The 59,197-nt window shown below is 44.0% G+C and overlaps 2 protein-coding genes and 1 pseudogene across 3 annotated transcripts; 2 read left to right on the top strand and 1 right to left on the bottom strand.

The window, feature by feature from the left end:
* Positions 1 to 5,654: 5,654 nt before the first annotated feature.
* On the bottom strand, positions 5,655 to 22,801 carry LOC311120009 (cilia- and flagella-associated protein 70-like; the record flags this gene model as incomplete). The annotated part of the gene is made up of 26 exons (XM_084194643.1): positions 5,655 to 5,735; positions 5,818 to 5,865; positions 6,269 to 6,370; positions 6,563 to 6,652; positions 6,978 to 7,139; positions 7,820 to 7,972; positions 8,429 to 8,622; positions 8,814 to 8,999; positions 9,414 to 9,529; positions 9,820 to 9,953; positions 10,192 to 10,317; positions 12,489 to 12,620; positions 14,193 to 14,387; positions 14,743 to 14,803; positions 15,030 to 15,121; positions 15,429 to 15,521; positions 16,626 to 16,787; positions 17,986 to 18,120; positions 18,258 to 18,360; positions 20,142 to 20,236; positions 20,459 to 20,641; positions 21,179 to 21,364; positions 21,711 to 21,796; positions 21,924 to 22,022; positions 22,196 to 22,379; positions 22,730 to 22,801. The coding sequence occupies 26 exons, from the start codon at positions 22,799 to 22,801 to the stop codon at positions 5,655 to 5,657; spliced, it is 3,270 nt and encodes a 1,089-aa protein (XP_084050769.1).
* A 175-nt stretch (positions 22,802 to 22,976) lies between these two features.
* On the top strand, positions 22,977 to 37,203 carry LOC311120010 (annotated as a pseudogene). Its single transcript has 9 exons — positions 22,977 to 23,651; positions 23,777 to 23,832; positions 23,963 to 24,581; positions 24,782 to 24,835; positions 25,391 to 25,469; positions 25,858 to 26,061; positions 31,147 to 31,245; positions 33,080 to 33,288; positions 36,544 to 37,203. The product of its transcript is annotated as an uncharacterized misc_RNA (transcript).
* Positions 37,204 to 55,076: 17,873 nt separating this feature from the next.
* LOC311120011 (transmembrane protein 100-like) lies at positions 55,077 to 55,508 on the top strand (the record flags this gene model as incomplete). Its single annotated transcript, XM_084194644.1, has 1 exon — positions 55,077 to 55,508. One exon carries the CDS (start codon positions 55,077 to 55,079, stop codon positions 55,506 to 55,508), a length of 432 nt encoding a protein of 143 aa, XP_084050770.1.
* Positions 55,509 to 59,197: the final 3,689 nt, after the last annotated feature.

Here is a 59,197-nt window from a genome sequence, read left to right as displayed (position 1 = left end):
TATTCCCAGTCATGTGAAATCCATAGGTTAGGGCATAATGAATTTATTTAAATTGACTGATTTCATTATATGAACTGTAATTCTGTAAAATCTTTGAAATTGTTGCATGTTGCGTTTATATTTTTGTTCAGTATAAATATCAGTTTCACTTGCTGTGAAATCTTTAGGCCTACGCGCAGCCAAGGCCGCAATGTGGCGCAGCGACAATCTTATTTTGGGAGCACCCTGGCATCGTGACCATATCTTGGTTTTAAAGGCTTGAAATGGGAACTTCAGATTTCAGATTTTTGCGGTATTTCCCCGGACTCTCGGGATAAATATGAATTATTCCCGTTATTGAAACTTGGTATATTTTGGGAAAATATTAATCGCTAATGAGCAGCATAACGAGACAGCGCACACAAGCGGGGGAACGGTATTTTGACATTCATAGGCGAGAAGTGCTTTGATAATGTAACATATGGATCCAGAATAAAGTTTGGAATTTTCATACGAGACAGCAGTCAGGATTTGGGGTCAGGATTTTGGGTTTCAGTGGGATTGGGATGATAGGAAAATAACCCAGGCTCTATATAAGGCTATATAAGGCTTCTACGTGAGTCAGATAACACACTTGATTTAGGCTACATTATTGCTAAATGATTCTGACCAGTGATAGATGAGCAAACGAAGAAATTAGCTACCACTTCCACTTGTCTAGCCAGAGATCAGTTAACCAAATATACAGACAGAGATTCAGTAAAACAAAATCACATTGATTGATTATCAGACAAGTCACAGGCTTTTGGTCAGCAGTAGGACAGGCTACTACTACGCGAGTGAAGAGCAAATCCACTTGCATAACATGCTAGCAAAAACTAAAAACTAAAACCTGACATTGACTGATTTATCTAGAAGAGCCCCCCAAGCTTGCCTCAAAGCATCGCTATGGCGCTGTTCCAATCAAAACGGTGCTGAAATGATAATCTAGGTGACCTCACACAACTATTGCTTTAAATTAGCATAACGGTTGGATATGACTTTGGGAGTTTAAGTATAAGCAAGAATTTGATTCATGCCTTCAATTCCATTAGCCTATATTTTCATCATTCGGTCTCATGTGCAGTCCTGCAGTGTCATTTATGTGTATGCTTTAAATTTATGGCGACTTTGTGTGAAGTAAATCCGCTAGGCTAAAGGCTTCCAGGCGACAACCTGTTTGGATAATGTGCTATTTGTTCAATCTGTTGCTGCGCATGTTGTGTATTTTGTTGAATTGCAATAGTGCGACATTAGTGGGACATTTTGTAATTTCCCGGGTCTTGTCATTTTATTTTTTCGGGAAATGTGAAGCGTGGTCCCGGGACAGTCCCGGGATCCTGGTTACTAGTCCACACACCCACACAGTCGTCAAAAGGGCATGCAGCGCATCTTCCCCCTCAGGATGCAAAAAAGATTTGGCATGGGATTTGGATCATCAAAAAGTTCAAAAGCTGCACCATCGTGAGCATCTTGACTGGCTGCATCACCGCTTGGTATGGCAAATGCACCGCCCTTGACTGCAAAGCGCTACAGAGGGTGGTGCTGACAGCCCAGTACATCACTGGGGCCGAACTCCCTGCCATCCAGGACCTCTATGTCAGAGGAATTATAATATATCCTGATGCCTAGTCACTTTACCCTGCCTTCTACCTCAATTACCTCGTACCTCTGCACATTGACCTGGTACTGATACTCCCTGTATATAGCTCCATTCTTGGGTATTTAATTGTATTCCTCTTGTGTTACTATATATATATATATATATATATATTTTTTTTACTCTGCATTGTTGGGAAGGGCTCGTAAGAAAGCATTTCACGGTAAAGTCTACACCAGATGTATTCGGCGCATGTGACAAACAACATTAGATTTTGATTTGAACAGAAGTGTCATACCTGTGTGGGTGTGGGGAGAACTCCCTGTGAACAATTAGTTGGTAATGTTAAGTGACAATACTAACCACTAAAACACAGGTGCATTGCAGTCTTGGAAACAATGTGAAAAGAAAGAGAATACGAGATTTTGAAGATTGAATTAGCCGCGCTATGGCGCGCCACATGAACTAAATACCAGTTACTTTCAGTTGTATAAATGAATGTGAGTCTGTTCGAATGAATTCATGAATTCATGAAATGATGTGAGTCTCTTTGTGTTAATGAATGAATTGTCAGTGGGTGCTCTTTAAAAAGACAGTGTCAGATTATTTATTTCCTTGTTTTCATCACTACCAGAAAATCTGCAGGGTGTGCAATGGATCTGGTTATCATGGTCGTGGGTATGTACTGATTTGTGATCAATACAATCATTGCGAGGGGCAGAGGAAGGGAAAGTAAGTATGATATGCACTCCATTGAACAGCTTTTAATCACAGGTTAGAAACAGGAAAACTGCATTTCTGTAGGAAACTGCCCAGAAAATCACACAAATGTAACTATATGTAGTGTGTTACTATATGTAATATACTACTATATGTAATATGCTACTATATGTAGTGTGTTACTATATGTAATATACTACTATATGTAATATGCTACCACTATATTTAATATGCTACTACTATATGTAGTGTGTTACTATATGTAATATGCTACTATATATATATAATTTTTTTTTGTCATTTAGCAGACGCTCTTATCCAGAGCGACTGACAGGAGCAATTAGGGTTAAGTGCCTTGCTCAAGGGCACATCGACAGATTTTTCACCTAGACGGCTCGGGGATTAGAACCAGCGACCTTTCGGTTACTGGCACAACGCTGTTAACCACTAAGCTACCTGCTGCCCCATATATGTAATGTGCTACTAAATGCTTACTTAGGAAATAGCTGTAGTACAGTGTTTGTATTGCAGTCGTTTCCTTATTTCCTATCAGACACTTGGGTGGCTTGCTTGAAATTTTCTCCGGACGTTTTTTCTCTGCAGCTGCGACCTTTGTGATGGCCAAGGGTCAAAAGAGTGTGAGACCTGTCATGGGCAACGACAGATTTTGGTCTACATCAACCTCAAGGTGAAATGGTGAGTGGTGTTGCTGGCTCAGCATTGTTCAACTAAATAACAGTATGACTGCCTTTACACAGGCAGCCAAATTCTGATCTTTTGCCCAATTATTGGCAAAAAAAGCTGATCTGATTGGTCAAAAGACCAATTAGTGGAAAAAGATCAGAATTGGTCTGCCTGTGTAAACTCAGCCTCTGTGTCATACAGTGGATCCAGTAGATCCATCAACTTTCTCTGCTTCCCTTGTATGAGTAACTAGGAGATGTATTTATTGTTTATCTTCTACTTTCACTTGATTTCCTCTATTTCTGAATCCACACTGACTAGGACTAATAATCCTGAAAACTATGTCGGGAACAGTCCAGTGGTTTACAAATGGCCATGGGCAGGATATGTTTAAGGACTCTCAGTACATGGTAAAACTCTCACTATCTGTAAGTCGCTCTGGATAAGAGCATGTGCTAAAATGACTAAAATGTAAATATGGTAAAACTCTCAGTACATGATCAAACTTTCAGTACATGGTCAAAATCTCAGTACATGGTAAAACTCTCAGTACATGGTAAAACTCTCAGTACATGGTAATATGCCATATTTATGGGAATATGACATTTCTGGGATTAATTTATAATGGACTAAATAGAGGATTACATGATGTAGCAGGAAATTAAAATATTTGATCATGCCTTGTTATGTACATGAGGCAATACGTTATTCCTATCATTTCATAATGGCACGCATATACCCTCGTTCATGTAGGTTCACCCAGTGATGGGTTTCCCAGACCTTAATGTGATGCGTGCTGCAGAGCGCCTAGTGAGGGAGCACCAAGCCAAGTTCTCTCAAGACATCAGCATTCTACAACAGGTAGACTGTTTCGTTTCTTTCCACCTCATTATTCAAATTACAGCAACTCATTTTTCACATAAAGTATCTAATTACACTGGAGGAATGTTTATACATTTGCTTGTTCCAAGATGAAAAACATCAATAAAATAAACCAATCCCATGACATTAAGGGAACCCTATTTTCCTCTCTCGCACTCTCTCTCTGCAGCGCCAGACCATCGAGATAATTCATATCACCAAGGTGACCTACAAGTGGAAGGGAGACACACATTTCCTTTGTCTATGGGAATGAGTTTAAAGCCAGTGCTGATGACTATACAGATACCTGGTGCTGCACAATACTTTAATGTGTGGCCCTGTACGGCTCAGTCGGTAGAGCATGACGCTTGCAACACCAGGATTGTTAGTTCGAACCCCCCATATGTAAAAAAATAATAGTACTTGCATGACTGTACATCGCTGTGGATAAAAGTGGCTGGTGTAATGGATGGCTTTGATTATATTGAATATGTCTGTCTTCCACAGGGAAGGTGATTGTATGGTAGTTTATTGTTTGCTAAACTTGATAGTAATTCAACTTATGCAGTGAATGCTTTGGATATTGTATTTTCCACTTTAGAAGTATATGCTCGACTCCCGTGGTCATCCGTACACTAAGCGCTATGTACAGTGCATTCGGAAAGTATTCAGACCCCTTCACTTTTACCACATGTATATAAGGTATTTTTTTTAAATTTTTTTTTGTAATACATTTGCAAACATAAAAATAAATCTGTTTTCGCTTTGTCATTATGGGGTATGGTGTGTAGATTGATGAGGGGAACATTTTAATTTAATCCATTTTAGAATAAGGCTGTAACAAAATGTGGAAAAAGTGAAGGTGTCTGAATACTTTCCGAATGCACTGTATGCAGTAGGAAGTAGCTTATATAGGCTCCTGAGTGGCGCAGTGGTCTAAGGCACTGCATCACTGTGCCACTAGAGATCCTGGTTCGAATCCAGGCTCTGTCGCAGCCGGCCGCGACCGGGAGACTCATGGGCGGCGCACAATTGGCCCAGCGTCGTCCAGGGTAGGGGAGGGAATGGCCGGCAGGGATGTAGCTCAGTTGATAGAGCATGGCGTTTGCAACGTCAGGGTTGTGGGTTCGATTCCCACGGGTTGCCAGTATAAAAAAAAAAAAAAGGTATTCACTAACTGTAAGTCGCTCTGGATAAGAGCGTCTGCTAAATGACGTAAATGTAAATGTTATAAACTGTACATTACTCAAGTGTTATAGCGATTGTGTATAAATGGGGTCTGATTGTTGGAGTGTGCCCCTGGCTGTCCTAAGAATTGTGCCATCTGGTTTGCTTAATATAAGGAATTAGATTTATAGCATTTACTTTAACTTTTGATACTTAAGTACATTTTAAACCAGATACTTGTAGACTTTTACTAAAGTAATATTTTACTGGGTGACTTTCACTTTTACTTGAGCCATTTTCTTTAAGGTTTCTTTACTTTAACTCAAGTATGACAAATGAGTACTTTCTCCACCTCTGGACAGATACTCTTTCTGGATCAGCACATCTTTGTTGTGTCACAATATTACATCCTACATTATGCATAAGTAACTACTTTTAATCAGATATAGCTGAAGATGGAGACAAGTGTACAAGTCATTGATGTGTAATTCCTTCCACAATTCACAGTCACTTTGTGATGCCAACCATTAGGTATTTGCCAACCAGAAACACAATTCATCTTTGTTTTTTAATCTAAATTATTGATGGTGCCGGCTGTTGTTCTTCAGAAACATGGATTTCCAAAGCCAACATGATCTTGGAGTGCCTTGATCTCACAAAGAACTGCCTCTTTCTGTAGGTTCAACTGTGAAATAAAAGTAAATTACTTCATTAAATGCATATACATATAGATAACATTGTTTTGAAACAATTCAGAGAGGACCAACCTTCAGGGCATATTTATAGGACTGCTCTGCCTCAAGTCTTCTGCCCGTCTGAAACACAACCACGCAGCACATGCACACACACTTGAGGGTTAATACACATGGATTTCACCTGAACTATTTGTTTGTGTCAAAACCCTCAGTACACGGCCCTAAAGGAGCCAATTCTCTTCTGGCCCCCTTCACACACGATATACTGTACTGTCCTATAGCACTCAGTCCCACATTACAAGATCTCTTCACATCTCCTCAACCATTCCTGGGTGAAGTGACAACAGAGATCCTTTCATTATATATGTAATTCTATGGTAGTGACATCATACGGTTTGGATCATAGAAACAGAATCCATAGAAAGGGCTTGAAACCTCTAACCCTGGCAATCTGGCTGGCCATCATTGACTTGAATGGAGAGGACCGTTTTATGAATTCTATTTCTATGGACTGGACGCTCACCTGCAGAGAAACTAGAGACAGGTAACCCCACACCTCCGCGTTCCCGTTGTTCAGGGTGTTGGCCTCTGTCAGTGCATCCTCTGCTTCAGTCAGCTCCCCTAGCTATGTGTGGGCACGTACACGTACACACACACACACACAATCATTGCAACTAAGAATTTATTCCTAATTCCTAACTAGCCTGGTTAAATAAAGGTTAAATAAATAAAAATACACACACACACACAAATATTGCCTTGATACGTAATCAAAAAGAGTGGTATCATTTGAGAAGAGTAGATATGGTATTTTTACCCGGTAACAGGCAATCCCTAGTCCCAGCCAGGTGAGGCAGGAGGGGGTGCTCTTGCAGGCGCGCAGGTAAGTCATTTTCGCCCTCTGAAACTTAAGTGTCAATACATAAAGGGTTCAATTCAATCATGTTGGCACACATAGGTAGGTAGGAGCTGGAGACGTACACCTGATTGGTTGACGAAGTGCAGAGTCAGACTAAAAACAACAAATCTCCCACACGCCTAGTGATTCTTAATTACAGGGCGTTATTTAGAGTGTGTAACTTTAATATTTTTTACTTTTTAGAATAATGTATTGTTCTCCACCAAAACAACTATCAACTCCTGAACATTCCCCAGTAGTAAATAAAGAGTTCTCAGGTCACAGGTGAGGTGTGTGTGTGTAGCCCTCACCCCCCCTGTCCTGTCCATCTCACCTCCCCTTCCTGCAGGTAGATGGATCCCAGCCGCAGGTAGATGGGGTGTGTGTCTGTGGCATCCGTCACAAAGTCCAGGGTCCTCTCGTAACACTCCTGGGCCTTCCCAAACTCCCCAGTCATGTGGTGTATGTGCCCAAACAACGCCCATACATCTGGGTCCTATACGTGTCCAGAATATACATCTGGGTCCTATACGTGTCCAGAATATAAATCTGGGTCCTATACGTGTCCAGAATATACATCTGGGTCCTATACGTGTCCAGAATATAAATCTGGGTCCTATACGTGTCCAGAATATACATCTGGGTCCTATAAGTGTCTTGGTGGTCCTCTGTAGCTCAGCTGGTAGAGCACGGCGCTTGTAACGCCAAGGTAGTGGGTTCGATCCCCGGGACCACCCATACACACAAAAAAAAATGGATGCACGCATGACTATAAGTCGCTTTGGATAAAAGCGTCTGCTAAATGGCATATTATTATTATTATTATTATTGAATATACAATATAGCAATCAGGTCCTGTGTGGATCACTTAGTCAGAGCATGGTGTTAATAACACCAAGGTTGTGGGTTCAATTCCTGCAGGGATCACACTCTGCTAATGTGCTAGCCATTTGATTCCTGTATGGAATAATATATAAATTTAGAAGCATCAGATTATCATCAGATTGCTGCAAAACCAATTTCCCTTTCAAACAATAAAGTCAAAAGTTTAACTTGAAGGGCCAGACACAGATTAAACCTAGTTCAATTGAGAATTTCCATTGAGCATGATTTTTACTCCTGGACCAGGCTTAATTTGTGTCTGGGAAACGGGCTGGAAACGTCTGTTGGCGCTACCTGAAAGCTGTCGTTGAGCGCCTCCTTCAGGCTGGACTCGGCACTGCTGTACTCTGCCCTGAGCAGCTGCAGGCGGGCCAGGGCCAGGTGGTAGGAGCTGCTCAGACCCCCCTCTGGACACAAGAGCTCCTGGGCCAGCGCTCTCTGGGCCATCTGTGGGCAAAGGGTCAGAATTGGACAAGATTAGTTACATACGCACAATAAACCACATGGATCATCAGAGTCTCTTATCATCTCATCTGTAGCAAACACAGGACACAGAGGGAAGGCTGCCAGATATGTATCAGGAGTGATGCATAAATGCACACACACAATGTAAACAATGCACACACACACACAGACACACACACACACACACACAATGTAAACAATGCAAACACACAACCAGAAGGGGTCAGACACAAATAAAAGGTGAGATTCAGAGCTGAGATCAGCGCCACGCAACTCTTACTTTTGATACAGAGCTATAGTGGCTTACCAGTCTAACATTCTGTATGGGTTTTTCACTCACTATCTTCTGTTGGATTGGGCCATGGTTTAGTGTATAAACATCAATAGGCTTCTATACAGCATGTGTGTCTAGTAGCTGAGTGTGTGTGTGTTGCTGACCTGTAGTGCGTTGTTCTGCAGCAGGAACTGCACTGTCTCCATATAGATTGTGGTGTTTAGTCTGGTGGGGGTTGCTAGATGTCGCATGGCGCTAGGTTCAGCCTCAGCACCTCCCTTGTATCCCTCCCCAGGCTTGCTGCCCTGGCAGCTCTGAGACCCGGTCACCACACTGGCTTCTGTGTCTCCCTCCACGTCTACATCCAACAAAAGTAGATCAGAGAAATGAGTTCGACCTCTTGCACAACAACACCTCACACTCACGAAGCATGGTCTTGGTTGAGCAAGGCCGACAATACTTCTAGTGTCAGGCAGGGTGGCCACTGCACGTTGCTCGATTTGGCACTCGGTTAACCAGCTAGCGATACTGTATCTGCTTAGTGCTCACCTGGCTTGATGGTGAGCGACTCACAGCTCGCCACCTCCTGCTCCTCCTCCCCCAGGGCTGGTGGCTCCACCCCTGTCTCCACCCTGCAGGGTGGGGTGACCACCAGGGCTGCCCTCAGCTGCTTGGTGGCCTCCAGGAAGGCCATCTCTGTCTGGATGGAGTTCTCCTGGCCCTCATTGAACAGGCCTGACCAGCGACCACACATAATGAGACCCAAACAGAACAAATACAGTCACCACCATTGGACTCTGCACATTTTTTGGAATTGACTCCCAATTGAAGAATCAGAATCGACTCCCAATATTTCTAAAGTCATACAGCCCTATTACCACACATTATTCTAGTATTGTAACACTGTATAAGTATTATGCCGTGTCATTAGAAAGTGCCAGGCATTTCCTTGTATTGAATTCTTGGGATTAGATGATGTTTGCTGACAAATGAAAGTAAGATGTCTGTTTGTGGTTGTGATTAATAGAGGCGTTTCCAGCCTGGTCCTAGATCAGTTTGTGCTGTAGAGTCAACTCCTAGGGTTGTTGTTACAAACATACAGTATCTGGGACCAGGTTAGCATCTCCCTCCCTGGCTCTCATCTCTTACCAAACAGAGTCCAGGCCACCACATTGGACGGGTCCACACACGTGGCTCCCTCAAAGAATGTCTCTGCCTCCTCGAGGCGTCCACCCATCTCTGCCAGGATACCACACATAAGCAAACTGCAGACAGACAGAGAATATCCAGAATATCGTTCAGTTAAACTTTATGTAATTCATTTATTTGCTCATAAAAGAAACAACATAAAAAAAATAAAAAAGATTGTGCAGGGGTGAAAAACCCCAGAAAGGGCTTGTAGGAGGGTCCTTGCCCTCATCCCATGAGAGGTATACATGCAAATGACAAGTTCCTGGTTTCACTGGATATAAGTTTTAAGTATGGACCTCTATTCCCCTAGCCTGGTTAAACCAGACTGAATGCTGAACCAGGTTACTATCCCCCTCCCTATTACCTGGGCAGGTGTGTCTGCTCCATGGACACAGCGTAGTGGAAGCACTCCTCAGCCTTCTGGTAGTCAGCCGTCAGCATGTAGAACACCCCGTAGTCAAACCAGTGGGCTGGGTCGCTACGGTCACGGGTCAGCTGCTGCACAAACAAACCAAGCTCACTAAAAGGGTGAAATGTCCATTGTTATGATGTTTTGTCCCTCCCGTCACAACTAAAGGTCCAATGGTTGAAAACATTCAAGAGCTTTTTCACAGGCACACTAGTGACGGCAGCACAAGGGTGTGGTGCAGACAGTGTAACTACTCAGAATGTGATTAAGTTGAGTGCTTCAGCACCTCGCTTCGCCCAAACTGATCCCCTCAAACACTCAGTTTACCTCCTGGTAGTACTGGGCAGCTAGCTGGTAGTCCCCGTTGAGTTGGGCCTCCTTGGCAAAATGGATGAGCTGGGCACAGTCCACCAGGGGGCGAGGTTGAGTCTCCTGGGCATCCACTGACAATGTCTGGAGAGAGAAGAAGAGCAAGGCTGTTACGTATTTTTTTGTGATAGATTTTGTGGACACAAACGTTTAATTAATTAATGTTTCAACAAATATAGAAAATTACAAACAGAGCCCCATAAGGGATAGTTACGAAAACCCAACCCTAAGCAACAGTGACTAGAGTCTGGTTTCAACTATGGAAGAGGAACTACGTCATTACCTACGTCGATAAGAAAAATAAAAACAATCTGGGGACTCTCCCAACAAACCAAAGTTTACAGGCAAAACCTTTGCAGTGGTTTTAGTTAAGGTAGATGATGTAAACTAGCCACTTGCGAAATGCACTCATTAAAACAATTACCTCTGCGTGATCTCCATCTAGCTAGCTACTATTTTGTATTTTATTAAAGCGGATAAAGTAGTGACGTAGTTCCTCTATGCCAAAAGAGTCCATCATTGAAACCAGACCCTAGTCATGTTTTTGCCTGTGTTCGTGTTTAAGGGTCTGCACAAGGGAAGGGAAAAGGGAAGAACAGAATATGCGGAAATCCATGTAAAGAAAGAGCTGGGCATGTACACTACCAGTCAAAAGTTTGGACACACCAACTCATTCAAGGGTTTTTCTTTATTTGTACTATTTTTTATATTGTAGAATAATAGTGAAGATATCAAAACTATGAAATAACATATATGGAATCATGTAGTAACCAAAAAAGTGTTAAATTTGATTGCCAAGAGTGTGCAAAGCTGTCATCAAGGCATTCTCTCAACCAGCTTCAGAGGTAGTTACCTGCAATGCATTTCAATTAACTGGTGTGCCTTCTTAAAAGTTAATTTATGGAACTTCTTTCCTTCTTAATGCATTTGAGCCAATCAGTTGTGTTGTGACAAGGTAGATAGCCCTATTTGGTAAAAGACCAAGTCCATATTGTGGCAAGAACAGCTCAAATAAGCAAAGAGAAACGACAGTCCATCATTACTTTAAGACATGAAGGTCAGTCAATACGGAACATTGTGCAGCGCTATGATGAACATCAAGCGCTATGATGAAACTGGATCTCACAAGGACCACCACAGGAATGGAAGACCCAGAGTTACCTCTGCTGCAGAGGATAAGTTCATTAGAGTTACCAGCCTCAGAAATTGCAGCCCAAATAAATGCTTCACAGAGTTCAAGTCACAGACACATCTCAACATCAATTGTTCAGAGGGGACTGTGTGAATCAGGCCTTCATGGTCGAATTGCTGCAAAGAAACCATTACTAAAGGACACCAATAAGAAGAAGAGACCTGCTTGGGCCAAGAAACATGAGCAATGGACATTAGACCGGTGGAAATGTCTCCTTTGGTCTGGAGTCCAAATTGGAGATTTTTGGTTCCAACCGCCGTGTCTTTGTGAGACGCGGTGTGGGTGAATGGATGATCTCTGCATGTGTAGTTCCCATCGTAAAGCATGGTGTAGGAGGTGTTATGGTGTGGGGGTGCTTTGCTGGTGACACTGTCTGTGATTTATTTAGAATTCAAGGCACACTTAACCAGCATGGCTACCACAGCATTCTGCAGCAATACGCCATCCCATCTGGTTTGGGCTTAGTGGGACTATCATTTGTTTTTCAACAGGACAATGACCCAACACACCTCCAGGCTGTGTAAGGGCTATTCTACCAAGAAGGAGAGTGATGGAGTGCTGCATCAGATGACCTGGCCTCCACAATTCCCCAACCTCAACCCAATTGAGATGGTTTGGGATGAGTCGGACGGCAGAGTGAAGGAAAAGCAGCCAACAAGTGCTCAGCATATGTGGGAATTCCTTCAAGACTGTTGGAAAAGCATTCCAGGTGAAGCTGGTTGAGAGAATGCCAAGAGAGTGCAAAGCTGTCATCAAGGCAAAGGGTGGCTATTTGAAGAATCTCAATATAAAATATATTTTTGGTTACTACATGATTCCATATGTGTTATTTCATAGTTTTGATGTCTTCACTATTATTCTACAATGTAGAAAATAGTAAAAATAAAGAAAAACCCTTGAATGAGTAGGTGTGACCAAACTTTTGACTGCTACTGTAAATGTATGTATGGTGGGACTGGGAAGGGTGAGCACGGGTGTGTGTGCGCAATGTGCATGCATTCCTGCGCTGGTGTGTGTGTGGACGTGTTTAACTATACTTGTGGGGATTTTGCATGTGTCTTGCCTTATTGAGGGCGATGTGCATCTCGTCCACCAGGAACACATAGAGCTGGCTGAGGAAGGCCTGCAGCTGCTCAGGATCTGAGAAGGCCTCGGTCCGCAGCATCTTCTCTCTCACGATACGCACCACAGAGTACTGACCATGACATGGCAGCAGAAACATCACCAGAGAGTACTAACCATGACATGGCAGCAGAAACATCACCACAGAGTACTAACCATGACATGGCAGCAGAAACATCACCACAGAGTACTGTCCATGACATGGCAGCAGGAACATCACCACAGAGTACTGCCATGACATGGCAGCAGAAACATCACCACAGAGTACTGCCATGACATGGCAGCAGAAACATCGCCACAGATGTATATTGTTAGTCTTATTATACATCCCACTTCTGAGATTCTATGAAAAACAATTGTTTATGAATAACATACAAGGGGAAACATCTGACACCGTTGGATTGTCTTCTCAAAAAGACTTAAAAAGGGACAACGGAGCTAGCCTGGTCCAATTTGGCAAGACAGCACAAACAGATCTGGGACCAGGATACTAGGGATCCAGTTGATCCTTCTCTAAATCTATAATACATTGTAAGGAACCAGCCTCAGATGAGAAGAACAACAAGCAGACTGGCTTGTTTACCAGACTTTAGGAGATAAGCACCAGCTGGCTACTGGTTAGCCCTGACCCCACTGTCTAAAAGCAGCTATTAAGCCCTCATGCAACTGTCATTCTCAACATTTTCCTTTACCCATTTCCCTAACCAGGATCATATTCATTAGGGTACACCATAGCAAAATGTTTTGCAACGGAAAACAAAAACAACTGTTTCTTAAGTTCAGGTAGTCTCTCCCTGTTTCAGTCAGTCAGTTCAGGTAGTCTCTCCCTGTTTCAGTCAGTCAGTTCAGGTAGTCTCTCCCTGTTTCAGTCAGTCAGTTCAGGTAGTTTCTCCCTGTTTCAGTCAGTCAGTTCAGGTAGTCTCTCCCTGTTTCAGCCAGTCAGTTCAGGTAGTCTCTCCCTGTTTCAGTCAGTCAGTTCAGGTAGTCTCTCCCTGTTTCAGTCAGTCAGTTCAGGTAGTCTCTCCCTGTTTCAGTCAGTCAGTTCAGGTAGTCTCTCCCTGTTTCAGTCAGTCAGTTCAGGTAGTCTCTCCCTGTTTCAGTCAGTCAGTTCAGGTAGTCTCTCCCTGTTTCAGTCAGTCAGTTCAGGTAGTCTCTCCCTGTTTCAGTCAGTCAGTTCAGGTAGTCTCTCCCTGTTTCAGTCAGTCAGTTCAAGTAGTCTCTCCCTGTTTCAGTCAGTCAGTTCAGGTAGTCTCTCCCTGTTTCAGTCAGTCAGTTCAGGTAGTCTCTCCCTGTTTCAGTCAGTCAGTTCAGGTAGTCTCTCCCTGTTTCAGTCAGTCAGTTCAGGTAGTCTCTCCCTGTTTCAGCCAGTCAGTTCAGGTAGTCTCTCCCTGTTTCAGCCAGTCAGTTCTGGTAGTCTCTCCCTGTTTCAGTCAGTCAGTTCAGGTAGTCTCTCCCTGTTTCAGTCAGTCAGTTCAGGTAGTCTCTCCCTGTTTCAGTCAGTCAGTTCAGGTAGTCTCTCCCTGTTTCAGTCAGTCAGTTCAGGTAGTCTCTCCCTGTTTCAGTCAGTCAGTTCAGGTAGTCTCTCCCTGTTTCAGTCAGTCAGTTTTTGTTGGTGGCTAATAAATGCGACCCAGCCCTTTCTCACCTTAATCTGCTCCTTGAAAGCAAAGTACTTCCCAGAATAGTTGAGTTCTCCCAGGAGCTTGGTCTTGCGCTGCTCCTGGCTGGTTGGGTCCAGAGGCTTCTCCCCGGGCAGGAAGGCAGGCCCGAACAGCTGCTGGTACTGCTCCAACACCTGGCCTGCCACACTGGCTATCTGGGCCTGGTACTCCTGCACAGCCTGGTACAGCAGGATAGAAGGAAGGAAGTAGGGAAGCAAGGAAGGAAGTAATGGCTAAAAATATACTTGTTTTCAAACAATTATGACATTTGGCAACGACTTACATTCCCAGAGCCCGTTATAAGGTTAAGTGTGACGTTGGTTTGGGATGTGCTGGACTGCAGGAGACAGCAGCTATCATCACTGGAAACCACTGGCATTTTATGCCTCTACTTACCTTTGACTGTGTACACAAATCTAGATTATGGCCACAAGATGACAATCACTCAGAGTGAATGTAATGATTGAGGGAAGTGTAATCATCAGACCATGTTATTGGATTGCATTTGTGGAATGTGTGTGTGTGATGGTTTACTCTCTCTGCTCCAGCAGGTCTGCGAGGCAAGGGAGCTCTAGCAGGTATCAGCTCCATCACCCTTTCAACAGAAATGCATAGAAAACGTGGTAAACCATAAAACAATGTTACAACAACGTTACTAGGATATTACTACAACTGCTACATCTTTTCAAACAAACCATCCCTTTTTCTTCCCATTCTAATCTATACTACTGCAGTACTTCCACTCAATTACTTCAGACTTAAATGTTTATCTCTGAGGCCATTCCACATATTTGATTAAAGTTGAACAAACGTCACGTTACCTTTTGGCTAACTCTTCCGGTGATCTCTTTGGCACCAGCGACTTCTCAAAAGCGATTTCAATGATGATGTAGGTTCTGGAATCTGCATACATCTAAGTTCAAGGTTCAAGTTAATTTGCCATATGCAATAGATTCATTGGAAATGGTACACAGAGATGATAGGTACTTCCTATAGAGGGCGGAAGGTACCCTTGGGGATAAGAGCGTTGGGCCAGTAACCGAAAGGTCGCTAGTTCGACTAGGTGAAAAATGTCCATGTGCCCTTGAGCAAGGCACTTCACCCTAATTGCTCCTGTAAGTCGCTCTGGATAAGAGCGTCTGCTAAATGACTACATTATAAAATGTATACATGACCCCTAGATTTGATATTGTTTATTGGTTCACAGAACCCCAACTCACCTGGCCCTCTATGTTCACTTGTTGCTGCTGTTCAGGTTCAACCAGCGTCACACTATCAGTGCCAACGGGTGCCGACTTCCCCTGTGTCCCGGGCTGAAATAAAACAAATCACTATCTCCTTCTCTCCCACCAAGCAAGGGAAACAAGCACAGTATACTTCTCTTCTAGTTCACTCTTTACGAGTTAGAATATTGCCATGAGACATTGCAGAAAGACGAAGTTGGAAATACACAATAGTAAACCACCTGTTTTCAAATGATACCCTGGTTCAACCATGCTACAGTTCAAAACAGTTATTAAACAGTTATTTTCTAGGTGTATGTGGGCATGTGTAGGCAACACTTCTAGGCAACGCTTGTGTATGAACCACGAATAAGAGGGGGTTGTTTGTGTGGATGGATTCATGTACCTGTACGTACCTGTGCATGCCTGCATGTATGTGTACTATATGAACATGTATGTGTACTTTGTGCACTTTGTGTTTGTGTATCCGTGGGCATGCTTGTGTGAGTGTGTGTGTGTGCACTTGTGGAAGCATGCGTGTGTGGGTGCGTGCCTGTGTGTAGGAGCGTGTTATTTGTCTGGCCGTGCCAGATGCTCAGTTGGTGGGGTGGCTGTGTACATGTGTGTGTGTTTACGTGTATGTGTGTGTATGCAAATGAATGTGTGTGTGTGTGTGTTCGCCGCTCCTTCTGCTGATGGACCACGGGGGGCTGTAGTGAGGGGCCAGATGAGCTAACAGCTAACGAGATGATTCACCGCTCTCTGACGAAGCTGGCAAGCTGCTGCCATTAACGCTAATTGCTTTGGGAAGCGCTCCTGTTGCTGCCGACCCACAATTAAATCAGAGAGGAAATCAGGGTCTCTGATCTAAGATGCTCTGTGGGAGACCGCAGCTGGCCTATCAACAGGATGTCACTGAATGCTATTGAGACCTTTTACAAAGAAGTCATATCCTGGCTCTATCTCATTTTGTTTTTCTGCGATTCCTTGCATCCTATCTCCTTGCCTCCTTCTCAACCATATTGGAGGAGAAGGTCAAAGGTCCCTCCCGTCTCACCTTGTTCTCCAATGTGTTCTGAGACAGAGGCGAGGAGAGAGGGTTCTAGGCATCAAGGAAAGATGAATCGAGAAAGAGGCACTGTCTGAGACGCAGAGCCCCATCATGGTCAAAAAGGCAGTAAGCCAGTCACTCACCCTTTTGGGCGATTCCTTGGTGTCCTTCCCGCCCTTGTGGCCGCCGTCGAACATCTTACTAGGGGCCGCCTTACAGGAGCCTACGGAGGAGAGGGCCCTACCTCGGCCCTGGGTGGCCGAAGCCCTGATACTCTCTCTCAGGACACTGATGTTTCTCTTAGCCTATCAAACACAATACAAGGGTCATGTTCATTAGGGCACACCGTAACAAATCTTTTTGCAACGGTAAACGAAAATGACGGTTCTTATTGGACCAAGTCCATGTAATCGTCCCTCCTATTTCAGTCCGTTTTGTTCCGTTTGTCGCCTTATGAACATGACCCAGGTCACACATAATAACACCAGATAATCACTCAGCAGGGGGTGGTTTGGTTCCATGTTTCCAAGGTAATGCCAAAACTCACATTCAGCACCTCAGGTGGAGCACGAGAGCATTAGAGCACATCACAGGAGGTTGATGGCACCTTCATTGGGGAGGGCGGGCTCGCGGTAATGGCTGGAGCGGAATCAGTGGAATGGTATCAAATACATCAAATATGGTTTGATGCCATTCCATTTGCTCCGTTCCGGCCATTATTATGAGCCGTCCTCCACTCAGCAGCCTCCACTGGAGCACATTAGAGTGATCCTATTGGCTTCAAGGGTGTAATGAGAGAGGGATGAGACCGAGAGATAACAATTAACAATCCAAACTATGGCACAACAAGCCAATTAGCAATGAGTAATAACGATACCCGCAGGGATACAGTGCTGGCACAGCTGTGAAATAATAAAAGATGTGTCAAATGTGAGTTGTGGTTAACTGATGTATCTCATATTTCCACATTTGTTATTTACTGCGCTAACACAAACTATTTGTTTTAAGATTGTAATAACTTGGACCATCAACTGTTTTGATTCTCTATTTTAGGACACTTGAGGGTATCATAGAAAAATGTTTTAAGGGCAATAAAGTGTTATCTATCTACATAGGAAATGTACTAAAACAAACCAAATGTCCTCAGCAGCATGATACTTTGAACGAAACTCCAACTGACAGAGAGAGAGAGCGACAAGGACATGAAAACTGGCACGGAATGGAATGATGATAATCTGCTGTGTCTCAGAATGAATTAGTCAACATGGCTGCATCTGTTCTGGTAGTCTGTTCTGCAAGTCTGTTTCATTTCTCCACTCATTTCAGTCTCACACACACACACAACTAAAGCAGTTCTGTAATAATCATGAGTGACAAATTAGTGTTGACCGTTCCTCCACTCCTCCCACTGCCAGCCTATCTCACCTTAGCCTTGCAATACCAAACCTGTCAACACCATATTCTAAAGAAACCTTGAATGGCTGTAGTCGAAGATACTCTCACCTTGACCAGTAGGTCAGAGTCGTAGAAGGGGTAAAGCCGGTATGCCCCACGGATACGCCTTGCCCCGGGGTACAACAGGGGCGCCATGTCCACGTATGCAACTCCATGGAAGGAGAGTTGGGTCTCATCCTCACCCTGTTGAACAGACACACCCACACACACACAGACAGACAAATACAAAGGCAGTTCAAACAATCATTAGTAAGGATATTAATAATAATGGCCATGAGTGATTTAATCAGATCCTGTACAGGAGAAATTCAGTGTCTTACTCCCTTGTCTTTGCCAGCCTTCCCTCCCTTAGTGGCTCCAACCTGTGGTGACCTCATGACCTCTACTGGCCACAGTCTGCTCTCTGCTATCCTACGGGTCAGACTGAGAGAGGAGGATAAAACATAGATAAAGAATTCAATTAAATTCCATTAAATTCAATAAAACGTTATTGTTCCCAAAGGGCAATTTGGTAGTTGGCTTATATAAGTCAACTTTTTTCAATTAAATAAAAACTTTATTGAGGATACTGTAGCTTCATACCCTCTCTATATAAAGTACCAGTCAAAAGTTTGGACACACCTACTTATTCAAGGGTTTTTCTTTATTTTTTTAACTATTTTCTACATTGTAGAATAATAGTGAAGACATCAGAACTATGAAATAAGACATATGGAATCATGTAGTAACCAAAAAAGTGTTAAACAAATCAAAATATATTTTTAAGTAGTCACCCTTTGCCTTGATGACAGCTTTGCACACTCTTGGCATTCTCTCAACCAGCTTAATGAGGTAGTCACCTGGAATGCATTTCAATTAACAGGTGTGTCTTGTTAAAAGTCAATTTGTGGAATTTATTTCCTTCTTAATGCGTTTGAGCCAATCAGTTGTGTTGTGACAAGGTAGGGGTGGTATACAGAAGATAGCCCTATTTGGTAAAATACAAAGTCCATATTATGGCAAAAACAGCTCAAATAAGCAAAGAAAACCGACAGTCCATCATTACTTTAAGACATGAAGGTCAGTCAATATGGATAATTTCAAGAACTTTTAAAATGTCTTCCTAGTGCAGTCGCAAAAACCATCAAGCGCTATGATGAAACTGGCTCTCATGAGGACCGCCACAGGAAAGGAAGACCCAGAGTTACCTCTGCTGCAGAGGATAAGTTAATTAGAGTTAACTGCACCTCAGATTGCAGCCCAAATAAATGCTTCACAGAGTTAAAGTAACAGACATGTCAACATCAACTGTTCAGAGGAGACTGCGTGAATCAGGCCTTCATGGTCGAATTGCTGAAAATAAACCACTACTAAAGGACAATAAGAAGAGACTTGTTTGGGCCAAGAAACACGAGCAATGGACATTAGACCGGTGGAAATCTGTCGAAATTTTAGATTTTTGGTTAGAACAACCATGTCTTTGTGTGACGCAGAGTAGGTGAACGGATGATCTCCGCCTGTGTGGTTCCCACCGTGAAGCATGGAGGAGGAGGTGTGGGGGTGCTTTGCTGGTGACACTGACCGTGATTTATTTAGAATTCAAGGCACACTTAACCAGCATGGCTACCGCAGCATTCTGCAGCGATCCGCCATCCAATCTGGTTTGCGCTTAGTGGGACTGTAATTTGTTTTTCCACAGGACAATTACCCAAAACACACCTCCAGGATGGATTGCTGCATCAGATGACTTGGCCTCCACAATCAACTGACCTCAACCCAATTTAGATGGTTTGGGATGAGTTGGACTGCAGAGTGAAGGAAAAGCAGCCAACAAGTGCTCAGCATATGTGGGAACTCCTTCAAGACTGTTGGAAAAGCATTCCTCATTAAGCTGGTTGAAGGAATGCCAAGAGTGTGTAAAGCTGTCATCAAGGCAAAGGGTGGCTACTTTGAAGAATCTCAAATATATTTTGATTTGTTTAACACTTTCTTGGTCACTACATGATTCCATATGTGTTATTTCATAGTTTTGATGTCTTCACTATTATTCTACAATGTAGAAAATAATAAAAATAAAGAAAAACCCTTGAATGAGTAGGTGTGTCCAATCTTTTGACTGGTACTGTATATTTGTTACAGATAAAATCCAAGATGTGTGTGTTTAAAAGCAGGATTCAATAGAAGCAGATCATTTGCAGTGAGGTGGTGTGGTGTATCTGTCTCACCAGGCTGCACCATCTGCATCCAGAAAGCAACGACGCTCTGTGTCCCAGCTCACTCTCTTCTTATTGGTCTCCGCTTCATTCCGGAAATCCCTGTCCTGGAAAACACAGGAAGAGATGAAGGGAAGAGGTCCATACATTACACATAATGTATTGGTCAAACCACTGAGAGGGCAAACAACATTGACTCAATGACAATAATTGAAAATACGACAGAACAATAAAAACATTGTATTCATTTCGTATTAACGTGAGATCATGCAGCAGTACTAGAGATGGTTTACCTACCATAATACTAGAGTACAAGTAGGCTAGAGTACCTCTATGCTGGTGAGATCCCCATCCTCCATCTCAATGGGCTCTGCCTCTATGGAGACACCTGGTATGAATTGAGCTCCAGAAGCCAACAGGGGACCCAGGGGCCACTTCCTGGGTCTTCCCATGGGTTCAATCTCCCCGCCCACTTTCAGCAGCCCATTGGAGAACAACAGAACCTGCTCTTTCTGGGGGGAAACAAGAAATGTGTCAGGTATAAGTTAAAGTTAAATGTCATATGACATTAGGGATTGTGGGTTCATCTATGTGTGTGTATTATATCCTTGAATTACTGTCAATAGTTCAAAGTTGATAACATTTCCACAGTAAAAATGCTTTAGTGCATTAGCATGGGACTTGGTCTGTACTATTCCAGTGTGATCGTGAACTGGGGCGGCAGGTAGCTTAGTGGTTAAGAGCGTTGTGCCAGTAACCGAAAGGTTGCTGGTTCTAATCCCCGAGCCGACTAGGTGAAAAATCTGTCGATGTGCCCTTGAGCAAGGCACTTAACCCTAATTGCTCCTGTAAGTCGCTCTGGATAAGAGCGTCTGCTAAATGACTAAAATGTAAATGTAACTAACCTATAGAGTTGTCATTCTATTCAATAGCAAATATTTGCCAAAATCCATGAGAAGAAGAGGAATTTCACTTTACTTCCTGTATTGACTCAATTGAAATGGAATTGACCCCAACCCTGATGGCAACATAGGTATTTTATCTCTCACCTCTGCAGTGAGGGGAACCTGCAGGGCAGCCACATAGCTGCAGGGAGGACCAGATCCAGAGACAGGGTTCCACACCTCCGGTACAGAGTAAGCTGTCTCCACAGTAACCTTCAGCAGGTTGGATTCAGACAGCTGGACGCCGGATAGCAGAGGCTCGGGAACACAGACGGTCACGTCTAGAGATGGCTGGGTGCCAGGCAGAGAGGAGGGGGATGTCAATTACAAACAAACATAGAGTACACACACACACACAAACACACAGTCACGTATGAACACACACACAAACACACAGTCAGGTATGAACACACACACACACAAACCCACAGTCACGTATGAACACACACACAAACCCACAGTCACATATGAACACACACACACACAAACACACAGTCACGTATGAACAAACACACAGTCAGGCATGAACACACACACAAACACACAGTCACATATGAACACACTCACACACACACACACACACACACTCACACGAAGACACACAAAGTCTCTCGTGCTGGTTAGTCTTTACTCGTACCTTACAGCTGCCCTCCTGTGAGGCTGCATCCGCAGGTGAGCCAGGGGTTGGATGAAGTAGCACAGTGGATGAGAAGCTGACCTGACCTATTGAGGGTGAGAGAGAGAGGAATCAATTTAAATTTAAATTTTAACCATGAGTGAGGTTTTTTTGTCCCCGGAAGGTATTAAGTTAGATGGATACTTGATTGGATCTAATGTGTTGGTCTCTCACCATGCAAGAGAGGTATCAAGTCCACTATAGCTTGCCCTATAACTGCAGTCTTCTCCTCCTTCTGCTTCTTCTCCTTGGGAAGGATCTCAATCACTGTCACTAAATGACAACAACACAACAGAGAGGATTAATGTGATAAGCAACCGTCAATTGGTGAACGAGTGAGACACGGTACAATGAGGATATCGATCAATCCTCAAGATGAATAGTGGCTATAACATCTGAAATAGGCAGCATACATCATAATAATGGATTAGTTGGTAGTAGCTCACATATGACAGGTTTGTGTGCCATGTCATCTAATGTGTGGCCAGCATCTGAGCACTCAAAGCTGCAGGTGAAGTTGTAATCCACGCCCTGATCCACAGCAGCATCTAGCTTCTGGGAATCTCCCAGCATGATGCCATTGAACTCAGCCCTCACATAGTTCAGGAGGGACTCAGCCTTGTTGCCCCTCTGGAAGTGAAAAAGAGACACCATTTTGTTTGAGGTGTAATTATTATAATACTAACGTTAGCTAGCTAGCTAACTGAATTTGATCAATGGAGCTCAGTCACTGTCGGGGGTGCACATTTTTGTCATAGCCTAACACACCTGATTCAACTGATCAATTAAGTTAGTCATCAAACTCTTGATTAACTGAATCAGTTGTGCTTCCTGAGCTAGGACAAAACAGTGCACAACTATGGATCCCCAGAACCCGAGCATTTAAAACACCGAGTTAGCCATTTGCAAGCTGCTACTACTGACCTTTCTTATTATACCTCAGTGATACTACTGCAAAGCAGATAGGGATGCAAGCTTACCAGGTTATTTCCACGTAGTACAGTTATTTTCACGGGTACTGCTTTGTCTCCCGCACCACGAAATTGTTCCATTATGGTTTTGTAAATCAGAGTGAGTAAAAGTCAAATGTTTGTTGATTGTTCCGATAACTATAATTTCCCCCATGCACTGCAGCAGGTGAATACACCAGTGTCCCCGTTTCCATAGTAGCGAGTCTGAATATCGCGAGATGTTGAGGTTATTGTTGTTGGCGTAACTTGGATTTGGAGTTGGTGGAGAAAGTCGTGTGTGCGATTTTTTACGTGAATAATATGTATGTTGTCCAGTATTTAAAGGATTACATAGTAGACGTTGTATATGAACGCCAGACAATGTTGAATGGGTTTTGTGACAGTCGTTTGGGACTTTGCAAATATACTCTGTTTTGCCAGTTAGCTCGCTAGCGTAACTTCCGCTTTTTGCTTTCGCTGGTCAGTACAAAAACAGACACGTGACAGCTTGCAAGTGTCACACTTTCTCAAGATGCTGCTTTCAAATGTGTATGTGATGCATTTAAGTTTGCAGTGTGCGTATGTTTTCATTTAGCTATCTAACGTTAGCTAGACTAGGGGTGTATTCACTAGGACCCAAACGGAACGAAACGGAGAGGGACCTACCTGAATGTGTCCATATATAAAATGTTGTTTTCGCTGTAAGAAGTTTTCCGTTTGGAGTAAAAGTTTTCCGTTGCAAAACGTTTTGGACTAATGATTACAACCCAGATATAGTAGCGCTGTTTTGTTCGCGCATGTTCACTGTGAACTTTAGTCTATTGTGTATAACAGTGCCAGGCAGCATCATGTCACTGCTTAGCCTTGTGGATGAAGCCATCAAGTTGTGCGAAGTAGAGGAGACCAAGATAAACGAGAACATCATTCAATACAGGGAGATACTGCGCTCTTTGTAAGTACAATAAAACCTCCACGTTCATTGCTATCTGTTACGCTAATGGTCTAAAGTTGTTCTGTATGAGTACGTAACTAGATAGGCCTATGTTTTAACTTGCTTGGCATCTGATCATTCACCAGGAGACCACAGCAGGAAGACTGCAAGGAAATAAAACTGACAGATGATGTTGAAATGGGTATGATGATGATCCACAATCTGTTATTTACTCTGAAAGCCCAGTGTACTAGTAGTAACTGGATATGGTCATATTTGTTTTAGTTTTTTGTATCTACATTGTCAGCATATTTGTATCTTTCTGTGTTTAGACCCAGATGTCCAACCGGAGGAGAGACAGGAGATGGAACTGCTGAATCGAATGCTGGAGAAGGCCCTCAGAGTTCGTGTTGGCACAGCACCCCAAAAAGACCCTCAGAACTGTACAGGACCAAAGAAAGAACCAGTGGACACTACACATTGCAAAGGAAGGGCTCTGACCCCAGGTGGCACCAAAGGGAATAGAAATGGCTTTAAAACTACCTCCAGACCCATCACGGTGGACAAAAAAGAGTCCAGGAAGTCTTCTGCGTCCCATCTCTATAGGGATGGAAGGGGGAGGATGGGTCATCTGGTAGGTCATTCAGGACAAGGCAGGGCTAGCATGATCAGAGGCTCTGTCCAGATCCAGAAACAATCTGTCGTGTCACCAAAGGGGTTTCATCCCCAGTCCTCTGGGAAAGCAGTGAAGCAGGCTGGTCCTCCAGGTCCTGTGTCTAATGATCAGGGTCAATCACCACAGGCCTCATCAGCACATCATCAGGTTGAGGTGTCCCACAGGTGCATGTCAGCTGCAGCCACTTCCTTCCAGCCCCCTAACGAGGACCCGGTGTCTGTTTCACACATGGAGGGGACGCCAAAAGCACATGTCGTTTCACCTCCACAGAATGGGTCTGTGACAGTGTCAAATTCCTTTGCCAAAAGCAACATAGCAAATGAAAATGGAACTTCAAAGTACCATACTGATATCGTTAAGAAGTTGGCTAGAAGCAACTCAACATTGGTGATATAATATGACTAGTCTGTTGTGACACTAAGTAGTTTGAGTGTGGTTTAATGACACTACATGTTTGATTGTGTTTTTGTGGCAGGGTTCCCTCCCAGTTGTTAACTAAATGGATCAGTCTAAGGACCAAACAAACCAGGTCAGCCAGTGAATCATATCTTCTGTGGATGAAATGTCTGACTCATATCATCCTCCATGTAACAGTTTCCATCCAGTGTTCTGTAATGCATGCATAATTTTCTCTAATGTATTATGTGCAAAAGGGTCAATTCCCTGTGCACAGCAGTGTGTCCAGGTGCATGTGCTATGGTTCTGGCAGGAACAGCTAACTAGGTATCCAAAACAAATGTCCACAAAGTGATTATTTTTTTTTTCTTCTACACGTCTTTTGCATACTCATTGATGTTGAGCTGTCTTTGGTTGGGAAACAAGAAGTAGGCTATACATGTAAACCACAGGAGGTTGGTGGCACCTTAATTGGGGAGGACGGGCTTGTGGTAATGGCTGGAGCAGAATCAGTGGAATGGTATCAAATAGATAAAACACATGGTTTGAAGCCATTCCATTTGCTCCGTTCTGGCCATTATTATGAGCCGTCCTCCCCTCAGCAGCCTCCGCTGATGTATACTTGTATACCACTGTATTGGTGGCTGGGACATTCATTTGACCCTTTCAGGGTTTTTTCTACCCTCAGGTTATGGGACAAGGTCCTGGCTCAACAATCCAAACCTGTGGCGGAGAGGAGTCACTTCATGGAGAGAGTGAAAGCCACTGTATCCTTCCTCAGATGAACTGAACATTTAACACCCACATATAGCTAAACCTGATTTAATGCACCCTCTTGCTTTACGTTAAATCTATGCATTAATGAGTAGTTACATAGTGTTTTAATAATATATCTTAGATGTGACATGGGACCTGCAGAGATATCAATCGTTCATTTCAACGAGTATAAACTCGTTACTAATTATCTCACTCCCACTCGTTCACACAGCCCATGTAAGAAAAATTAGCACGGCATCAAATTCAGTGTCTACCAGCGTTTCTCAAAATAACACACAGAAAATTCAATGTGTGTGCGCGTGCATATGAGTGTCTTCTAATATAATCTCCCAGAGTCTTGTCTGCTTGTTCTCCTTGACCCGTCCACTTATGGGTCAGTTCCCCAGAGAGTGGCCAACCAGTGGCAGCCCGGCCGACCCCGGGGCTCAGGTGGACAGACTGACACAGCTTTGCACGGACCTGAGTCATTGCTACCAAAGCGAGCGGCTGCTGCTGACTTGCCAGACCTTCAGAACCACTGGCACTGAGCCAGGTACCAGCCCAGCCAGAGGAGATGCAGAGGGGGGGTGGAAGAAGGGATGAGTAGCAGAAATTGTGGAGAACTAGTAAGAAATAGGAAATTACAGAAGTGGGGGGAGAGATGGATGGATAACTAGTAAGAAATAGGAAATTACAGAAGTGGGGGGAGAGATGGATGGAGAACTAGTAAGAAATAGGAAATTACAGAAGTGGGGGGAGAGATGGATGGAGAACTAGTAAGAAATAGGAAATTACAGAAGTAGGGGGGAAGGGAGAGATGGAGAACTGGTAGGAGATGACAGAAGTGTGGGCGATGAGAAAACAAGAGTCTGGAGAAGGGGTCCATTTATCCAAAAACTAAGGATTTAGTTAGCTTAGAAATTAGAACGTTCAGTGTTAATAATTTTTCAGCTCATCACCTCTTAGTCCTCTGGACTCATTAAGTGCTGAACTTATTAATTCTGCTGAAGGCTTTAGCGTTAGCAATCATTTGACAGATCTGTTTTTATGCTACAGATAACAATTAATTACAGTAACTTCTAATGAGTAATGTAAAGCAATTAGATACAGCAAAACCTTTACATTTTTTATAGCACCATTACAATACATTTGAGATTGATTTGCATTGCGCTTTATCACTGCATTTGTTTAATTTCATGTCCAAATACTGAAGAGAGAGTAATTATTTGTCAATGTGTAGTAATAATAATGCTTAGCCCATGTCTGTTATATACACACACAGTGAGGGAAAAAAGTTGGATCCCCTGCTGATTTTGAAAGTTTGCCCACTGACAAAGACATGATCAGTTTATAATTTTAATGGTAGGTTTATTTGAACAGTGAGAGACAGAATAACAAAACTAAAAATGCATGTCAAAAATGTTATAAATTGATTTGCATTTTAATGAGGGAAATAAGTATTTGACCCCCTCTCAATCAGAAAGATTTCTGGCTCCCAGGTGTCTTTTATACAGGTAACGAGCTGAGATTAGGAGCAGACACTTAAAGGGAGTGCTCCTAATCTCAGTTTGTTACCTGTATAAAAGACACCTGTCCACAGAAGCAATCAATCAATCAGATTCCAAACTCTCCACCATGGCCAAGACCAAAGAGCTCTCCAAGGATGTCGGGACAAGATTGTAGACCTACACAAGGCTGGAATGGTCTACAAGACCATCGCCAAGCAGCTTGGTGAGAAGGTGACAATAGTTGGTGCGATTATTCGCAAATGGAAGAAAGACAAAAGAACTGTCAATCTCCCTCGGCCTGGGGCTCCATGCAAGATCTCACCTTGTGGAGTTGCAATGATCATGAGAACGGTGAGGAATCAGCCCAGAACTACACGGGAGGATCTTGTCAATGATCTCAAGGCAGCTGGGACCATAGTCACCAAGAAAACAATTGGTAACACTATGCCGTGAAGGACTGAAATCCTGCAGCGCCCGCAAGGTCCCCCTGCTCAAGAAAGCACATATACAGGCCCGTCTGAAGTTTGCCAATGAACATCTGAATGATTCAGAGGAGAACTGGTTGAAAGTGTTGTGGTCAGATGAGACCAAAATGGAGCTCTTTGGCATCAACTCAACTCGCCGTGTTTGGAGGAGGAGGAATGCTGCCTATGACCCCAAGAACACCATCCCCACCGTCAAACATGGAGGTGGAAACATTATGCTTTGGGGGTATTTTTCTGCTAAGGGGACAGGACAACTTCACCGCATCAAAGGGACGATGGACGGGGCCATGTACCTCCTTCCCTCAGCCAGGGCATTGAAAATGGGTCGTGGATGGGTATTCCAGCATGACAATGACCCAAAACACACGGCCAAGGCAACAAAGGAGTGGCTCAAGAAGAAGCACATTAAGGTCCCTGAGTGGCCTAGCCAGTCTCCAGACCTTAATCCCATAGGTCAAAATCCCAAATCTGTGGAGGGAGCTGAAGGTTTGAGTTGCCAAACGTCAGTCTCGAAACCTTAATGACTTGGAGAAGATCTGCAAAAAGGAGTGGGAGAAAATCCCTCCTGAGATGTGTGCAAACCTGGTGGCCAACTACAAGAAACGTCTGACCTCTGTGATTGCCAACAAGGGTTTTGCCACCAAGTACTAAGTCATGTTTTGCAGAGGGGTCAAATACTTATTTCCCTCATTAAAATGCAAATACATTTCTAACATTTTTGGCATGCGTTTTTCTGGATATATTTGTTATTCTGTCTCTCACTGTTCAAATAAACCTACCATTAAAATTATAGACTGATCACGTCTTTGTCAGTGGGCAAACGTACAGAATCAGCAGGGGATCAAATACTTTTTTCCCTCACTGTATGTGTGTATATACAGTGGGGGAAAAAAGTATTTAGTCAGCCACCATTTGTGCAAGTTCTCCCACTTAAAAAGATGAGAGAGGCCTGTAATTTTCATCATAGGTACACGTCAACTATGACAGACAAAATGAGGGAAAAAAAATCCAGAAAATCACATTGTAGGATTTTTTATGAATTTATTTGCAAATTATGGTGGAAAATAAGTATTTGGTCAATATCAAAAGTTTCTCAATACTTTGTTATATACCCTTTGTTGGCAATGACACAGGTCAAACGTTTTCTGTAAGTCTTCACAAGGTTTTCACACACTGTTGCTGGTATTTTGGCCCATTCCTCCATGCAGATCTTTTCTAGAGCAGTGATGTTTTGGGGCTGTCGCTGGGCAACACAGACTTTCAACTCCCTCCAAAGATTTTCTATGGGGTTGAGATCTGGAGACTGGCTAGGCCACTCCAGGACCTTGAAATGCTTCTTACGAAGCCACTCCTTCGTTGCCCGGGCGGTGTGTTTGGGATCATTGTCATGCCGAAAGACCCAGCCACGTTTCATCTTCAATGCCCTTGCTGATGGAAGGAGGTTTTCACTCAAAATCTCACGATACATGGCCCCATTCATTCTTTCCTTTACACGGATCAGTCGTCCTGGTCCCTTTGCAGAAAAACAGCCCCAAAGCATGATGTTTCCACCCCCATGCTTCACAGTAGGTATGGTGTTCTTTGGATGCAACTCAGCATTCTTTGTCCTCCAAACACGACGAGTTGAGTTTTTACCAAAAAGTTATATTTTGGTTTCATCTGACCATATGACATTCTCCCAATCCTCTTCTGGATCATCCAAATGCACTCTAGCAAACTTCAGACGGGCCTGGACATGTACTGGCTTAAGCAGGGGGACACGTCTGGCACTGCAGGATTTGAGTCCCTGGCGGCGTAGTGTGTTACTGATGGTAGGCTTTGTTACTTTGGTCCCAGCTCTCTGCAGGTCATTCACTAGGTCCCCCCGTGTGGTTCTGGGATTTTTGCTCACCATTCTTGTGATCATTTTGACCCCACGGGGTGAGATCTTGCGTGGAGCCCCAGATCGAGGGAGATTATCAGTGGTCTTGTATGTCTTCCATTTCCTAATAATTGCTCCCACAGTTGATTTTTTGTTTCTGGTGGCCTTTGACAGCTCTTTGGTCTTGGCCATAGTGGAGTTTGGAGTGTGACTGTTTGAGGTTGTGGACAGGTGTCTTTTATACTGATAACAAGTTCAAACAGGTGCCATTAATACAGGTAACGAGTGGAGGACAGAGGAGCCTCTTAAAGAAGAAGTTACAGGTCTGTGAGAGGCAGAAATCTTGCTTGTTTGTAGGTGACCAAATACTTATTTTCCACCATAATTTGCAAATAAATTCATTAAAAATCCTACAATGTGATTTTCTGGAGAAAAAAAATCTAAATTTGTCTGTCATAGTTGACGTGTACCTATGATGAAAATTACAGGCCTCTCTCATCTTTTTAAGTGGGAGAACTTGCACAATTGGTGGCTGACTAAATACTTTTTTCCCCCACTGTATATGTGTATGTATATACTACCAGTCAAAAGTTTGGACACACCTACTCATTCAAGGGTTTTTCTTTATTTTTACTATTTTCTACGTTGTAGAAAACACATGGAATCATGTAGTAACCAAAAAAGTGTTTTTTGATTTGTTTAACACTTCTTTGGTTACTACATGATTCCATATGTGTTATTTCATAGTTTTGATGTCTTCACTATTATTCTACAATGTAGAAAATAGTAAAAATAAAGAAAAACCCTTGAATGAGTAAGTGTGTCCAAACTTTTGACTGGTACTGTACATACATACATACAGTGCCTTCGGAAAGTATTCAGACCCCTTGACTTTTTCCACATTTTGTTAAGTTACAGCCTTATTCTACAATGGATTAAATTGTTTTTCAATCTACACACAATACCCCATAATGACAAAGCAAAAACGGGTTTTTAGCAAGTCCTTTAGGGGACTTTTGGCAAACTCCGAGCGGGCTGTCGTGCCTTTTACTGAGGAGTGTCTTCCGTCTGGCCACTCTACCATAAAGGCCTGAATGGTGGAGTGCTGCAGAGATGGTTGTCCTTCTGGAAGGTTCTCCCGTCTCCACAGAAGAACTCTGTAGCCCTGTCAGGGTGACCATCAGGTTCTTAGTCACCTCCCTGACCAAGGCCCTTCTCCCCCGATTGCTCAGTTTGGCCAGGCGGCCAGCTCTAGGAAGAGTCTTGGTGGTTCCAAACTTCTTCCATTTAAGAATGATGGAGGCCACTGTGTCCTTGGAGACCTTCAATGCTGCAGTAATGTTTTGGTACCCTTCCCCAGATCTGTGCCTCGACACAATCCTGTCTCGGAGCTCTATGGACAATTCCTTCGACCTCATGGCTTGGTTTTTGCTCTGACATGCACTGTGAACTGTGTAACCTTATATAGACAGATGTGTGCCTTTCCAAACCATGTCCAATCAATTGAATTTACCACAGGTGGACTCCAAGTTGTAGAAACATCTCAAGGATGATCAATGGAGACAGGATGCACCTGAGCTCAATTTCGAGTCTGATAGCAAAGGGTCTGACTACTTATGTAAATAAGGTATTTCTGTTTTTAATTTTTAATACATTTGCTAATATTTCTAAAAAAACAGTTTTTGCTTCGTCATTATGGAGTATTGTGTGTAGATCAATGAGGAAAAAAATATTTTAATCTATTTTAGAATAAGGCTGTAACATAACATAAAAAGGGGTCTGAATACTTTCAAAATTCACTGTTTATTTATTGTTTCTTTGTTATTATGTGAAGCAACATGCCAGAATAGGGAATATGAATCCTTGCTGATGCTGGAAGGCCTGGAGAAGATGGTGGCAGACCTCCTGAAACGTGCTGGACAGCTGAGAAAAGGTACTACATCTTGCTTCACTCTATACACTCACTCACACACATCTCCACTCGAAGTGAGAGCTCTCCCTCTCAATGTTTTTCACTGGCACAGTGTAGAGTATAATCAAATGTCAAGAGAATTAGTTCGGATTTGAAAAATCAGTCTTGGAAAGTAGGTATATTACCCTCCAATTCCCCATTTACTGACTTTTCCAGGGACTTAACTTGTGGTGAAATTGTGACCTTTTGCAATTTATTCACCCAGCAGAATTTAAATTAGCCTATATAGCATCTCACAGTATAATGCAACATATTCTCCACGGCCTTGAACAAATACAATTATAAGCTGAGCTCTTTTTTCCCCCCTCACCAATCTCACTGTGACAGTGTGGAGCTGATGGTGGGAACTTTTCATTAGAATTGACCGTTTTTAGTGCTCCCAAAGCCTCCGAGATGTCTGGCTAGGGGCTAGATTGTGACAGAATGTTCCAGAATACACACACTCTGTCCAGAGTCAAAGCCAGAGTCCCCACTTAAAATTGAGAGTCTCGACTGGCTGCCTTGCTGGCCCTGGCTTTCTCTCTCTCTCCCTCTTTCTCTCTCATTCACTCACACACAGAAATATCTCATTTACATGTACATAAGTATTCACACCCCTGAGTCAATACTTTGTAGAAGCACCTTTTGCACCGATTACAGATGTGTGTCTTTCTGGGTAAGTCTCTTAAGAGCTTTCCACACCTGGATTGCGCAACATTTTCCCATTATTATTTTCAAAATTCTTCAAGCTCTGTAAAATTTAAGTCAGATTTAAGTCAAAACTGTGACTCGGCCACTCAACAACATTCACTGTCTTGGTAAGCAACTCCAGTGTAGATTTGGCCTTGTGTTTTATGTTATTGTCCTGCTAAAAGGTGAATTCATCTCCCAGTGTCTGGTGGAAAGCAAGACTGAACCAGGTTTTCCTCTAGGATTTTGCCTGTGCTTAGCACCATTCCGTTTGTTTTTTATCATGAAAAACTCCCCAGTCCTTAACAATTACAAACACAACCATAACATGATGCAGCCACCACAATGCTTGAAAATATGACAGTGATACTCAGTAATATGTTTGGGGCAAATCCAATACTTTGTATTCAGGACAAAAAGTGAATTGCTTTGCCACATATTTTGCAGTATTACTTTAGTGCCTTGTTGCAAACAGAATGCATGTTTTGGAATATTCTTATTCTGCACAGGCTTTTGTCTTTTCACTCAGTATAACAGTAATATTTCTTATCTTCTTATCTCTAATTTACATTCTGGTAGTCTGATGATTATGCAGCATTTTATTTTGGGACATTTCAAATGAATTCAGTGCAAATGTCCAACAATAGAACGGTACAGTGACGCTTTTGTTGCAGCATTGTCATGAGTCAACTCACAACAGGACGATGAGCAGATTAATTCTCACGTCACGATCCCCCAATGGAGAAATGTGCTCCCTGAGAGTCAATCTCCACGCGGACGCACACTAACGAGCTAATTGAACCCCTCACTGTCTTGACTTATGGAAAATAAAAATAGAAACCGTCAGAGTAACACCGTAACACACCGGAGACAGATCTGTTCTTGTTTCCTTGGGCTCCTTTTTGAGGTGTGTCTGACTGATGGTGAGGCTCCTTCTCAGGTCCCCCTGTGTGAGTGTGACAGTGAGGTTTTAAAGCCGTCAGTCAGTCCATCCCTGACGACGCTCGATGCTTGGCCCTGCTATTTAAACTGAGGCAGCAGCAAGCACATAGGAGGCGCAAACGTTTTCGGCTTCGGTTGCTCGCGCTCCTCGCACTCTAAAAATAAACAAAATTTTTCCAACCAGAGCGGGAGGCATGGGATCGATGGAGGAGGCCGAAGAGGGAAGGAACGGGAGCGTTCTGCCCCGTCAGGAGAAGGGGCAATTGGGGTGACCAGAGTGGGGTGACCCCCTTGCCCCCCACCCTGACCTACACCAGCCAGGCAGAGCTCCAGGAGGTGGAGAGGCTGAGGCTGAGAGTGGAGCTGCTACAGCAGGAGGTGCACCTGCATCAGGTAAGAGGCACAACTATCATTCATATATATATATATTGTGATGGCCACTCCAATACCTTGACTTTGTTGTCCTTAAGCCATTTTGCCACAACTTTGGAAGTATGCTTGGGGTCATTGTCCATTTGGAAGACCCATTTGCGACCAAGCTTTAACTTCCTGACTGATGTCTTGAGATGTTTTATGCAGCATTTTATTTTGGGACATTTCAAATGAATTCAGTGCAAATGTCCAACAATAGACGTGGTCCTCTGTAGCTCAGCTGGTAGAGCACGGCGCTTGTAACGCCAAGGTAGTGGGTTCGATCCCCGGGACCACCCACACACAAAAATGTATGCACGCATGACTGTAAGTCGCTTTGGATAAAAGCGTCTGCTAAATGGCATATTATTATTATTATTATTATGTTGCTTCAATATATCCACATCATTTTCCTTCCTCATGATGCCATCTATTTTGTGAAGTGCACCAGTCCCTCCTGCAGCAAAGCACCCCCACAGCATGATGCTGCCACCCCCGTGCTTCACGGTTGGGATGGTGTTCTTCGGCTTGCAAGTCCCCCTTTTTCCTCCAAACATAACGATGGTCATTATGGCCAAGTTCTATTTTTGTTTCATCAGACCAGAGGACATTTCTCCAAAAAAGTATGTTCTTTGTCCCTATGTGCAGTTGCAAACTGTAGTCTGCCTTTTTAATGGTGGTTTTGGAGCAGTGGCTTCTTCCTTGCTGAGCGGCCTTTCAGGTTATGTCGATATAGGACTCGTTTTACTATGGATATAGATACTTTTGTACCTGTTTCCTCCAGCATCTCAAGGTTCATTTGCTGTTGTTCTTGAATTGATTTGCACTTTTCGCACCAAAGTACGTTCATCTCTAGGAGACAGAACGCGTCTCCTTCCTGAGCGGTATGACGGCTGCGTAGTCCCATGGTGTTTATACTTGCGTATTATTGTTTGTACAGATGAACATGGTACCTTCAGGCATTTGAAAATTGCTCCCAAGGATGAACCAGACTTGTGGAGGTCTACAATTGTTTTTCTGAGGTCTTGGCTAATTTCTTTTGATTTTCCCATGATGTCAAGTAAAGAGGCACTGAGTTTGAAGGTAGTCCTTGAAATACATCCACAGGTACACCTCCAATTGACTCAAATGATGTCAATTAGCCTATCAGAAGGCACAGTCAATTTAGTATGTGTAAACTTCTGACCCACTGGAATTGTGATACAGTGAATTAAAAGTTAAATAATCTGTCTGTAAACAATTGTTGGAAAAATTACTTTTGTCATGCACAAAGTAGATGTCCTAACCGACTTGCCAAAACTATAGTTTGTTAACAAGGAATTTGTGGAGTGGTTGATAAACAAGATTTAATGACTCCAACCTAAGTGTATGTAAACTTACGACTTCAACTGTATATATATATACCGTTCAAAAGTTTGGGGTCACTTAGAAATGTCCTTGTTTTCGAAAGAAAAGCTTTTTTTTTTGTCCATTTAAAATAACATCAAATTGATCAGAAATACAGTGTAGACATTGTTAATGTTGTAAATGGCTATTGTAGCTGGAAACGGCTGATAAAAAAATAAATAAGGAATATCTACATAGGCGTACAGAGGCCCATTATCAGCAACCATCAGTCCTGTGTTCCAATGGCACGTTGTGTTTGCTAATCCAAGTTTATCATTTTAAAAGGCTAATTGATCATTAGAAAACCCTTTTGCAATTATATTAGCACAGCTGAAAACTGTTGTGCTGATTAAAGAAGCAATAAAACTGGCCTTCTTGAGACTAGTTGAGTATCTGGAGCATCAGCAATTGTGGGTTCGATTACAGGCTCAAAATGGCCAGAAACAAATAACTTTCTTCTGAAACTCATCAGTCTATTCTTGTTCTGAGAAATTAAGGCTATTCCATGCGAGAAATTACCAAGAAACTGAAGATCTCGTACAACGCTGTGTACTACTCCCTTCACAGAACAGCGCAAACTGGCTCTAACCAGAATAGAAAGAGGAGTGGGAGGCCCCGGTGCACAACTGAGCAAGAGGACAAATACATTAGTGGCTAGTTTGAGAAACAGATTCCTCACAGGTCCTCAACTGGCAGCTTCATTAAATAGTACCCGCAAAACACCAGTCTCAACGTCAACAGTGAAGAGGCGACTCCGGGATGCTGACCTTCTAGGCAGATTTGCAAAGAAAAATGCATATCTCAGACTGGCCAATAAAAATAAAAGATTAAGATGGGCAAAAGAACACAGACACTGGACAGAGGAAGATTGGGGGAAAAAAAGTGTTATGGACAGACAAATCGAAGTTTGAGGTGTTCGGATCACAAAGAATAACATTTGTGAGACGCAGACCAAATGAAAAGATGATGGAGGAGTGCTTGATACCATCTGTCAAGCATGGTGGAGGCAATGTGATGGTCTGGGGGTGCTTTGGTGGTGGTAAAGTGGGAGATTTGTACAGGGTAAAATGGATCTTGAAGAAGGAAGGCTATCACTCCATTTTGCAACGCCATGCCATACCCTGTGGACGGCGCTTGATTGGAGCCAATTTCCTCCTACAACAGGACAATGACCCAAAGCACAGCTCCAAACTATGCAATAACTATTTAGGGAAGAAGCAGTCAGCTGGTATTCTGTCTATAATGGAGTGGCCAGCACAGTTACTGGATCTCAACCCTATTGAGCTGTTGTGGGAGCAGCTTGACCGTATGGTACGTAAGAAGTGCCCATCAAGCCAATCCAACTTGTGGGAGGTGCTTCAGGAAGCATCGGGTGAAATCTCTTCAGATTACCTCAACAAATTGACAACTAGAATGCCAAAGGTCTGCAAGGCTGTAATTGCTGCAAATGGAGGATTCTTTGACGAAAGCAAAGTTTGAAGGACACAATTATTATTTATATTAAAAATCATTATTTCTAACCTTGTCAATAACTACATTTCCTATGCATTTTGCTATATTTCCTATTCAAACTCATTTCATGTATGTTTTCATGGAAAACATGGACATTTCTAAGTGACCCCAAACTTTTGAACGGTAGTGTATATACACACACACACACACAGACACACACACTTGTAACAGGTAGCTAATAACACACCTTTTACACATTTCTACCAAGAGTCATGCCGTTACACACCTGTGCCCTGTAAAAGTTGATTTCTCCACAAAGGTCAATATCGAGACTACTGTGTGTTTTTGCGCCTGTGTGCATTTGTCACTTTTTTGGTGTGTGTTTTGTTTCTCTGACAGGCTCTCTCTGACACCATGGTTATGCTCTCCGCTCCTGGACTTCCCAACCCCGCCGCGCTCCGTGACATTTACTCCCTGCTTGGAGAAGGAGGGGTGATGTTCCCTACTCTGGTCCTGGACACGGAACCTGACTAAAGGAACAGGTCAAAGGAACCGAACTGGCCAAATCATCTGGGTCATGTTTATTAGGGCACACGATGCAACGGAAAACAAAAATGAACGTTTCTAATTGGACAAGTCCAGGTAGCCCCTCCCTGTTTCATTCTGTGTTCTTCCGTTTTGTGCCTAATGAACACGACTAAGAAAGACTATTGAAGAATAGACCAAGGAATGGAATGTCTTAGGAGGGGACACTGAGAACAGAGGAAGAAGATTGGAGAATCTTCTGAAAAGAGGGATTTTTGTGTGTTGGAAGTGTTGATCTGTGTATTTATTGGAGTGATTGTGTATTGAGAATGCTGTCTGGTTTATGTGAGCATTTTGGTTTTACAATCATTGTTCCTTTTTGTATATTGTAAGACTCTTTTATAATTAGATTAAATTATTCAAATGTATGGATATTGAAAGAGTTACTTTTCTCCATTCGGTAGTCTACATCTACAAATGTGTAATAATATTTGTTTAATCATTTAAATAAAAACTAAGTTGGGGTCAATGGCATATGCTGTAATTTTATATTTAGCAGCAGATGGCGCTATACATTTACATTTACATTTTAGTCATTTAGCAGACACTCTAATCCAGAGTGATTTACAGTTAGTGAGTGCATATATTTTCATACCATGACGCGCCTTTCAAATCAAGAACAGCCTACATGCTGTACATTAGTATTTACATTTAGTACTTGTTATACAGACTACATTCCCTCTTATCTATTTAATGCATGTTAAGTTAGAATTTTAAATATCAAGTACACAAAAAAATTATTAGAAATAAATCTTGTGGGGGCCTCCCGAGTGGCGCAGCGGTCTAAGGCACTGCATCGCAGTGCTAGGGGCGTCACTACAGACCCGGGTTCGATCCCAGGCTGTATCACAACCGGCCGTGATCGGGAGTCCCATAGGGCAGCGCAAAAATGGCCCAGCGTCATCCGGGTTAGGGGAGGGTTTGGCCGGGGGGGCTTTACTTGGCTCATTGCTCTCTAGCGACTCGCTGTGGCGGGCCAGGCGCCTGCAGACTGACCTCGGTCGTCAGGTGAACAGTGTTTCCTCCGACACATTGAAGAGGTAGATCAACTGCATGAGCCTCACCTGCCCGGCCAACACTCCTCCGGTCGACAGGTGGTGTAGGTACGCACCAGTGGAGGCTGCTGAGGGTTGACGGCTCATTATAATGACTGGAACGGAGCAAATGAAATGGCATCAAACACATGTTTTCCATCTATTTGATACCATTCCACCTATTCCTCTCCAGCCATTACCACAAGCCCGTTCTCCCCAATTAAGGTGCCTCCAACCTCCTGTGGCACGCACCAAATCAAATTTGTCACATGCGCCAAATACAACCGATGTAGACCTTACCTTCAAATGCTTACTTACAAGCCCTTAACCAACAATGCAGTTAAATAAATACAGTTAAGAAAATATTTACTAAATAAACTAAAGTAAAAAGTAACACAATAAAATAACAATAACGAGGCTATATACAGAGGGCACCTGTACCAAGTCAATGTGCGGGGGTACAGGTTAGTCGAGGTAATTTGTACATGTAGGTAGGGGTAAAGTGACTATATATAGATAATAGGCAGTGGGGTAGCAGCAGTGTAAAAACAAATGGGGGGGGGGTGACTGGAGTCTTTGACCATTTTTTGGGCGTTCCTCTGACACCGCCTAGTATATAGGTCCTGGATGGCAGGAAGCTTGGCCCCAGTGATGTACTGGGCCGTATGCACTACCCTCTGTAGCGCCTTACGGTCGGATGCCGAGCAGTTGCCATACCAGGCGGTGATGCAACCGGTCAGGATGCTCTCGATGGTGCAGCTGTATAACTTTTTGAGGATCTGGGGACCCATGGCAAATCTTTTCAGTCTCCTGAGGGGGAAAAGGTGTTGTTGTGCCCTCTTCACGACTGTCTTGGTGTGTTTGGACCATGATAGTTTGTTGGTGATGTGGACACCAAGGAACTTGAAGCCCTGTCGATGTGAATGGGGGTGTGTTCGTCCCTCCTTTTCCTGTAGTCCACGATCAGCTCCTTTGTCTTGCTCACATTGAGGGAGAGGTTGTTGTCCTGGCACCACACTGCAAGGTCTCTGACCTCCCTATAGGCTGTCTCATCGTTGTCTGTGATCAGACTACCCCTGTTGTGTTATCATAAAACTTAATGATGGTGTTGGAGTCGTGTTGGACATACAGTCGTGGGTGAACAGGGAGTACAGGAGAGGACTAAGCACGCACCCCTGAGGGGCCCCAGTGTTGAGGATCAGCGTGGCAGATGTGTTGTTGACTACCCTTACCACCTGGATCCAGTTGCAGAGGGAGGTATTTAGTCCCAGGGTCCTTAGCTTAATGATGAGCTTTGTGGGCACTATTGTTTTTAACGCTGAGCTGTAGTCAATGAACAGCATTCACACATAGGTGTTCCTTTTGTCCAGGTGGGAAAGGGCAGTGTGGAATGCGATTGAGATTGCGTCATCTGTGGATCTGTTGGGGCGGTATGCGAATTAGAGTGGGTCTAGGGTTTCCGGGACGATGGTGTTGATGTGACCAGCCTTTCAAAGCACTTCATGGCTACCGACATGTGTGCTACGGGGTGGTAGTCATTTAGGTAGGTTACCTTCGCTTTCTTGGGCACAGGGACTATGGTGGTCTGCTTGAAACATGTACAGTTGAAGTCGGAAGTTTACATACACTTAGGTTGGAGTCAAATATTTCCCCAAAAATATTTCCACTGCATTTCAGCCCTGCCACAAAAGGACCAGCTGACATCATGTCAGTGATTCTCTCGTTAACACAGGTGAGAGTGTTGACGAGGACAAGGCTGGAGATCACTCTGTCATGCTGATTGAGTTAGAATAACAGACTGGAAGCTTTAAAAGGAGGGTGATGCTTGAAATCATTGTTCTTCCTCTGTTAACCATGGTTACCTGCAAGGAAACACGTGCCGTCATCATTGCTTTGCACAAAAAGGGCTTCACAGGAAAGGATATTGCTGCTAGTAAGATTGCACCTAAATCAACAATTTATCGGATCATCAAGAACTTCAAGAAGCGAGGTTCAATTGTTGTGAAGAAGGCTTCAGGGCACCCAAGAAAGTCCAGCAAGCGCCAGGACCGTCTCCTAAGAGCTTGCTCAGGAATGGCAGCAGGCAGGTGTGAGTGCATCTGCACGCACAGTGAGGCAAAGACTTTTGGAGGATGTCCTGGTGTCAAGAAGGGCAGCGAGGAAGCCACTTCTCTCCAGGAAAAACATCAGGGACAGACTGATATTCTGCAAAAGGTACAGGGATTGGACTGCTGAGGACTGGGGTAAAGTCATTTTCTCTGATGAATCCCCTTTCCGGTTGTTTGGGGCATCTGGAAAAAAGCTTGTCCGGAGAAAACAAGGTGAGCGCTACCATCAGTCCTGTGTCATGCCAACAGTAAAGCATCCTGAGACCATGTGTGGGGTTGCTACTCAGCCAAGGGAGTGGGCTCACTCACAATTTTGCCTAAGAACACAGCCATGAATAAAGAATGGTACCAACACATCCTCCGAGAGCAACTTCTCACAACCATCCAAGAACAGTTTGGTGACGAACAATGCCTTTTCCAGCATGATGGAGCACCTTGCCATAAGGCAAAAGTGATAACTAAGTGGCTTGGGGAACAAAACATTGAAATGTTTGGTCCATGGCCAGGAAACTCCCCAGACCTTAATCCCATTGAGAACTTGTGGTCAATCCTCAAGAGGCGGGTGGACAAACAAACCCCACAAATTCTGACAAACTCCAAGTATTGATTATGCAAGAATGGGCTGCCATCAGTCAGGATGTGGCCCAGAAGTTAATTGACAGCATGCCAGGGCGGATTGCAGAGGTCATGAAAAAGAAGGGTCAACACTGCAAATATTGACTCTTTGCATAAACTTATTGTAATTGTCAATTGTCAATAAAAGCCTTTGACACTTATGGAATGCTTGTAATTATACTTCAGTATACCATAGTAACATCTGACAAAAATATCTAAAAACACTGAAGCAGCAAACTTTGTGAAGACCAACACTTGTCATTCTCAAAACTTTTGACCATGACTGTACGTACGGTCACTGTGGGGACATCGTCCTCGATGCACTTATTGATGAAGCTGGTGACTGAGTTGATATACTCCTCAATGCCATTGGGTGAATCCCTAGCAAAACAGTCCTGTAGCGTAGCATCCGCGTCATCTGACCACTTCCGTATTGAGCGAGTCACTGGTAATTCCTGCTTTAGTTTTTGCTTGTAAGCAGGAATCAGGAGGATAGAATTATGGTCAGATTTTCCAAATGGAGGGCGAGGGAGAGCTTTGTATGCATCTCTGTGTGTGGAGTAAATGTGGTCTAGAGTTATTTTTCCTCTGGTTGCACATGTGACTTGCTGGTAGATTTCTTTTATTTTTATTTATTTCACCTTTATTTAACCGGGTAAGCCAGTTGAGAACAAGTTCTCATTTACAACTGCGACCTGGCCAAGATAAAGCAAAGCAGTGCGATAAAAACAACAACACAGAGTTACATATGGGGTAAAACAAAACATAAAGTCAAAAATACAACATAAAATATATATACAGTGTGTGCAAATGTAGCAAGTTATGTAAGGCAATAAATAGGCTATAGTGCAAAATAGTTAGAATTTCGTATTAACACTGGAATGATTGATGTGCAAAAGATGATGTGCAAATAGAGATACTGGGGTGCAAATTAGCAAAATAAATAACAATATGGGGATGAGGTAGTTGGGTGGGCTAATTTCAGAATGGCTGTGTACAGGTGCAGTGATCGGTAAGCTGCTCTGACAACTGACGCTTAAAGTTAGTGAGGGAGATAAGTCTCCAGCTTCAGAGATTTTTGCAATTCGTTCCAGTCATTGGCAGCAGAGAACTAGAAGGAATGGCGCCCAAAGGAGGTGTTAGCTTTGGGGATGACCAGTGAGATATACCTGCTGGAGCGCATACTACGGGTGGGTGTTGCTACGGGTGACCAATGAGCTAAGATAAGGTGGGGATTTGCCTATCAGTGATTTATAGATGGCCTGGAGCCAGTGGGTTTGGCGACGAATATGTAGTGAGGACCAGCCAACAAGAGCGTACAGGTCACAGTGGTGGGTAGTATATGGGGCTTTGGTGACAAAATGGATGGCACTGTGATAGACTACATCCAATTTGCTGAGTAGAGTGTTGGAAGCTATTTTGTAAATGACATCGCCGAAGTCAAGGATCGGTAGGATAGTCAGTTTTACGAGGGCATGTTTGGCAGCATGAGTGAAGGAGGCTTTGTTGCGAAATAGGAAGCCGATTCTAGATTTAACTTTGGATTGGAGATTCTTAATGTGAGTCTGGAAGGAGAGTTTACAGTCTAACCAGACACCTAGGTATTTGTAGTTGTCCACATAATCTAGGTCAGACCCGTCGAGAGTAGGGATTCTAGTCGGGTGGGCGGGTGCCAGCAGCGTTCGATTGAAGAGCATGCATTTAGTTTTACTAGTGTTTAAGAGCAGTTGGAGGTTACTGAAGGAGTGTTGTATGGCATTGAAGCTCGTTTTGAGGTTTGTTAACACAGTGTCCAATGAAGGGCCAGATGTATACAAAATGGTGTCGTCTGCGTAGAGGTGGATCTGAGAGTCACCAGCAGCAAGAGCGACATCATTGATATACACGGAGAAAAGAGTCGGCCCAAGAATTGAACCCTGTGGCACCCCCATAGAGACTGCCATAGGTCCAGACAACAGGCCCTCCGATTTTACACATTGAACTCTATCTGAGAAGTAGTTGGTGAACCAGGCGAGGCAGTCATTTGAGAAACCAAGGCTATTTAGTCTGCCAATAAGAATGCGGTGGTTGACAGAGTCGAAAGCCTTGGCCAGGTTGATGAAGACGGCTGCACAGTACTGTCTATTATCGATCGCGGTTATTATAATCATTTAGGACCTTGAGCATGGCTGAGGTGCACCCATGACCAGCTCGGAAACCGGATTGCATAGTGGAGAAGGAACGGTGGGATTCGAAATGGTCGGTGATCTGTTTGTTAACTTGGCTTTCAAAAACTTTTGAAAGGCAGGGCAGGATGGGTATAGGTCTGTAACAGTTTGGATCTAGAGTGTCACCCCCTTTGAAGAGGGGGATGACCGCGGCAGCTTTCCAATCTCTGGGGATCTCAGACGTTACGAAAGAGAGGTTGAACAGGCTAGTAATAGAGGTTGCGACAATTTCGGCGGCTAGTTTTAGAAAGAAAGGGTCCAGATTGTCTAGCCCAGATGATTTGTGGTCCTCTGTAGCTCAGCTGGTAGAGCACGGCGCTTGTAACGCCAAGGTAGTGGGTTCGATCCCCGGGACCACCCATACACAAAAATTTATGCACGCATGACTGTAAGTCGCTTTGGATAAAAGCGTCTGCTAAATGGCATATTATTATTATTATTATTATTATTATTATTTGTAGGGGTCCAGATTTTGCAGCTCTTTCAGAACATCAGCTGTCTGAATTTGTGTGAAGGAGAAGCGGGGGGGGCATGGGCAAGTTGCAGCGGAGGGTGCAGAGCTGGTGGCCGGGGTAGTGGTAGCCAGGTGGAAAGCATGGTCAGCCGTAGCAAAATGCTTGTTGAAATTCTCGATTATTGTAGATTTATCGGTGGTGATAGTGTTTCCTAGCATCAGTGCAGTGGGCAGCTGGGAGGAGGTGCTCTTATTCTCCATGGACTTTACAGTGTCCCAAAACTTTTTGGAGTTAGTGGTACAAGATGCACATTTCTGTTTGAAAAAGTTAGCCTTTGCTTTCCTAACTGCTTGTGTATATTGGTTCCTAACTTCCCTGAAAAGTTGCATATCGTGGGGGCTATTTGATGCTAATGCAGTACGCCACAGGATGTTTTTGTGCTGGTCAAGGGCAGTCAAGTCTGAGGAGAACCAGGGGCTATATCTGTTCTTAGTTCTGTATTTTTTTAAATGAGGTAGAACGGATTTGTTTGCCTGCATTAAAGTCACCAGCCACTATGAGCATTTTCTTCTACGCTTATGGCCTTATATAGCTAGTTGAGTGATGTCTTAGTGCCAGCATCGGTTTGCGGTGGTAAATAGACAGCTACGAAAATATAGATGAAAACTCTCTTGGTAGAGCTTATTATGAGGTACTCTACCTCATGTGAGCAATACCTCGAGAGTTCCTTAATATTAGACATCACTCCAACAGCTGTTATTGACAAATAGACACACACCCCCACTCAGACGTACAGTGAGGAGAACAAGTATTTGATACACTGCCAATTTTGCAGGTTTTCCTACTTACAAAGCATGTAGAGGTCTGTAATTTTTATCATAGGTACACTTCAACTGTGAGAGACAGAATCTAAAACAAAAATCCAGAAAATCACATTGTATGATTTTTAAGTAATTAATTTGCATTTTATTGCATGACATAAGTATTTGATCACCTACCAACCAGTAAGAATTCCGGCTCTCACAGACCTGTTAGTTTTTCTTTAAGAAGCCCTCCTGTTCTCCACTCATTACCTGTATTAACTGCACCTGTTTGAACTCGTTACCTGTATAAAAGACACCTGTCCACACACTCAATCAAACAGACTCCAACCTCCCCACAATGGCCAAGAACAGAGAGCTGTGTAAGGACATCAGGGATAAAATTGTAGACCTGCACAAGGCTGGGTTGGGCTACAGGACAATAGGCAAGCAGCTTGGTGAGAAGGCAACAACTGTTGGCGCAATTATTAGAAAATGGAAGAAGTTCAAGATGACGGTCAATCACACTCGGTCTGGGGCTCCATGCAAGATCTCACCTCGTGGGGCATCAATGATCATGAGGAAGGTGAGGGATCAGCCCAGAACTACACGGCAGGACCTGGTCAATGACCTGAAGAGAGCTGGGACCACAGTCTCAAAGAAAACCATTAGTAACACACTACGCCGTCATGGATTAAAATCCTGCAACGCACGCAAGGTCCCCCTGCTCAAGCCAGCGCATGTCCAGGCCCGTCTGAAGTTTGCCAATGACCATCTGGATGATCCAGAGGAGGAATGGGAGAAGGTCATGTGGTCTGATGAGACAAAAATAGAGCTTTTTGGTCTAAACTCCACTCGCCGTGTTTGAAGGAAGAAGAAGGATGAGTACAACCCCAAGAACACCATCCCAACCGTGAAGCATGGAGGTGGAAACATCATTCTTTGGGGATTCTTTTCTGCAAAGGGGACAGGACGACTGCACCGTATTGAGGGGAGGATGGATGGGGCCTTGTATCGCGAGATCTTGGCCAACAACCTCCTTCCCTCAGTAAGAGCATTGAAGATGGGTCGTGGCTGGGTCTTCCAGCATGACAACGACCCGAAACACACAGCCAGGGCAACTAAGGAGTGGCTCCGTAAGAAGCATCTCAAGGTCCTGGAGTGGCCTAGCCAGTCTCCAGACCTGAACCCAATAGAAAATCTTTGGAGGGAGCAGAAAGTCCGTATTGCCCAGCGACAGCCCCGAAACCTGAAGGATCTGGAGAAGGTCTGTATGGAGGAGTGGGCCAAAATCCCTGCTGCAGTGTGTGCAAACCTGGTCAAGACCTACAGGAAACGTATGATCTCTGTAATTGCAAATAAAGGTTTCTGTACCAAATATTAAGTTCTGCTTTTCTGATGTATCAAATACTTATGTCATGCAATAAAATGCAAATTAATTACTTAAAAATCATACAATGTTATTTTCTGGATTTTTGTTTTAGATTCCGTCTCTCACAGTTGAAGTGTGCCTATGATAAAAAGTACAGACCTCTACATGCTTTGTAAGTAGGAAAACCTGCAAAATCGGCAGTGTATCAAATACTTGTTCTCCCCACTGTAGCTGTTCTGTCCTGCCGATGCACGGAAAACCCAGCCAATTGTGTATTATCCGTGTCGTCGTTCAGCCACTACTCGGTAAAACATAAGATATTACAGTTTTTAATGTCCCGATGGTAGGATAGTCTCGAACGGAGATCATCCAGTTTATTCTCCAGTGATTGCACGTTGGCCAATAGAACGGATGGTAGAGGCAGGTTACCCACTCGCCAACCAATTCTCACAAGGCACCCCGATCTCCGCCCTTGTTTTTCCGTCTTTTCTTCACGCGAGAGACGGGGATTTGGGCCTGGTCTCGGAGAAGCAGTATATCATTCACGTCGGACTCATTAAATAAAAAATCTTTGTCCATTTCGAGGTGAGTAATCACTCCCTATCGAGACCCTTCAGATCGGCCAACATCGAAGGGTAGGCCCAAGGGACCAGCTATCTGTGTTCATCTCCATGTCTTTTAGTCATAGGGACAAACCTGATAAATGATTTAGATCTGTTCTTTGACTTGCCAGTTTCCATGCCCAATCTAAGAGGAATAGCCTCTGTCTGCTGTTTCATACATTTTGACGGAATTTCCTATCCTGTCTGCTTATGGCATAGATTTATACAGCATGTATGGGTCTGGCATGACCACATCTATTATTCTACCCTTCTGATCCTAGGATCTGTTGTGATAGAATATGAATTGATGGGTCTGTCAAACACTGATGTCAAACACTGATGCGATATGAGAGATTATGAAGGTGGGTGTGAGAGGTAGGGGGGCCTATAGAGGACAAAAAGGGCCAATTCAATGCGTGCCCAGTCTACCCACAGTCAAATGACGTGAGGATGGCACAAGCTGGTCCAGACTGGGTGACAGGTGGCACCGGGTTTACACAGCGGGCCGTGGGTGTGTGCGCTCTGCCACACCAGCCCGCACACAGACACACAACACACACACACTCCTCCAGGGTGACTGAGTCACCAGGGGAACAGGTTCCATGGAAAGCTACTCAGAGGGATGTCAGCTGGGGTGAGCAGAAAGAGACAAAGAGACATAATAACATACAGCAGGACAGTAGTCATGGTGACATGAGGGTGGTGTTCAGTAGGCACATAATGGGGATCTTCTGGTTTCCACTAGATAGCACAGCCACAAAGTCAAAATTGGCTAACAAAAAGCCCACGCAACTCAGCCTTCCTGTGTCCCCACCCGCCTGACATACTGTAGTACGTATGCTTCAGACAACTGAACAATTTTCAGAAATTTCCTAGTCTTTACATAAAGGGCAATTCCGCCACTTTTTAACCTCATATTCATTATTTTCAGCACCATACCAGTGTCAACATATGTGAAAACAGCAAGTTTCTATGATTTTTTTTTTTTTTTACATTTAGCAGATACTCTTATCCAGAGCGACTTACAGGAGCAATTAGGGTTAAGTGCCTTGCTCAAGGACACATCGACAGATTTTTCACGTAGTCGGCTCGGGGATTAGAACCAGTGACCTTTCGGTTACCGGCACAACGCTCTTTACCACTAAGCTACCTACCGCCCTAACACCAGTGATTGCTTTATGCCTCTCTCCCATGTTAATATGCCTTGCTTATTGCTGTTTCGGTTATTTCTTAAAAAGACAAGAGTTCTTAAAAAATGCTTCTCTGTGACATCACATGGTAGGATTAAAAGTAAGAAAAACAGTGATTTTTAAAAACCTGCAACGAGTTTCAAGCCAGTTAAGTGTATTTTCTTGCTCCCTACGTCACTGCGAATCTCAGTGTTTGAAAATCACTGTTTTTCAAATGTTTTATCTTTTGATGCCATCAGGTAGAACTTTTTAACTTGATATATTTTTACTACAAAACATAGAAACTGGAATTGAGCTGGCGATAATGAAAATGAGCTTGAAAAGTGGTGGAATTAAATCAAATCAAATTAAGTAAATGTTATTTGTCACATGCGCCGAATACAACAAGTGTAGACCTTACTGTGAAATGCTTACTTACAAGCCCTTAACCAACAATGCAGAGTTGTTTTTTTTTTTAAGAGAAAAATAAATAAACTAAAGGAAAAATTGTAACAAAATAAATGAACCTTTAAGTTTTCTGTGTAACTGTTCTATATTCCTCTTACTCAACTGTTATCTTTCTCTCACTCCCTCTTGCTTTTCCTTTTAGTAATTGCCCTAAGGGGACAACTGAAGTTGTTTGAATTGAATTGAATTGTCCTCTACTCTCTATTCTTTCTCCGCCTGGCACATTCCCGTGATTTGTCCGTCCCCTCTGTCATTTGAATGGGGGTACAGAAGAACAAAACCTATAGTGCTTTCTAAATGGCAGTGTCCAAGTACACAACCACAGAAACCATGCTGCGTTACCAAGAATCCACCTCGCTTTTCATTGAGCCTTCTTTCTCCTTCACTCCTTCTCTCCCTCCCGCTCTTCTCTGACACCCCTGGCCCTTCTCACCCCATCCATCCCCCTCCTCTTCCCCTCCTCTCCTCCTCTCCTGTATGCCTTTCTCTGTTGGTATTCCGTTACAGCAGGCAGCTAGTGTTGAGTCACGCTGTTTCATCAATTACCCCTCCAGCAATGTTTATTATTTGATTTCCTCCCTGACCACCCTGCCTGTGTGTGTGTGTGTGTGTGTCAGTTTACTCTGTCACAGAGAGCTTTTCACCGGAGGACAGGGAGAGGCAGGGAGGGAGAGAGGAACAACTTAATAAAGGTTCAATCTTGTCATTGTGTTTTTGTGGGGGAGATCTATTCCCATGACCTCCTATTTCCTTTCAGACTATGGAGGAAAAGATATTCAGCAACTCTTGCTTTGTTTGTTATTGTTGAAACAACAAGTTTTGGTAAATAAATAATACTAATAGGTCATTGACTGTCCCCTGACCCCTCAGTAAACTCCCTTCAGGTTGTTGTGACCAGTGGAGGCTGCTGAGGGGAGGATGGCTCATACTAATGGATGGAACGGCGCGAATAGAATGGCATCAAACACATGAAAACCATGTGTTTGATGTATTTGATACCATTTCACTTATTCCGCTCCAGCTGTTACCATGAGCCCCTTCTCCCAATTAAGGTGCCACCCACCTCCTGTTATTGTGACCATAGACCTAGTTTTATTTCTATGGTTGTGAGTGACACCCTCCACCTCTGGTAGTGTGGTAGGATATTTAGTTAATCTCCCTGCCAGACATGAGGGAGACATGATGACAGGTAAAGAATGTAGGTGGGCTTCTGTTCAATGGCTGACATCCATAACCAGTTATCCCCCTGTCTATGAACTGGTTCTGTTCAATGGCTGGCATCCATAACCAGTTATCCCCCTGTCTATGAACTGGTTCTGTTCAATGGCTGGCATCCATAACCAGTTATCCCCCTGTCTATGAACTGGTTCTGTTCAATGGCTGACATCCATAACCAGTTATCCCCCTGTCTATGAACTGGTTCTGTTCAATGGCTGACATCCATAACCAGTTATCCCCCTGTCTATGAACTGGTTCTGTTCAACGGCTGACATCCATAACCAGTTATCCCCCTGTCTATGAACTGGTTCTGTTCAATGGCTGACATCAATAACCAGTTATCCCCCTGTCTATGAACTGGTTCTGTTCAATGGCTGACATCAATATCCAGTTATCCCCCTGTCTATGAACTGGTTCTGTTCAATGGCTGACATCCATAACCAGTTATCCCCCTGTCTATGAACTGGTTCTGTTCAACGGCTGGCATCCATAACCAGTTATCCCCCTGTCTATGAACTGGTTCTGTTCAATGGCTGACATCAATATCCAGTTATCCCCCTGTCTATAAACTGGTTCTGTTCAATGGCTGACATCAATATCCAGTTATCCCCCTGTCTATGAACTGGTTCTGTTCAATGGCTGACATCAATAACCAGTTATCCCCCTGTCTAGGAACTGGTTATGTTCAATGGCTGACATCAATAACCAGTTATCCCCCTGTCTATGAACTGGTTATCATCAATGGCTGACATCAATAACCAGTTATCCCCCTGTCTATGAACTGGTTCTGTTCAATGGCTGACATCAATAACCAGTTATCCCCCTGTCTATGAACTGGTTCTGTTCAATGGCTGACATCAATAACCAGTTATCCCCCCGTCTATGAACTGGTTCTGTTCAATGGCTGACATCCATAACCAGTTATCCCCCTGTCTATGAACTGGTTACCATCAATGGCTGACATCAATAACCAGTTATCCCCCTGCTTAGGAACTGGTTCTGTTCAATGGCTGACATCAATAACCAGTTATCCCCCTGTCTATGAACTGGTTCTGTTCAATGGCTGGCATCCATAACCAGTTATCCCCCTGTCTATGAACTGGTTCTGTTCAACGGCTGACATCCATAACCAGTTATCCCCCTGTCTATGAACTGGTTCTGTTCAATGGCTGACATCAATAACCAGTTATCCCCCCGTCTATGAACTGGTACTGTTCAATGGCTGACATCCATAACCAGTTATCCCCCTGTCTATGAACTGGTTATCATCAATGGCTGACATCAATAACCAGTTATCCCCCTGTCTAGGAACTGGTTATGTTCAATGGCTGGCATCCATAAACAGTTATCCCCCTGTCTATGAACTGGTTATCATCAATGGCTGACATCAATAACCAGTTATCCCCCTGTCTATGAACTGGTTCTGTTCAATGGCTGACATCAATATCCAGTTATCCCCCTGTCTATTAACTGGTTCTGTTCAATGGCTGACATCAATATCCAGTTATCCCCCCCTGTGGTCCTCTGTAGCTCAGCTGGTAGAGCACGGCGCTTGTAACGCCAAGGTAGTGGGTTCGATCCCCGGGACCACCCATACACAAAAATGTATGCACGCACGACTGTAAGTCGCTTTGGATAAAAGTGTCTGCTAAATGGCATATTATTATTATTATTATTATTATTGTCTATGAACTGGTTCTGTTCAATGGCTGACATCCATAACCAGTTATCCCCCTGTCTATGAACTGGTTCTGTTCAATGGCTGACATCAATATCCAGTTATCCCCCTGTCTATAAACTGGTTCTGTTCAATGGCTGACATCAATATCCAGTTATCCCCCTGTCTATGAACTGGTTATCATCAATGGCTGACATCAATAACCAGTTATCCCCCTGTCTATGAACTGGTTCTGTTCAATGGCTGACATCAATATCCAGTTATCCCCCTGTCTATGAACTGGTTCTGTTCAATGGCTGACATCAATATCCAGTTATCCCCCTGTCTATGAACTGGTTCTGTTCAATGGCTGACATCAATAACCAGTTATCCCCCCGTCTATGAACTGATTCTGTTCAATGGCTGACATCCATAACCAGTTATCCCCCTGTCTATGAACTGGTTATCATCAATGGCTGACATCAATAACCAGTTATCCCCCTGCTTAGGAACTGGTTCTGTTCAATGGCTGACATCAATAACCAGTTATCCCCCTGTCTATGAACTGGTTCTGTTCAATGGCTGGCATCCATAACCAGTTATCCCCCTGTCTATGAACTGGTTCTGTTCAACGGCTGACATCCATAACCAGTTATCCCCCTGTCTATGAACTGGTTCTGTTCAATGGCTGACATCAATAACCAGTTATCCCCCCGTCTATGAACTGGTACTGTTCAATGGCTGACATCCATAACCAGTTATCCCCCTGTCTATGAACTGGTTATCATCAATGGCTGACATCAATAACCAGTTATCCCCCTGTCTATGAACTGGTTCTGTTCAATGGCTGACATCAATATCCAGTTATCCCCCTGTCTATGAACTGGTTCTGTTCAATGGCTGACATCAATAACCAGTTATCCCCCCGTCTATGAACTGGTTCTGTTCAATGGCTGACATCCATAACCAGTTATCCCCCTGTCTATGAACTGGTTCTGTTCAATGGCTGACATCAATAACCAGTTATCCCCCTGTCTATGAACTGGTTATCATCAATGGCTGACATCAATAACCAGTTATCCCCCTGCCTAGGAACTGGTTCTGTTCAATGGCTGACATCAATAACCAGTTATCCCCCTGTCTATGAACTGGTTATCATCAATGGCTGACATCAATATCCAGTTATCCCCCTGTCTATGAACTGGTTCTGTTCTATGGCTGACATCAATAACCAGTTATCCCCCTGTCTATGAACTGGTTATCATCAATGGCTGACATCAATAACCAGTTATCCCCCTGTCTATGAACTGGTTCTGTTCAATGGCTGGCATCCATAACCAGTTATCCCCCTGTCTATTGTGGTGGAAATTATAATCAAGTGAGAAAAATACTTTGTCATTTCTTCAAACAATCATTTTTATTTAACATCGATTAATTATTGCAATAATGAGGCTGTCTACCCCACACTCTGAATTGTGATGCCGAAGGCTCTCACATACAGACAATACAAATATATTTTATAGCACGATACACCCTCTCAGTCTACATGACAAACAGCAGATGTGTGGAATGAGTCAAAAGGTTAGGATTTGTATGAAATAAATGAATAATTCACAGCAGACAGTATCTGCTATAAAGACTGTTCTCATTGTATGCAAACCAGGGTTTGGCCCCCAAGACAAGGTTCTTATCAACTATTCATAACAGATCTCGTCCTGGTACCTTACACACAGACACCAGACACCAATTCAGTCTATGAAATGCAGGCTCAGTCAGACCGGAGACATCTCCCTTTCACACACCACTAAACATGAAATGGAATGTGGCTGTTGGTTTTATCACCTAGACATTCATAAATCAATTGTCAGCTCCAGATACCCTTATCTGGAGTAAAACCCATGTCCTTGACCACACGCCTAGACTAGCTCCAGGGAGCTGGAGTAGAAACCATCCCTTTACAAAAACACAGCAATAGTAGAACAGAAATGTCTTACTATTTGTTAATCAAAGCATGTTAATTTTTCTCTCACACTATGAACTGGTTCCATTCAATGCTGGCATCAGTAACCAGTTATCCCCCTGTCTATGAACTGGTTCTCATCAATGGCTGACATCAATAGCCAGTGATCCCCCTGTCTATCTTACTGCAGGACATCTGTGCAGGGACACTCATCCTCCTTCTCAGCCCCGACACAGACACACATGCACACTGTGCAAAGATAGGCACGTACACAATGGATGAGATGTCTGGGACCATATGGCGTGGCTCTTTGTAGATGGCTTTAAGACGTGACATTCTTGGTTAGCATGACATGGTCAATTTAGTTAAAATGACACTGTCCTTCCTCCTGCATATCAAGGAACACACACCCACACACGCACACACCCACACACAAAATTACTATCTGTGCTAATCATTCATTAAAATCATGCGTGCAATATTCATAGTTGAATGAATATATCCCATCCCATTCTACTCATCCCATGAGCGTGCATTCTAAATTAAACAACATTCAAACTGGTTAGAATGTCATCCCAGTAGAGCCTTACACACCAGTAGTCCCTAGCGAGGCATCTTTCTGTAACTGGGTTTAGGTGAGCTGGGAGAGGGCTTAGGGAGGCAGAGCTGTCTGGATTGAATTGATTTGAAGAGAGGCTGAAGGCTCCAGAGGCTGGTCCTGGTGGTATAGAGGGGATTAGCCTCTCTGTCATTCATACGTTGCCTTCATTCCATTTAGTTCCATTCAGCCATTTGGCAGGAGGCTGTGTGTGTGTGTGGTGGAGGAGGAATGGGTGTTGCGTCGTGTGTGTGTGGGTGGAGAAGGAGGAGGAATGAATGCTGTGTGTGTGGGCGGAGGAGGAGGAGGAATGGGTGCTGAGTGTGTGTGTGTGCATTTGTGTGTAAATCAGAGGGATCACTCCAGATCCAAGGCGAAATTCGACGTTTGTGCAGGTCCGCTGGACGTCAGGAGACTCTGTCAAAACCGCCCCAAAAATTAAATAAATAAATAAATCAAGAGCCCTGCACTGGGATTGAACCCACAGTCTACAGAGCAAGAGTTCATGGCCACTCCACCAACCGTCCAGTCAGAGTTGTCTCTGTTTTAACCCTATCCCAAACCTTAACCCCTAATTAACCCAGTCGGAATTAATGCCTACACTTCACACTAGAGTTGTTTCTGTGTGCCTACATTTTACAAGTCAGTTTACTCATCAAAAATAGACGTTTGTCCAAGGACCTCAGGACACCAAGTCAGACTGTAATATCTTGTTGGTATAAATATAGGTTTGCATGTATGGACTGTATGTCTGTGCCTATACTGTATGTCTGTCTGTGAATGTGTTTCTAAAAGTATCTGTGTGTGTGCGCGTGGGCGGGTGTGTGTGGGTTCCACTCTGTGTGTATGTGTTTGCGCGCATCCGTGGGTTCTGCTCTGTGTGCACACGTGTGTGTGTGGTCCCTCTGTGTTGTGGCAGGGTGCAGTGGGAGTGCCTTTGGTGTATAATTAGTATGTCGCGCGTTGCGTGAGAGAGAGAGAGAGAGAGAGAGAGGAGAGGAGAGAGAGAGAGAGAGAGAGAGAGAGAGAGAGAGAGGAGAGAGAGAGAGAGAGAGAGAGAGAGAGAGAGAGAGAGAGAGAGAGGAGAGAGAGAGAGAGAGAGAGAGAGAGAGAGAGAGAGAGGAGAGAGAGAGAGAGAGAGAGAGAGAGAGAGAGAGAAGAGAGAGAGAGAGAGAGAGAGAGAGAGAGAGAGAGAGAGAGAGAGAGAGAGAGAGAGAGAGAGAGAGAGAGAGAGAGAGAGAGAGAGAGAGAGAGAGAGAGAGAGAGAGAGAGGTGGCAGATGCTCCAAACACTCCCTTCCTCTCTCTACTCTTTGATAAAAGAAACGCTAGCTCTACCTCCAGTGATTTAGGGAATCTATTCCCATTGTGCTTGTATCTTTTCTATATTTGATTGCTGGCAAAATCGTGCTCCCCTCCCTGCAGAAAAGGTAGCAGTAGTTGTTTCATCTATTCTCCAGGGGAGACTTTAACTCTCTACCGCATGGAGGTGAAAAACAGAATAAAGGAGAGGGAGGATGACGAGACGGAGAGGGAGCAGTTAAATTGTTCTTCTCCTCTTCTCCCTTCCCCCTTCCTCGTCTCTCTTCCCACTTCCTGTTCTCCCACCACTCCCCATTCCTCCCTGCCCCGGACTTTGACATCACATGTGCTGCGGCCAATCGGAGGCTTTGGTCCACCCACTTTCCCTCCCTGGCTCTACCCCCTCCGCTGGGCCCTTATATATCTCCCCACAGTCCCGCAGCAGAGTGTACAATGTGCTGCCGGAGAATCAGCAGCAAGCAGGGCACACGCAGCAAAAGAGACTCAGAGGGAGAGACAGGGAGAGTGTGAGTAGAATTTCTGCGCTTTCTGACCAAAACCTCACAATACCTCCCACTCTGGCTCTTCCTCCCTGTCTCCTCTGTGCTCTGAGACAGAGAAACCTCCTCTGGTTGTCTCGATTTCTTGCTCCAGGCCAGTGCTGACTACTACTCAGGAGAAGATAGCCGAGGCAGAGGCAGCACCAGGAGGATCTGCTGCCTGGTCTGCACCTCCAACCTCCACCTCCTATCCCCCTGCGGAAGGCTGGGTTCGTCCGCTAGGATGGGCTGCACCACTGGCAACCTGGCCTGCCAGCCTCCACCCCAGCCCCCAGGAGCACCGGCCCCTGGACAGGACAACCAGGCCCTGAGCCAGCTGGAAGCCCAGGGTCCTAAAGTCCCGGAGGTCCTATCCAGCCTGGAGCGCCTTTCCCAGGCCACGGGCGGCATGGAGAAGTCCTGGTACCGCTGCATCTTCCCCTTTGGCATCATCTCGTTGGTGATCGGCGTGTCGGGCACGGCTGTCACTTGCACATATAACGACCTGCCCCTGACCAAAGTGGTGACGGTAGTGTTGCTTATAGCCGGCCTGGTGCTGACGCTGACCGCCACCGCCTGCTGGATGGTCCACAAGAGAAAGAAGAGGAAACAGACAGAGAGGGCCACAGGAGCCGGAGGAGGGAGCTCGTTCACCTCGGAGCAGTGCCCCTTGTGAGGAACGTCTGGAGCCTGGGATATTCAGACGACACAGGGACATGAGAGAGGAGAGAAGCCCCAGGAAGGGAGCACCGCTGGAGGGTGGGCTAGCCACCACCACCAGCCCTCCACCACCACCAGACCTCCCTAGTCTTTATGGAGCCTGGCTGCTCTTGGCTCAGCTCATAGCTCAGGAGGAGATGAGGAGGTCGAGGACTCAGGAAGAGGTGTGGAGATGAGGAGGACTCAGGAAGAGGTGTTGAGAGGAGGAGGTCGAGGACTCAGGAAGAGGTGTGGAGAGGAGGAGGTCGAGGACTCAGGAAGAGGTGTGGCAAGGAGGAGGTTGAGGACTCAGGAAGAGGTGTGGCGAGGATGAGGGCTCAGGGTTCACGGACAGTGGGACGGACAGACGAGCGGACGGGACTCTGAAGTACCTATGGAACTCTGAGGAGAGAGACAGAGAGAGGGAGATGGATGGGTCTTGCACGCGGGTTCAGCACCTCCTCACACACACGCACTTTTACCGTCAGACAGCAGGTGTCCAGTGTCAAAACAACCTCTCAGAAGACACACGCACACACAAACACCCTGAGACCCCTTCACACACACTGACAAACGAGCCTCTCACAGACACTTGACCCGCTATGCCGAGCTGCTGCCGGAGTCAGTGCTGCCGTCACCGGCCGCGTCAGTCGCGGCATTCCTCCCGGCCAGGACAGGTGACAGGCCGTCCGACCGGGGAAAAGTGGGCCAGCGACGGCAACTCGACACCGGGTCGAAAGAGGAGTGCACCCGCGTCAGTGCCCCGCGTCATTCACTCGTCCTGTGACACCGCAGCAATGTGTTGGGGTTTTTTTACGCAACGGGAGAGTGGAACCTGAGTCCACCAGGATCTTACTGGCAGAGAGAGAGAGAGTATGTGTGTTTGTGTGCAAGCTTATGTGTGTGTGCGCATAACAAGAAAGACATTCTGCTGGACCGAAAGAGTATGTATAGAACCTGTGGACTTTTTCCAGTGTAAGGACACAAGGAGTAATGTATGGAACAAAGAAATCACACATCCCCACAATTACACTAGACCAGTGTGACCAGTCCCTTCAGTATTACAGTAGTAGGTCAATGTCTGTGCCTTTCTGAGGCACAGAAAATACTACTATTCTAGATGGTGGAATACAGACCAAGGAGGAGAATATTCCACATGGAGACATAAAGGAACCAAAGGAAACAATGTCTCTCTGCCTCAGCCATTGGTAACACAAAAGTCTGAGTTTTTAGGTCAAGCACCGGTGTTACTCCCTGCAGTGGAAAAGGGACATAATGGCATTTCCCCCATGTTTTTCTCCATGAAGCAAGTCTGAGAGTGGAGTAGAGAGAGCTGAGTGAGTGACTGGACTGCACACCTGACACACTGTAGTGTGACTATGAGCCTTGACCTCTGTCAGTTTCTCTGCAGTCATAGGACCTCAGCTCCTCTCTCACGGAGAGAGAGAGAGAGCAGGGGACAGGATGGGATTAATGAAGGACATTACTGCTGAGGGGACAAGCCACCGAGGGACACTTTGACTTGGTGACACTCCACTCTGAGGGACCCCTTCCGTTTCAGTGCCTTGAGCGAGTGGAGCTGGATCATGGAAAAAGGCTCTGACTTGTGTGTTACCCGTTTCCATCTGCTCTTCTGCACTCCAGAGAATTTCCCTCTCTCTCTCCTCCTCTCCCTCTCTTTCCTCCACCTCGACCATGACAGACAGACAGACAGCTATCTCAGGAGGAGATCAACCCCCCTCCCTCCCTCACATTACTATTACCATTCAAACATTTCACACTCCCTCCTCCTCACCCCTCACCATTTTTCTAATCTCTCTCTGAACACCCCATTATGACTGGAGGTGACTGGGGCTACTGCAGCACGACACACACACACACACAAACACACACACACACATGCAAACACACACACATGCAAACACAAACGCGCAAACACACGCAAACACCCACACAAACACAGACACAAACACACACAAACACACACACTCGCAAACACACACACACACAAACACACACACATGCACAAACACACACACACGCAAACACACATGCAAACATACACACAAACCCACACAAACACACACACAAACAAACACACCAACACAAACACACCAACACAAACACACCAAGACCGGTTTTCCATCCTTTCATCTATTTCCTCAATGTTCCCGAAAAATTGAATTGCGGAATTTTCTCTCTCTTAGAGGAAACTGCTCAGTGATTTGATTGAACCATCTTCCTTTTGTACTGATGAATCAGTGTTTTAAAATGATCTGTACAGGTTTGTGTCATTAGGGAATAGAAGTTATGTACTAATCTAGCTTCTCTCAAAAGATGTTCTGAGAATGAGTAGGCTAGGCTACACAGTGTTACCGAGACAACCACTTGGACTGATTGTCTTGATGATAGAACTAACATATTGATGGTTGTCTTGATGATAAAACTAACATATTGATGGTTGTCTTGATGATAAAACTAACATTGATGATTGTCTTGATGATAGAACTAACATTGATGGTTGTCTTGATGATAGAACTAACATATTGTTGATTGTCTTGATGATAGAACTAACATATTGATGGTTGTCTTGATGATAGAACTAACATATTGATGGTTGTCTTGATGATATAACTAACATTGATGGTTGTCTTGATGATAGAACTAACATTGATGGTTGTCTTGATGATATAACTAATATTGATGGTTGTCTTGATGATAGAACTAACAAATTGATGGTTTTCTTGATGATATAACTAACATTGATGGTTGTCTTGATGATAGAACTAACATTGATGGTTGTCTTGATGATAGAACTAACATTGATGGTTGTCTTGATGATAGAACTAACATTGATGATTGTCTTGAAGATAGAACTAACATATTGATGGTTGTCTTGATGATAGAGCTAACATTGATGGTTGTCTTGATGATAGAGCTAACATTGATGGTTGTCTTGATGATAGAACTAACATTGATGGTTGTCTTGAAGATAGAACTAACATATTGATGGTTGTCTTGATGATAGAGCTAACATTGATGGTTGTCTTGATGATAAAAAACTAACATGCGTAGAGAGAGTTATATGGGTGAATGGAGGACTGAGTGTAGATTAGAATGCACAGACACGTGAACGGAGGTAGACAAGAAAAGGGTAATTGATTAGCCAAGTAATGACCCAGTCCCATAGATCACCAATGGCGTCTAGCAAGGTGTTAAATGTGTCAATGCATAAAGAGAAATCAGATACATAACCTTTCAGTGCCAAAGACTCTTTCTGTGTCCCAAATGGCACCCTATTCCATATACAGTGCACTACTTTTGACCAGAACCCTGGACATATATAGTGCACTAAATAGGGAAAAGGGTGCCACTTCAGACGCAGCCTCTCTCCCCTCATGGGTCAGCTTAATCTCTATGGTTACATGTCTACTGTAGTAGGATAGACATGCAATGGCATGGATCAGCCCATTCTCCTGATTTGCCTTTGGCCTCAATATGTTGCAGATTATTGTGTATCAATGTACTGTAAGTATGGCGTCTATTGAAAGTGTTAGTCAGCACAGCTTTGTCTTATATCCTCTATTCTACTGAACCGAACCAAACTGAGGTGAGCTGTACTGCGCTGGCCTACTGGAATTATGCTGGAAACATTTTATGAACTAG

This window comes from Coregonus lavaretus, assembly GCF_964263955.1.
Source record: "Coregonus lavaretus genome assembly, contig: HAP1_SCAFFOLD_918, whole genome shotgun sequence".
Classification (NCBI taxonomy): domain Eukaryota; kingdom Metazoa; phylum Chordata; class Actinopteri; order Salmoniformes; family Salmonidae; genus Coregonus; species Coregonus lavaretus.
Note: the sequence above shows the minus strand (reverse complement) of the source record. Positions and strands in the feature narration are given on the sequence as shown.